At 37.7% G+C, this 72,089-nt stretch overlaps 2 protein-coding genes across 2 annotated transcripts; both read right to left on the bottom strand.

Annotated features, from left to right (window-relative positions):
• Positions 1–44,009: 44,009 nt before the first annotated feature.
• LOC149087694 (speckle-type POZ protein-like B) lies at positions 44,010–44,708 on the bottom strand. The gene has a single exon (XM_089231956.1). It carries the CDS (start codon positions 44,706–44,708, stop codon positions 44,010–44,012), a length of 699 nt encoding a protein of 232 aa, XP_089088082.1.
• A 12,350-nt stretch (positions 44,709–57,058) lies between these two features.
• Positions 57,059–68,223, bottom strand: LOC149087693 (F-box/LRR-repeat protein 6-like). Its single transcript, XM_089231955.1, has 3 exons — positions 68,182–68,223; positions 63,611–63,736; positions 57,059–58,146 (listed from the first exon to the last, which is right to left on the bottom strand). The coding sequence occupies exons 2-3, from the start codon at positions 63,648–63,650 to the stop codon at positions 57,059–57,061; spliced, it is 1,128 nt and encodes a 375-aa protein (XP_089088081.1). The 5' UTR covers positions 63,651–63,736; positions 68,182–68,223.
• Positions 68,224–72,089: the final 3,866 nt, after the last annotated feature.

Raw genomic sequence — 72,089 nt, 5'->3', positions numbered from 1 at the left:
GTGTTCGTTAAAACGAGATTTTCGCTATAACCATATTTGTTAGAACGAGATTTGACTGTATGATATTTGTTTTTGGTGAAGTGCTGTTGAGCATTCTCTAAAAACCACCTTCTACCGCCTTTACTATTGCGATTCGACCGCACATTGTGTGACCAAAAATGCTTGTTTAGGTGTATTATATGACCTCTCAAAGTTTGTCCCATAAATTTAGAATCACCCTGTATAAAAAAAATACCTCAAAATTCACTTTTATTATGCTTTTACTGCTATTTTATCACGTTTATCTATAAAAATGCACCTTAGATCATGAAGTGCACATCAAAGAAATGGGTAGCCATTCTACTACACACGTAGAATGGCATTGCCACAAGAGATAAGACTCCACTCCTCCTGACATTCGAACGACCCCTCAAGCTTTACGTATATACATCACTAGAGGATCCCGATTTGTGTGAAACATTCCACCGTTACATCCCACCAGAACGAAAACAAAGACCTGTCATTTTATAGGACATGAAAAAAAAAGAAAAAAGAGCAAAAAAATTTTGCTCCGACTAAAGCCATTCACGTGGAATGGAAGCATTGTTTGGAGCTTTCTGGGCAATAAGATGAAAGAAATGGAGACCGAGGATCGTTTTCTCAGAATCGGTCGTTGTTGAAGATCCTTCCAACGGAGAACGACCGATATTCCAATTTTCTCCTTCGAACGGAAACATCCGTAATAGATATTGGCAGGTTTTACTCTCTGTGGATGCGAATCTCTACGCGCATAACGCAGATGACGGATGAAACCGTTAAAGGTATGTCAGCAAATCCAGTCCACGAATGAATTGTCGCACAGATTGTAAAGATGTTTTGGGAGAAAATATTCCTTTTTCTACGATCCTGGATTCAAGAATGCTTCAGACAGTTTTACGAGTTCATAACAAAACAAATATTGGTATAGAATTGTTTTAACTTCTTTGTTCAATGCACAACGTACGTAAAATATACAAATACAAACGCCACACAACACGCAAATTGCCCGACGAGGTTGGCTGAGAAGGTTATGCCCAAAATATGTAAAATGTAATTAAAATACAGCAACCCATACGATAAAGAGCATGTATCACGGAAAAAGAAAAAAACTAATAATTAGGGCTAGGATTTTTCTATGACTAATACTGAACCACACATGCACCTCGTCCATACTCCTCTGCGGAACTTCCAACGAATTGGTACATGTTGGAATGTGTGTGTATGTGTAGCGAACCTCACGTGAAGCTTTCTTTCTGTGTAATGCTTGTTGTGTGTAGTGCTTTCCGACTGCCAACTGAAGTGTAATGATTGAATAACTGTATCGTTGTAGGCCTGTTGCTGTCTATAGCGAAATTTTTAAACGGAGAGATCGGCTCGCATTCGCGCATCGAAGTTGGGAACCACAGAAAACCAGATTTCTGTGTGAATATTTTTTTATGCATTTCACATATTTCGCTAATTTCATTTTCTCACGATTTTCAGTAATTTTAGGGCATTTTTCATCAGAATTTAAGGCAGATTTTCATATTTTGGTGTATTATTTTGCAGATTTCAGAGTAACAGTGAGGAATTATATCCCCCCCCCAGAAGCTCTCTCTTCCATAGCTGCATTCCCCGCAATTGACGGTTTTTGCAGTAATTGCCAATTTTGCTTACCTTTGGCATTATTTTTGAAATGATTGGCGGTTTCGTGTAATTTCTCGAGGGCATATCGTCAGCCTAATATAATATAATGTCGTCTGAAAATCTATTTTTCGGCCTTGTCCGGGATTCTACCAGTGAATTTGCATTACCTCCTTGGGTTTTTGTGAGAATTTATCCTGGTTTGTAAGTAGAAATGTCCGCGCCTGCCTAAGTCCGGTCCCGTACCGTAAATCTCAGCTATGATTCTGTAAGCGAGGTAATCTGCAATTTAGTTAACTTTAATTAGTGACTTCTTTTCCAACGCCAACAGCGATGAAAATTATAATTAGTTGTTTGAATAATTTTAGATTTTTACTTGGTGACCACAATCTTTTCGAATTCCCGCATTTCTTGCAAATTTTCGATTTAAAAAAAAATTTCAGTGAAGCCCCGATATAACGGCATTCTGCGGAACTAAGAACATAATATCGTTGTAGAGGGATCATCGTTATACCGAGAGACAATATTGTCATCACATGTCATCAAATTTATGCTGTTGCTGTCATCTTATCTAAATCGACATAGTTAGTACCACCCGAAAACGCACTTTTGTGTATTCATTAACAGCAAAGAAAAATTGTAATTGATTAGTTGATTAATAAAATTGACAATAGAATACGTTACCCCTCTTAGTTTTCTGCGTTGCACTCTTTCGTATCATACATGCACAGGAAGTGACATTACCAATTACCTCCTTAGCGCTTTCGGTGACCCTATGGTGCAAAATACCGATGCAATAAGGCGTATTCAGAAGAACGGAGACAAGTGACGAAGTCGAATAAAATTCACAACGATATTGAGCAAATTATTAAAAGGGCACCGTTGTAGTGGTTTTGAAAAATCACAAAAAATATCGTTGTAGAGGGATTTATCGTGGTAAAGGATATCGTTGTATCGAGAGGAGCTTAACATTTAGATTGCGGACGATTCGGAACAAGATTCAAGAAAATAGTGTTGTATAGAAAGATTTAAAAAATTTCGCATGTTTTCCATTGTAATTGATGTAAATATTCAATTAATCAACTTTATAATTAATGCAAGTTAATTAATTTAATTTAATTAAAATAGTAATGCGATTTTGGAAATCCTCATGTGACAAAAAAAGTTGTGAAAAACCGCTTTTTCCTGTTTAAAAAAAAATTATTTCTCTTTGTGGTCTTGAAAAAAAAATTTCCAGATCAAAAATCAGGATAAAATGTCCAAAAAATTTATGAAAAGTCCTAAAAAATAAAACTTCTTCGCAAAAAATTTTTTATAAAATACTATCGCACTCACTAGACCAGTGATTCCCAACGTGGGCGTTAACGCCCTCTTGGGGGCGATGGAATGTTGCAGAGGGGTGGTAGAAGCTACGGGTATAATATAGGATCCTATGGGTTAGATTGCGTTGGGGGGCGATTTGGAGAAAAAAATTTCTAAAGAACGGGACGATGAGACAAAACAGGTTGTTAAACTATGCACTAGACATTTGAATTTCAAAAAAAAAATGTTGAATTCATACAAAAATTAGCACGAAAATCAATTGGGGAAAAAAAAAACCTATTTTAAACAGAGCGTTTTTTCGCAAATGCAACGTCAATCAAAAATGGGTTAAGTGTTTTCACTGCCGATCGAGAAAAAATATATTACAGTCTGAATCAATTTTATCGAAGAGTTGTCTGGAAAAACAAAGTCCTAATCATATTATCAAACTCGGTATAATGATCATATACAGCGAACGTTTTTTTCATTTTTCCAGGGTCATGAATAAATAATCTTCCAACTAATATATATCGCATACACGCAACATACGATAAACAAAAATAAATGAAATATTTTCTACAGTAGATGTCAAACTCGTAGATATCATTCCTTCTTATTTTTCTTCAAAATTCAATTCAAAACATTTTCGGTCTATTTAATCAATTTGCATCATTCAAATAAAACAAACAAAAAAATGCAAATATTTCGATTTATATTTCTTCTTAGAAATATATTCTTTTAAATTCCGAATATATTTAACTAATCTTTCGGACTGTTGAAGTCATTTGCTCAGGCCACTTGAGCGTAAAATGAATCTTCCAATTTTTCGTTCAACCAATTCTCAGAGAAAATAAGAAAAAAAATAATAGTATAATTTCCTTTTTTCTTCTAACTAAGAAAAGAATATTTCTATTCAAACATGAAATACAGAAACGAAAAGATTGCTTTAATAAAATAAATGGCGGAACGTTAAACAACTTCTGAAGAGCTTTTCTGTTTCTTTTCTTCTTTCTTTCCCCCCCCCCCCCGAAAAGTTAAAAGAAAAGCTCTAAAAATATAAGTAAAAGCCCAATTACTTTTACGGATATTTGTTTGTGTTCTTCGAATGGGCGGATTTTCCGCTTTCAGCGAATGCGCATTCATTTCGGAATGAATTATGGAATGAAAGAAAGCAAAATATAATAACAATATATTATACGGAGACCGTGTTGTTTTTTTTTCCCCCACTTAAATCATTCAGATATAATAATTTAATATTATTCCGTGAAAAATCTGTTATAACTTATTTTTCTGAAATTTCTGTGGTTATGTACAGTTTTATTTTATAGATTTTTGTTTTGTTTTCTGTTTTATTCGAAATATATTGAGATTTTATGTAATTATTAGAACTTTGAATCAGGTACATATAGGCACTTGAAATTAGTAATCGTTTTTTGTGATATTATGATATGAAGGCGATGCGTCTTTGGATATATTTCTAACGCTGACATTGCTTCGAATACTATTTGTTAAATATAATCTAACCTATTATATTTCAGTTAAGTGAAGAAGGTATATGAAACAAAACATTTTTATATTATATGCAGATATTGTAAGCAAGCATGTTTGTATGTATAATGCGAAACATTTTGTATTTTATTTAAAATATTTTGTGTATTTTAAAGACAGACACTTTCTGGATATTAAGGCTCTCTGAGACGAACTTTTGGAAAGATAATTTCGTACATTGTATGTTAAATGTTTTGATATGTATATTGTAAGTAAACATTTTGAAAATTTTATATAAAACGTTTTTATATTTTATGTAAAACGTTTTTTTTATATTTTATGTAAAACTTTTTTTATATTTTATGTAAAACGTTTTTTTATATTTTATGTAAACACATTTTGTTTATTTTATGTAAATTATTTTTCATTTTAAATATTTCGTGTCAAAGGAAAAAGTCTTTTTTGGATATTAATGCTGAGACGAACTTTGAAAGAATTTTTTTTATATTGTATGTAAATACTTTGGTATATTGTATGCAAACATTTTTTTTATATTGCGCGTAAAAATTTCGTACATTGTATGCAAAAAATTTGCATATTGTTTGTAAACTTTTTTATATTTTGTGTGAATTTTTTTTATGTTGTATTCAATTGCAACATTCTTATATTGTATGTAAAATTTTGAGTATCGTATGTAGAAATTTTGTACGTTGTACGCGTAAAAGTTTTATACATTGTATAAACATTTTGTGTTTTTATACAAAAATTTTGTAAGTTGTTATAACAACATTTTGCATGGTTAACATTTGCGTGTTTTTCTTTCTGGTGTGTGTGCGTGCGTGCGAATTACTATGAACTTGTAAAAAAAATCGATATTCAGTGATTTCATAGAATTAGCCGAGTGTAATTTCACAAAGTTGCAAGGCTTTGTGAATAAAAGTGAAAAGCAAAGCGACAAATCGAGTAATCACGTCACCGATTCATATACCAGAGATGGAACAAAGTTCTGTACCAGCAAAAAAAAAATATATATATATATATATTTCTCTTTCGTTCATTAGTTTTGTTCTGTAGTCGATGTTATAAGGTCAAAGAAATTATCAGCAAAATAATCGGTTGTTTCCTCGAATCGACATCAAGAAGGCGGGTTTCGTCTGTTCTTAAAGGTACGGTACAACCAAACAAAAAACAGAACAAGCATCTAGAAAACCTGGCAAAAACAAATCGGAAAAACTAATTAATTTTTTTTTCAAGATCGGGGGGAAAAAAGTCATTATCTCCATCAAAAGATAAACTCGATGATCTTTTCTTCCCTTTATTGATAAAAGATGGCTTTATAACATAATCGAAGTAACAAAACATCTCCAAACTTCGCTCTGAATAAAAATGGGAGATTCCACTTTGGAGAAGGCAAACCTTCAGACATGATAGCTGCTTATATAACATGAAAATTCTATCACTTTACCATCTTCATTCACTTCAAATAATAGAAGACTCGGTGGCAGGACCAGCAAGAACACGAAGCAAGCGCACGGCTGTGACAATGTAAACACGTTAAGGCCACACATATGGACACATAAAATGCATGTACCGATTCATTAGAAATTCCGCACAGGACTGCGAACGAGGTGCATGTGCGGTTAGTAGTAGTAGTAGTTTTTAGCCGATCTCCCGTTTAAAAAGTCTCACCACAGAGAGCAACAGACCTACAGACAGCACAAATGTAATTCAATCATAACACATCACTCACTTAACTTTTGAAATATAGATGGCAGCACTGAAAATCAAACACAACACTAAATATGCACTCAGACTGTTTGGTACACACACAGTTACACTTCCGGCACAACTCACTAGGTAGTAAATCGCCCATAGATGGTGATAGACTTGAGTTGTGTTCGGTTTGAAAGAAAGAAGTAGTAGTAGTAGTAACGCAGTTGATGGCAGATCACAGAAACAAACATTACGTTGGGTTCACAACACAGACACGCATATTCCACTTCATGTACCAATTCGTTAGAAGTTCCGCAGAGGAATATGGACGAGGCGCATGTCTGGCTTAGTAGTAGTAGTAGCAGCAGCGCGTGCCGTTGTGGTAGTCAAGCGGTCAAAGTGACGAACTCTCATCACGAAGTCCCGGGTTCGAACTCCACCGTCGCCACAGTGGTGGTCAACTAAAGTTGGTTTTCTGTGGTTCCCAACTTCGAGACGTGAATGCGAACCGATCTCCCCATTAAAAAGTCTCGCCACAGAGAGTAACAGACTCACAAACGGTACAAATGTAATTCAATCATTACACTTTAATCACTTCACCTCTGAAATATATATGGCAGCTCTGAAAATCAGACGCAACACTAGGTATGCACTCAGACTGTTCAGCCACTCAGACGCGGGAGAATATAGATAACAAGCTTAAGGTGACCACCGATAGATGGCACCTTCATTTCCAACTCAGCTGGTTAACGGCAGTAAAATTTCAGTATAGCGACATGGCTGGAGAAGGTGTGTTGTGAATTAGTAGTGTAGCGCCGTGGTAAGATGCCGGTCTATCACCAAGAAGGTTTCCTTCAGGCCCTCTCAGGTTTGATCCTGAGGAAAGAAAAAAGGTAGCGTGTTCTCTTTCCCTACGTACATGAGGTGACCAACCGATAGATGGCGCATTCATTTCTGACCCAACTTTATCGGTAGTAAATTACTGTATGGCGATATGACCAGAGTTGGTGTGCGGTAAAGTAGTAGTAGTGTTTTTTTTCACGTGCATTTAAGAAATCTTGAAGCGTAGAGGAGATTTTTTTTTTGGGGGGGGGGGGGCATCAATGTACAGTCTAGGCTAGATTACTACTATTATTTAACCGTACATACACCTCGTACACATTGCTCTGCAGAATTTCTAATAAATCATTACATTTCGGATACGCTTTGGATGAGTGTATATAATTATATATGTCAACATGTATTTATGTATTACGTCAACATCGGGGGGGGGGGAGGTTTGAAGGTTGCTTACGTCATCAACAACCTTTTTTTGAAGATATGAAATATTCTAGGCTGCTGACGAAATTTTGCTGACAAAGGGGGGAAAGGGGGTCAAAAATGGCTAAAAATTTGCTTACGTAATACTTGAATGGCTCCTAACGTATTTATGTTGTCAGACTTTTATGTTTATTTTGTGTTCTTGAAGTATCATGTACCGGGGTAAAAACTCGTCGTTTACAACTCATCGTCTCCGAAAATCCCAAGGTTCGCATTGGAGCCAGCTTCAGTAGAGGTAACGAACCAACCGATAAACATCTCGTAAAAAGAAAAATGAAAAAAAAGGGAGTAAATGAGGGAAATCGTGGTAAAAGAAATAAATGACACACATACACAGAGAGCGACTCATTTCTCGGACTCGTGACAGCGACTCAAAAGACGCTCGCATTTCGGAAGGCTCTTGCTCTTAATGCCCAAAGGCTTTTCCGACTTTTATTATTATTATGTCTGTGTGACGTTGGATGCGATGCGCCATCTTTTCACCGTCTTTCTTTCCCCCCATCCCCAAAAACAGAGATCAGTAACGCTTTTCATCTAAGGTTCCCCCACGCTTTAAGCCCGTTACGCCAGTGCCATTAGCTTGATGCCCGAGAAAATCCACACACGCGCGCACACTTACTTCTCTTTGGGAATGCGTTTGGCAGAGATGGAAAAGTTCAAAAACACACACACATATACGTACACTGTGGCTACACAGTGGATCGATGCGGAAGTTAGTCTCTGTCTTCCCTGCTGAGTTTAGATGAACACTGGGATGAAATTTAATAAACACTTCCGCTAGGCTTTGAATCACTGATGTAAATTGCGTTCGGGTTCGAGAAAGAAGCGAAATCCCCGTCCGAACACACGCACACACCGCGTCGCCATCAGGGACTCGCATCTCGAGGTGTTATTTATAAAGGCTCTAATAAATCTCTAAGATGGAAATAAAATAAAAAATAGCTCATGTGAAATATAAAGAAAACTTTTCTCACGCTAAAAGGCGTTTTTCTCATTAACGTATGGGGGGTTTTCTTTTACGAATGGTATTTATTTTACGCGCTGGTACGTATTATTCAAACGGTATTACTGCGCGAGAGATTTATGTCCCGCGCAATTACAGTGATCACGGCCGCAAAAGTTATTTATTTATGTATATTTCAGCGGAAGAGGCTGTAATTTCGGAGGCGGAAAGACTCGGAATTATTTATAGTTTGCACTCATGAGAAGTAAGATGAATATCTCCTAGGTGTTTTTCATAAGAGCTTTCTGTCTTCATGGGGATATATATATGCAGGGTGGGCAAAAAGTCCGTAAAAACTTTAAAAATTCATAAAAACTGGAAAAATTATCGAAATAAAAAACGGTTTGCAGGGTTAGCATCGCTAGGGTCACGGGAATGTTTTTAAGACAGGACAAAAAAAAACTAAAGAAACAGCCGATAGGTGGTACTGACGTACACGAGTCAAAGAAAAGATACGCTAATAACGAACAGAATGCCTCGAAATTGTTTATTACAGCAGTATGTGTTCCACCTGACCACCACCACAGGGGATAAGACATTGCACACAATTCCATCCAGTATGGCAGGCACCGAAGTCGCTCGTACCAGCGCCACCTATTCGTTGTTTTTTTTTCTCTCTTGTCTTAAAAAAATTCCCATAACCTAGCGATGCTAACCCTGCAAACCGTTTTTTATTTCGGTTTTTATCCATTTTTAAAGTTTCTACTGACTTTTTGCCCAACCCTGTATAACAAAGGGGATACGCGCTATGGTTTTTATTTCGTTCATGACTGTGAAGTGCCTCGTATGATATTTTAAGGGGCATCATATCCTTCAGTATGTAATTCTACCAGTTGTGCAGTCATCGTGCCGGTATCTCACTGTGAGGATGTAAGTTCGAATTCGGTTGACGGCACATTGTTGGTCGACTGAAGTTGGTTTTCTCCGTTTTTCTAACTTCGATGCGCGAATGCAAGTTGGACCCTTTCCCCCCATTTGAAAAAGTCTTTCCGCAGAGAGTAGGCAAACCTATAACACGATACTTACAGAATCGAAAAGAAAAAAAAATTTAAAGAAGACAAGGATGATCTTAACCACAGAGAACAATTGCCCTAAAGTAATGCTTTTTTCGATTTCTCCTTTCCGAAACCTTCCCTATGTTGAAATACTCGGTGTCATTAAATCAGGAAATTATGTATCATTCAAATAGAGTCTAATTCAGCAATCATATATAGAAGCTGCTAATACTGATTTTATAGTCACCGGGGTTCCCTGCCGTCTGGGATTTGTCAAGCCCTGAATTTTACATAACATGAAAATTCGAGCATTTGCCATCTTACGAATGTTTTTAACAGCTGACTGATGCGAAGACATATTTAGGAAAGAAAGAAAATTCATCTCTGCGGGGAATCGAACCCACGCCCTAGACCACTAGACTACAAAGGAAACGAATATCCCAATCTTTCCTTGAAGCTCGTGTGCACTGAACCGTACCTCACATCAGCCAGCTGTTAAAAGCATTCGTATGGATAGCGGAGTGTAAAGTTACCAACCGTCCTCCTTTTTTGATGTGATTTCAAGCGTCCTCCTACGTTTCGGAAAATTTATCCTTTTTTCAGGTTTCCAAAATTATTTTCCTTTTTTTTCTGAGGAAATGATTTTTTCCGCCACTTTGAAACATAAATTTCTTCATTAATATTGAGTGCTTTTTCCTCCACACGCATTCATCAATAGCCGTCGAGAAATTCCCAGAATTTTTTTCTGTTTCTGCGTTTTTTTAGCGGTTTAAGTTGGGAAAAATTATTGTTGTTGACGGTTTTATTGGTCGGAATAGTAACGCCATCTATTATTGAAATTAGGATAAGTGACGGGTGCGCTCCAAAGCTGCATTAAGAGTTATCTTTCAAGCGACTTTGGTGCGCTCGCAGTCGCCCTCTTTTCTCAGTTTTGGAATCTGGTAACCCTAGCGGAGGGTAACGTCATCCTCGGATAAGTCGCCCTGTGGTGACAGTGTCAGCAACTGTGAGCTTTGGCCTGCGTTAGGTCCAACCGTCCACTTAGTTCCCTTCAGTGCACACGTTATCCAAGGAAGATTGGAGGATCTCAACCTTTGTAGTCTGGTGGTCTAGGGCGTTCACTCGGAAAGTGAAAGGACGTGGTTTCGATTCCCCGCAAGGCCAGTCGAATTTTTCTCTCTGTCCTAAATCTATCTTCGCATCAGCCAGCTGTTAAAAACATTCGTAGGAGAGCGGAGAGTGGCATCATCCCCTCGGATTTGCCATCTTCACTTTAAATTATGTAACAGAGATGAAGGCACCAGTTAGAACACGAAACAGAAATAAATACAACTCTGATAACATAAATACGTTGGAGATGGTGGATCACGCATATGCATGCACACCCACAAACCTCCCGGCATGTACCGATTCGTTACAAATTCCGTAGAGGATTATGAACGAGATGTGTGCCAATGAGATTAGGCCAGTGTTATCCATTGTTTTGTTTTTTTTGAAGAGTAATTTCACTCCTCCAAAATTTTAAGGTACAGTTTTTATGAAAAAGGAAGAAGAGTGACCCTCTCTAAGGAGTAAAATTGATATACTTTATATGATGCGTATATTTTGTAGAAGAATATTGGCAACGTGATGAGGACAAATAACAATTTACAACACACCGATACATTTCGGAACTCATGGGTGCCGTTATCAAGGTAGAAAAAACAAGCACGTTCTGTCAGAACGGGAAACGTGGTCAGGATGAGAGAGCGTCTGTTGGTGGTCAGAGTTGCTTCTTCTTCACTTCAGTATTTTTATTCTCAGTTTTGACGTCATACTTGTTGCCTTCTGTTGTTAGTGACGTCATATGTCCAGCTTCGCCCCTTCGAATTTTATATTCTTCAAATGATGGGTTTTTTCCAAAATGAAAATGTGTTAGGGCAATGGAATGGAGGGTGTTAACTAATTGTTTACGAAAAGCCTTTATGTAAGTGCTCTGAAAGAAGTCTAAAAAAAATGGTGATCAAACTTTTTGGATTACTTTAGATTCTGGAATTATTAAATTTGTGATCTTGACCCCTCCAGCAGTGAATAGCTATTGTGCACTTATGGACCTCTTGATTTTTAACATACCTCTTATGTTCACTTAATCAGAGAACGTTTGGTTTGACCGATGTAGCCGAAAGTTTCTTGGATGGCTAGTCGATGACTTATATTGAAAACGACTGAAAGAATGTTTTCAAATACGAGTTTTCAAATACGGATCATCGACTCACCACCCAAGAATTTTCGAATTCGAATATCTCGATGAATATTGTACGTAGAAACGTGAAATCGTTCTGTTGGCATCAAGAGAAACAAAGCAACAACTTTCTAACTGGCCACACGGGGAATTTATAAAGAAGTTCTTTGTTTTATTTTATTAAATATACGACCCCTTGAATAATGAATGACATATCTGTGAGTGCTACACGTTATTTGAAAACTTTTTTTCTAATTGAAAGCATACCTCTAGGACCAACGGTTCGCCAGTAAAATGTCATATTCTCCCATTTGCTATGCACCATGTATATTCAACACCACACTTCTATATATTCAACACTTCGATAATAATCACGGATTACCATTATTATGCAATTCAGCTCAACACGTGGCTTAATAGTCAGGTTTAACAGTCTTGTGTGTGTGAGCAATTTCCCTCCACAACGTAAAATTGGAAAATTAGCATTACTCGACCCACAACACGCGTTGCTGAGAATCCCAGTAATTATTTCCGCTGGAATAAAAAAAAACAGCAATACTTTCTATTACGGAACATTATCAGCTACACAGCATTGGCTTTTCCTGCGATAAATACTTTTCACAGAACTCACCGAAATTAAAGCGAGAGGCATTTTCGTCGGAATTGGTTTGATGGACGCAATTAAAATGCTCGCTTACGTTTTACGAATCCCATCTCAGTCTCTGAACTCGGGGGAATCCAAAATTAAAAATATTTTTTAAAAGATTTATTTTTCTTCTTTTCTTTTTCCTCTATGAGACGCATTATGAATCTTGAAAACCAAGCAGATAATGAAGGAAAAAATAGATTTCTAATAGAGACTATAGATTATTATTATTTTTTGGATAACAACTGGGTGCCGTATAAACATCTAAAGCCGACATTAGTGAAGGAGTAGGAAAATTAAGTCACATTTAATCTCAGAAAGCAACAAATGTCCATATTCCAACACTTGCCTTAACTACGGACGTGCTACAGAAAATGAGGCTGTTGAAGCTAGAAAATCACATCTTTTTCTCTCTAAATTAGCGTTTCTCAACCTACGGTCCGCGACCGACGGTGGCATAGGTGGTCCGTAGACAAATCTGATAAAATTATTCACCCGTTGTAGCTGATATTGGTAATCAATATGTTCAAAAAAAAATTATACTTCTGTATTACATTGTAGTTCAAATGTGAATGCCCAACACTGTCAACGATGCTCTGTTTGATTATTCCCGTCGCAATGGAGGCCCTGTGTGTGCATGTTGCATATTCCGTGAAAGGAAAGAGAAACAAAACTGCCCAGCACTGTGGACGGAGGCTTTGTTTCTTCGTTTCCCGTCACAGTGGAGGGGCCGTATATATATTTTGTATACATTTGTGTATTTTTAGACCATTCTCAAATCTCTCCCACTTCAACATGCCAACTTCTTGTTATTATTTGCCCACAAGTTTTTTTCCACACTTCTTTTGCCACTGTAACTGTAAGACCAGTCGAGGCCCAGGCTCTGTCCCTTGAGGGATATAAGCTTTTTTACCCCGAGAGGTTGGACCACGCTGGAGAGAGGTGGCTTGGCTACGCCGGCCGAAAGGTTTGGGTTCCAAGCCCCGCCGGTCCGGTGCCTCCAGCCCTCGATCCCTATGATTGGAGCTCCAGGCCGTTAGGCGTGATCTCCCTACCTCCACCGTCCAGAGCAATACAACCTGCACCCCCCCCCCACCCAAGGGCAAGCCCAGGAGAAGCCCACAAACCCAGCAGACGCCAAAGCCGCTCCCGGTCACACCCCCGAGACCCGACCCCACAAACCCCCGGGAAAATTCCGGAATATTTTATTTACGTTTCGAAAATTTACAATATCAATATTGAGCATCTGTTTGCTTATAACCGCAAGCGGCGCGACAGTTGCCCCGAATGGTGGCGGTTTTTACACATTTATTGAGCTGCCGCCCGTCGCGTGCTTTCCGGACGCAGCTTATTTTCCGCGAGTGTCTTTGTTTTTGCCGGTTTTGGGTCTTTGTTCCTTCGTCTGCTGTGTAGTCAGCTCAGGTGCTGGACCACTACTGTCTCGGCTGTTCTCTCTGGTGAGCCCTCAGTTTGTCTTTGTGTGTCTTATGTGCCACTGGGCGCACGTGCAGGTTTTTCTCCCTAGCCATTGGCTTCTGTTATCAGTTTTAGTCAAATGGCTTGTACGTTGCATTGAGTTGATGACTGTCTTCATAGGGAGAACGACGCGAGTGATTCGATACTTGCGAGCAGGGGCAAGGGGGGAGCCACCTCTATAAATCTTTGCTAACTTTTTCAACAAAACTCGGTAATAGAAGGTGCTTTGCATCAGTCCGGGGTTGTGAGCGGTTCTATCATATCTATATTTCCATACTTAGATTCACCATACATCATCGAGGAAAATGCAGGAAATTTCGATCTTGAACACTGAATTTTGCAGAAAATTGCAATTCCTTGCTTTAAATGCAATTTGCTAATGACGGCTAAAATTGCTGGAGGTGTGGAAATAAAGGGTTGCTACAAATCGCAGCAAACAAAAATGTATCCAAATGATCGGGTGACCATGTCTCATTGAGAAAAATACAAGTCGGTTAACGGGATCTTAAATAATAATCCTCAAAATACGGGATATCACCAATTGTCATAACAAACATTGTCAGAAGTAGACACAATCATCAATCATTAAACCTTACAAATATGTGAGATGAATATTATTTGTAATTTTTGTCATAATTATCACAATATAATTGGTTTTATGAAAACGCTGTATGTGTATTCACAACTTTGGTAAATATTACAAATCCAAATACGTATTATTGAAAAAACAGGACAAATTTCTAAAAAAAAAAAAATCTGAACAACGTAAATTGTTAACGGGTGGTTCATTATTTTTATTGCAAACGGGTGTGACCCTACTGCAACATTGATTCTATTCATCCCACTAATATAAACATCCCAAAATGCCGTGATCGAATTTTATTCATAATCTTACGAATTTTTGTGCTCCATAGAATATCATTGCGCTGTGAAACTAAGTCAATAACCACAGGCCCGTGTAAATGACAAGTCCAAGGTAACAAAGATAAAACAGTTAATTAATCTTTAATTAATAGGCTACTATAAATAAGGGCATTAAATACACGATTTACACATAGAAGCTAGGATAGTGCATTACATAATTTCAATTTACATGGAGAGTGATAAATGGTTCGTAAAGTCGGAAGTGTGACTTACCCCAAATCCGGTGAAGATCAACTTCACTCTCACTTTGTTGCCCATCTCACGCTTATCTTGTGGACTTCCACAACCTCTCTCTATCTCACTCACTCAGTCTCTCTCTATCTCCCTGAGTCTCACTCTGTATCTCTTTTTGACTCTCTCAAACTTCATATATATATTTTCCTTTGGCTATCCGCCTACTCCTACCTATATTCCATAAACTTCATCTCATTCGCTAATTCCGATTTTCTTTCCTAAATTTTCTTTACCGAACTTCTTCACTTTACATTATTGGATAACATTTTCCTATGGACATGCGTTTCATTGGCTACTGCTATCCCTTTGGTTCGGTTGACGTTCCTGTGGGAACTATTCCCGGAATCCGCAAAACTCCTTTCACCTAATACCATCTGCTCTAACCCTGGACTTTCTCACGCTTTTACATGTATACAAAATTCTGACCAGCTGCAAATATCATTGAAATATGAGCGCGGCCGCTGAATTTTATTACCATATTCTTCTTATACAACTTATACCGATTTCTTTCATAGTGTCCTGCACCCTTTATGCGATTCATTTCAGTCCCCATATTTATAGATCTGCTTATCGCTACTTTTTATACTACTTCTTCGATTCTGTATTCCTTACGTGCTACGCGCCAAATTTATAGGTTTCTTTCATGATCCATATTCTTTGGGACTCTAACTCCTAACACCTGGATAACACCTGGCTGGTATGGCTTTGAAATACATAATTTCAAAGTCCATCCTTTCATACCATTATTCCTCGAACGATACGATTATTTAACTTTGCTAATTCCTTTACAGTATAACAAAATTACAGGAATGTCCCGTAAAACGGGACACGAGCGATCCGTCAAATTGTTTCAGACATTTTACTGGTCCTTGCTTTCACACAGGTTGAGAAAAACTGTTCTGAACCAACTTGAAGATTCTGTGCAATGTTTAGGAGCATCTATAAGAAAAAAATAAATTAAAATTATAAATTTACAAATGAAATAATAATCGTGATATAACTTGGCAGGTGCACCCGCACAGGGCTCACTTGGAAAGGGGTCGCCCAGAATGCACCTAAATGGGCCATTCTGGGCCCAAGAATGAGCCTGAATTCAAATTCTTGCACAGGGCACAGGAATGGCTAGTTACGGTTGCCATTCTAAACAACACTTCTAAAATAGGTAGGTCATTTTTTGAATATCCTGTGTGTTTTGGTGTATATGAATAAATAATACGCATGGTTCTTTTTCTTTAGAGAATAATCAATTTATAGATATATTTCAGTAATACCTCGAATTATGAACTTCATCTTCTTTAATGAATAAATTAGAAAAATGTTTTTCTTGTATAACACTTACAATATAAAAATTAAAAAAAAATTGATTTGAAGGATAAAATTCCAGATTTCTCTAATGAATGAATCTCAAAGGTTAAATCCTATATTGGAAGAAAAATGTGGGATTTGGAACGTCACAGAATAAAGTTTCTGGAGGTAAAATTTTAAAGACTGAAAAAAAAAATACTATCCACGCTGCTTAATGCGATCGCATGGGGACTGGACTCGGGATTTCTTATAATAATAACCGAATGATAACTATATCCGGAAAGTCCCGTTTGTGAGTACGTTGACCATAAATCCCGTTTGGTCGGATTTAAGAAAATAAATTTGGTTTTTATTTAAAATTTAATTTAAATTTTTTTAAAAAAAGTACATTAGTTAAATCCACTTTAGACTGCGGAAAAAAACTACCGACAGAGAAAAAAAAATTTAACATTACCTCAAAGTCCTGATAACTATAAACAAACGAATTTTTCCCCAAGTTATGATATTGATCTGTTCCGTTCTTCGCAAATATTGATGGCAATACCCGAATGATAACATCATTTACGATTATAATAAGTGGCATCGAGACTACAGTAGCTGATTTTATTTGAATAATACTCACCACTTTATTTTTCTTCGAGAATAGTCAATTTATACTTATATTTCAGTGATACCTCGCTATTAAGGACTTATAATCCTCTTTAATCAATATATTAGAGGGTTTACAACAAATTTGAAAAAAAAAATTGAAATTCCAGAGATTTCTCTCTCTGCAAATAAATTCTCGAGGGAATTGAACTTATTGGAAGAAAAATCTGGGATTTCGAAGGTAGATTATAAAAATAGTTATTCGAGGTAAAATTTTAAAGACGAAAAATAATTTTACGCAAATAAGACTCAGCGAGAAAAAGAAAAAAAATTTTCTGGAAGTATTTTTCTTGAAAAAAAGAGGAAATTCAAAAATAAAATACAGAAGATAAATGTAATTTTACGGGAATGTTCTAGAAGAGTTTGTTTACTCATATCTCATTTCTTCCCATGAATGACGAATGAAAACATCCCCATTAATTATTCAGTCTCAAATTTCTTTGCGAAATGTGAATAGAGAGAGCCGAAGTATACTATATTTGCTATTCAATTTATTTCCGTCCATTTACATTCATTTGCATACAGTTAGGATCTCTTTACATTATTATATGGGATTTTTCAAAATCCTGGGGAAAATCTTTTGTCTAATTTTTATTCATATTCAAATTTTTAATCCCTTGTTTAAGTGAGAAGATAATAAGAGTTTTATATAAAAATTCAGGGGGAGGAATATTTATCGTTAAGTTCTGGCATTTTTACGGCTTTTTTTTTAAATTTTGTGGTATCTTTGGATTATGTTATCATTGGGAAATGTATATTTTACTTTTTTTCGAAATTCGTGTTCGGATGATTCATCGACAAATCATTCACCGAAAGGAAAATTCACCGTCAGCAATTTGTTCACTTTGCCACTCGTTCACTTATTACCTTGCTCACTCACCGACTACTCTGTCACTCGCTCACTCACCGACCACTCTGTCACTCGCTCAATAAACACTTTGTCACTCGCTCAATAATCCCTCTGTTACTCGCTCAATAATCCATCTGTTACTCGCTCAATAATCCATCTGTTACTCGCTCAATAATCCCTCTGTTACTCGCTCAATAATCCCTCTGTTACTCAATAATCACTCTGTTACTCGCTCAATAATCCCTCTGTCACTCGCTCAATAGCCACTCTGTCACTCATTCACTAGGTGGCTCGCTCTATCACTCACTTACTCACTAAGTCAGTGTTTCTTAACCGCCAGGCCGCGGCCCGGTACTAGACCCTGACATCAGTCAAACCGGTCAGTGCGTGGTTCACCGTTTCATTTTTACCCAGTTATTTCCGATTAGCCACATGTATGACCGGGCCTTCCACTCTCAAACAAGAACTCGGCCGCGGGCTCTCAAATGTTGAGAGCCACTACACTAGATGACTCACTTTATCACTCGCTCGCTCGCTCACTCACTCACTCACTCACTACGTAAGTCACTCCATCACTTGCTGACTCACTAACTTCTCTGACTCTCACTGACTCACACATTCAGACATTCACTCGTTCATTGCTCGCTCGTTCCCAGGTTTGTCACGATCTACTTGTTTGATCTTTCTATCTGCAAGTAGGATATGTTGCCTGCAGCTGCAAAAATTGCAACTGATTCGTAAGTGCACTACGGTTCAAAAATTCTACTATTTTCAAAATAAAAATGCATCAAAGAGTGCATTTCTACAGATAGCGATTTTTTTTATTATTCATTTTCAAAGTTTAGTTCAAGTTTTCATTACGTTTTGGTACTGAAAACAATTTTTTAAAAAAATTCGTACTCTTTCTCACTCACAGAAATATTCGAGCCCCTCTTATTAAGGTCAGACTAATTAAGCACAGCAGACAATTGCATATTGTGCCATCTACAGAATGATATAATGGGTCTAAAGTGCTTCATATTTTGCATCATATATGGAGAAAGCAAGAATGATTTCCATGCACAGTAGACGCTGGTTATAACGACCCCCGTTAGTTCCATGGGAAACGGACGTTATATTGGAAAGTCGTTGTATCGAATATTTTTAAAAAAAGTTTAGCTTTTCCGTAAAATTGCTTATTGTATTGACGGAATAAAAAAATTCATTTTGTTGTAATGATGCAGTGAAAATGTATCTGGCTGGAGAAAAAACAAAATTTAAATACGCAATATGGTATGTGTACATTGTACTTGAGGATATATTGTATATGGCCTAAACCAACATTTACATTTTACTATACGCAGCAAAATTACAAGTTGACTTGCTTGTATATTCTTCCATTGAAAAATTGAGTAAAATAGCGCAACGAAATTCAAAATAGGAGGTTAAAAAAAACATCAGCCACGTGGGAAGTGAGAGTGATCTATCATGTGAGAAAATAAAAGAGAACTCCCCACGCACCCCCACATCTCCAATGATGTTGCTAGCTCACCACCGGGAATTTCGTAGGTGTAACAACGAATTATCTTCATCTTTTTTTTAGAACTAATATAACTCTTACTAAGAGTTATATTAGTTACCACTTCTGCCGCTGTGGTGGTCGAGTGGTTATAGTGACGGACTCGCGATGCGAGGATCCGGGTTCGAACCCCACAGTGGTGGTCGGCTGAAGTTGGTTTTCTGTGGTTCCCAACTTCAAGGCGCAAATGCGAGCCGATCTCCCCGTTAAAAAGTCTAGCCACAGACAGCAACAGTCCTACAACAATAAATCATTCAATCATAACACTTCACTCATTGTTAGAAAAACTAGTGGCAGATGACAGCACTACACATAACAAGCATTACAGAGAAACAACAAAAGCTTCACGTCAGGTTTCACTACACGTACACGCACATTTCCCGCATGTGCCGATTCGTTGGGGGGTTCCGGGGTGGGCGGGGCACATGTGTGGTGTAGTAGTAGGTAGGGCCTCCAAGGGATGGCTCGGGGATCCATGATGTTCTTAAGTCAGCCACTTCGTTGGGCAATTTGCCTGTCGTGGCGTTGTATTTGTATTTATTTGTATAAGTGATCTGAAAATCCCCTCCAAGTTCCAAAGGTTAAAGTCAAACACGCTCAACTACGGGTTTTGGCATTTTCTTTGCGAAAAAACGTAGAAAAAAAAACGGGTCAGCTGAGATGGTCGTTGTAATGGATTGAATAATATTTAACGATCGTTATATTGGATAAAAAGTAAAATGGTAGATATAAGGAAATATTTTAGGACCTTGTCGTATAACAGTCGTTTTAATGGACGGTCTTTATAACGAGGGTCGACTGTATACAATATTTTTAACTTCGACTTGAATATCGTGTGACGGTTTTGGTTTTTCTTTTCTTTCCTTGGTCAAGGTTTTCCGCGAAGTTATGAGCAAAATGGATGGTGCAATTCGTATCTAACATCATAAAGGCGGGGCAAAACTTTTCTCAATGTTTACCCATGAAGACATTGGATAAAAAATAACAATAATAAGGGGGGAAAAATAGTCGTTTAGTAATTAATTCCAGTTAGAAAGCAACGTTTCACGGAGAAAAACAAAAAAAAAAGCACTTTTGATCCATTTTTTTTCGAAGTGCCATCATCCCTATCGAATAACACACACACACCGTGTATCCAACGATATATTACTGATGACAGTAAAAACGAAACTTCCCAGAATAATTTACAAGCAATTATCTCAATAATGATACAGAAAATATGCGACGTATTTCGGATAATTTTGTTTGGATAGAATTATCTTTTGTCTCATATTTATATGGTGGTTTGTTAATTTACGGTATTGTTTTCTCCTAAGTGATCTTTGGTTGTGAATCACCAAAGGAAAAAAAACTGTTTGGATAACTTTACAGCAGGGGCTCTTAAACTATGGGTCGCGACCCAAAATTGGGTCACAGAAGATTTCGAGATGGGTCGTTCAAATCCACTTACAGCCAGCTGGGATTCATGAGCTATGGATCACGACCTAAAACTTGATTCACAGGCAGTGCCGTCTTAACGCATTGGGCCCAACCGGGCCTCAAAAAAGACGTCGGCCTTTCAGAAATGAGATCTGGTTGAAATTTCGAGAGCTAGTATGTCAATTTGCGTGGTATAGCCTCAGAAAAGTCACATGGCCCGCGTGGGGGGGGGGGGGTGTGATGCTCTGACATCATAGCTCTGCGTAGAGAGGCTTATGAGATCGGTCGAGCAAATTAACTTACAGCTTAGGATTCTTGAACTATGGTTCACGACCCAAATTTGATTCCCAAAGGCTTTGTATAAATGAGTCGTGCAAATTTGCAGTCTATTATGGACTGCGTCACTGGTTTCATTAATTTCGAAGAGCAAGCAGTCCCACGGTTTGCAAAGCTTATATTGTTGATTTTAGGACGAGACTGAAAAAAGTTAAGAACCAATGAACTACCTCATCCCGGTAAATATAAAAATATAAAGCTTGGATTCGAGTGCTAATCACTCATCTACCGGGTGACAGCAACAATGTTGTTCAACAAATGGATATCTCATTCTTAAATGATTAAAATCTTACAATGAGCTTCTGTAGTATTGAAACGTCTGTTGAAGATCATTCGAATTGGCGATTTCACTCCGGCAAGACGCGTTCGCGTCTGGCCTCCAAGGAAAGGCCTCTCTTTGAAGTCTAACCTAGACTGAAGTAAGTGTAACAGTTTCTTGGGCTTGGGATTGACATGTTGGTTAGGTAGCTTTGGAAGGATTTCCCAATGTTTTCGTTTGACGTTTTTTGTGGCTCGTTGTCCTCCCTGTTAGATAGGGCTCAGCTCTGCGGATCAGCGAGGTACCGAGTTTATTGACCTCCTGGCTGGTTGAGTCGAGAACCCTTTGTGTTCTCGAATATCTCTCGCATCATTGGAGGTCAGTTGCTCAGCCACTCGCACTTAACATCGTCGTGGCAATGGTAACACGGACTAGTGTCTTCTAGTCACTGTGCCAATTGGTGCCGGGTTTTGAGGTGGTGGGTTTACTGATCCAGGGGTTGAGCTCAAACCAGTTCATTCAAAACTATACGCAAATGTACACATTTTAAATACGGGATCGCATTGCCGAGGCCGATTACACATCCGCTTAATATACTGGAAGGCTTTTGCCGAAGGCCTCATGATATGTTTAGACCAGTGATTATCAACCTATGGAAGCCGGCAACCGGGTTGATTTTCTCTTGTGATTGGATAGCCTGGTCATGCACTTGACTGATGAGGATGTAAACGGAAAAATAATAATAATAAAAAAACGATGAATCACTCACAGCCCGGCTTGACTGGTATCTGGGCTCGGCGGTTGAGAGACACTGGTTTAGACGATCCTGTATACAGGGTGTCCCGTTATGTCCTAATTCGGTCTTTATCTCTTCAAGTTGTAGAGAAATGGTTCAAATTTAAAAAATGCTCTAAATGTATTCAAAATCACTTTGTACCATTTTTGAGAGTGAAAATATAGTGTGTCACAAAATATAAAATGTAAATTTTCATACGGACACCCTATCCTGAAAAAGCCAATAAAAAAGCTGTTGCTCTGTCTATTCTGAAGCTACCAAAAACCATTCATGTTTCTAAGGGCAATAATCACTAAGGTATTTCAATTCAAAAATCTGAGGCAGTTGTTACAAATTGTTTCCTGACAAAAATAAAGTGTTTGTGGTCCTTTCAGGATTAAGTCGATTCCAGGGCCACCGTTATCAGACGTGGCGACCGTATGGAAAATGAGATTAGGGAATTTTCGACTTACGAATAATTCTTGTTTATTTGTTGTATTAAGTGAAATATTCATCCTCATTTTTGGTTGAAACATAGCAACCCAGCCGGCCGCACGAATCGCACCGCCCAAGGTCACCCCTGGCATGGCCCCCACAAGGGGTGGGCTGGCAAGGCTCTAGCCCTGGGGCCCGTGACGACTTTCGTTATTTTTTTTTCTTTTTCACGCTATAAATCCATCATAAAGGGGCCCGTGAAAGTCTGGTCGGGGGGCCCGCAAATGATCCCAGCCTAGGGCCCTACACCAGGATGTGGAGGCCATGGCCCTTAGTCAACCGGGCACAGGTCTCCGGACAGCTATTTGATATGGTTCTGTAATCAGTATACTGCTATAGTAGCGAAGAGCGATCTCCACAGCTGTTACATCCATGGTTGAAGCGTCACCTGTCAGTACGGTGTCCGCCTTCATGTGTCTATTCACACACATGAAGGGACTGCATTCCCGAGTACTACGTGTGTTTGGGTTCCAATAACCGTCCAATCCAGAGGGACGGTCTATTCACACACATCTGTCACGACTCGTCGCAGCCACGAGACTCCCGCCTCATCTCTCAGTTGAAAAAAATAATAATATTCCTGTTTGTTGCCTCAGCTAGCGTTTTCATTCAGGCGCAGTGAAGAATCCGACCCACCAGTCTGCCGTCATGTTTCGGTTTCTTTGCTAAAAGGAAATTTTTGACAAACCGGACGGCCTGAGGGTTCCATTAGCCGAACATATATTTAACGTATTTTTTTTTTAATTTCTTCTCACTTCTATGCTCACTGACTTGTTCATGATCCCACTCACTGACTTGTTCATGATCCCACTCACTGACTTGTTCATGATCCCACTCACTGACTTGTTCATGATCCCACTCACTGACTTGTTCATGATCCCACTCACTGACTTGTTCATGATCCCACTCACTGACTTGTTCATGATCCCACTCACTGACTGCAGTAGTTGAATTGCTTGTTGGTAAATTGCGTGGCGGTGACCGGAACCTGACCGACACTCGACTGGCCCACACTAACGAGTCGGGTGCATCGGTGTCTGAACCAAGACGGTTCGTCGACTGCATTGATGTGTGTGAATATACCTGGCGTATGAAAGACGTAAGCGGGCTTAACTTTTCGAAGCAAGTGCAGTATTCATTTTATGGCGAGAAAAACGACCCATATTTTTACGTATTGAGGATCTCAATTACCCACAAAACTGAAAAGAAACTTGGTTTGGTCAAAAGCTGCAGTTTTAAACTTGTCTGAGAAGGCAAAAATAAACTTTTAAAACTATACACACAGCAGATTTGCTTAGAGAAATTTCGGCAATAGAAATAGAAACAGGACGGAGAAGTTCTGCGATGTTTTCTAGAAACTTTATACACTTTTCTCCTAAGTTTCCTTCAGTTTGAATATTAATATGTGCAGGGAATTTCTCTACAACCGTTTCTCGAATGATACACTCCTTCTAAAAAAACTATCCACAGTCGTGAAATACTAAACACAAACTTATTATCTGAAGATTATGAAATACATATTCCATCTCTTGTAAAGTGCGACACGAAACTGGGTCAATCATCTATTATTTCATTCCATGCTACAACTTTGAAGAACGAAATACCGAAGAGCATTACGAAGCTTCGTTGGAAGACACGGTAGAAAATATTTCGATTCAATAGTGAATTTTTTTCCTAAAAATACACAAGCGTGGAGTTCGGCTTCCATATCTTAATGGAAGATTTTCGTGTATTCAGATCTTGCAAAATAAGTAACGGGATCTTGTCGGATTACGATTTCACTATTATTTGATTTTTATATTTTACTAACAAACAACGTTTCGTCACACAGTTCCGTTTCTGGTATTCGTTCCGATGAACTTTCTTCTGCGAATAATCAATGAATATTTATGAGAGGAAATTCTAATTATAAAAAAATTAATGAGCAACGTGTACGTTGTTTCAACATTTCAAGTGTTTCTGCAATGACTTACCGTAAAACACGTTATCGTTCATTCCGCTTCGAATTGGAAATAGATGAATAATTTCTCGGAAGACGTCGAAATACAGTATCAATCGTTCGCCAACATTGACGATGCTTTTATGTAATTTAATTCCGTCAAATAAAGAAGACAAATTTGTTTGGAAATCATATAATTGTTATTTAAAAAAAATTTCATTTGATTACAATAGCATTTTCTAGAAACTTTCCAGATCGGTTTCCAATGAAAATATAAATTTAAAATGCTATTTGAGAAATATATATCGCTGAAATTAAAAACAACGGCCTTAAACTTAATGATATTTTGACGACAAATAGATGCACGTAGTGATTTTGATTAAAGTTGTCATTTCAAAATTCTATGGAATAAGAACTGGTCAAAATACAGGGTGATTATAATTCCCATACTCTGAGTAGTTTTTCTCAAAGACTATTCATCCGATTACAGCCAAATTTTCAGGATATCTTGATGAAACCATGGGAAAGAGATTTATGCAATAAAAAAATAGTTAAATTTTTGACCACCAGTTGAAAAGTTGATTTTAGTCTCGACACAAAGAGCAACAGACCCACAAACAGTACAAATGTAATTCAATCATAACACATCACTAACTTCACTTCTGAAATACAGATGGTGACGCTGAAAAATCAAACACAACACTACATACGTACTCAGAGTGTGTTAGGTACACACACAGTTACACTTCCGTCACAACTCACTAGGTAGTAAATCGTCCATAGATGGTGACAGACCTGAGTTGTTCTCGGTTTGAAAGAAAGAAAAGAAAGGTGAAAAGTTGGCATTTGGTTCTAACATTTCCCTTTCTTTCCATGGTCCATATAGCTTATGTTCCAAGTTTCAATGGAATACGTCCACCAGAACGGGCCGGCGTATAGGTCTGAGTAGGTTCAATATTCTGACACTGCTCAGATCAATGTAGCGCTCGTGATTATACTAACACTACTCGAACCTATGAAGCGCTTGTTTCTAATGGAAGTACTACTTCACCAAACACAAAATCTGGCCATATCGCTATATTGCAATTTACTGCCATAGCGGTATTAATACTAGCATTCCGCCGCTATTTTTTTTTTTAACGTGTGTTTCTAGGTGAGATGCATGTACCTCAATTTTTTTCGAATTTTCAAATTTTTTGAGGACGACACCTTTGGGACCCTTTCCATGTTAGTAGTATTTTTCACTGTTTCAAACTAGATTCATTCCCTTGTTCACCTCGAGAAAAAAATTGTGGTTGATATACTGAAGCACACATTTGTGTGCACAGTAAAAGAAGAAAGCCACATTGAATCTTCTCATGGATCTAAGTAAGCAATGAAAAGGTCCCTATTCCTTCCGAAATGAAATAATTTTCGTGATCGTTCGAGTTTTCTACAAATACTAGTTGCAACGACGAGAAAACTGTCACAGTAAGTGACAGTGTTCGATACATTGCTCTTACTAATTAAATACTTGTTTTTTTTTTTTTGAAACCATAGTTATCTCATTTTAATGAATATTCGAACTGTTTTTGCTGTCTCCTTGAACTTCGAATTATCCAGGTTCGTCTGTATACAGGGTGTCCTGTAAGTCCGAATTCGACCTTTATCTCGTCAACCATTCGTCGTATAGGTGTTATTCTAATTTTTAAAAAATGCTCACAACATGTTCAGAAATCACTCTTTACACGTTCCGAGAGTGAAAACACAGTGTGGCATAAAATAAAAATGTAAATTCTTTTTAGGGATTCTTCCCTTCCCCGTCCTCGGAATTCCAATCAGAAAGTTGCTGCCCTGTCTCTCCTCAGGCCAATAGGCAACGCAAAAAGCTCCACGTTTTCAAATGCGATGTTGAGATATTTGAATTAAAAAATCTGGGGAAAGGTGGGAAAGAACAGCATAAATTCACAGACAATGCGACTTTTTCTCATTTATGCCGGTTTTTTTCTCCCTTCTCTGTTTTTTAATCCAAATATCTTAACGAATATTGCACTTGGAAACATTGAATTTTGTTTTGCTGGCCTCAGGAGAAACAGGGCAACAACTTCTCAATAGGATGGTAGAAAACAGGGGCTGTTTAAAAATGTAGATTTTTTTGTATTTCAAGATACTCCATATTTCAATTCTCGAAACTGGCACACGGTGATTTCTGAACACATTTTGAGCATTTTCTTTTTAAATGAGGAGCTTATTTTCAAAAAGGAAACTTTTTCTCCCGAAATGCACTTTTTAACGGTTTGGAGTCTTTTAGATAAGCTCTATCAGATTATGCAACCGGGAATATTCAAATTACAATATAGAGTTTGTAGTTTCTATCAAAGGGAACATATCCATGTTTTCCATACAATTCGGTATTTTTCATCTCACGATAAAGGACACCAATGGGACTGGAAATTTTGTCCGCTAACGAGGAATGTCCGTTTTAATGGATAGTAACATATAATATAGATAATTTAGCCAAAGTGGAAATGTTGTTCCCTTTTGAAAATGAGTTCCTCACAAATTAAAACAATACCTCTACGACGAACGGTTGATGAGATAAAGGCAAAATTAGGACTCACAGGGCAGCCTATACGTTGCGAAAGTATTTATGCGTAACTGTCGCATAACACAATTATTCCTCAAAGTATATTAAATGAGGTCCTAAGATTCATGTTTACTCAGGGTTCGAACTTGCGAGAAGACCGGGTAGTTCTAAATGCAGAAAAGATTGTCGGGGAACCGTTACGCGTTGTCACATTTTCCTCGCATTCACATGGGAATCGATCGTAAACAATGCGCTGCAGAAATACGCAAGTAGCTCAAACTCGGGAACACGCCGTTTCCGAAGAAAAGCTTGGCTAATTAGGATCCTTAAGACGGTGCTTCGGACCGTGAACACGTACAACGAATTTAGCAGCAACTCGGAGAAGACCGTCACGTGGATTTTTCTTTCCTGTCCGTATTCTTTACAAGATTGATGGAGTGGTCATGTTATCGCTGGCCGAACAAGTCGTTGCCTTTAAACACTGGAGCTGTTAGTCGGTGTTTATCGCGAAGCTTTTAGAAAACGAGTTAAGATGGTCATTTATTCACTTATTACTTCCCTTTTTCTACTGATTTGGACAAGCTAAAGGTTTCTTTCCCGCCTTTTTTTTTTTTTTTCTACCCTATATATTGTTCTCCTCCATCTCCATTTCCCTTTGATTTCTAACGTTAACGTGATTCTGATATTATTTAGTATCGAATATATCCTTTATGTTAAGGAATCCCGATTGCGTTTAGAATGTCATTTTTGAAAGAAAGTATGGACTTTTATCTATTTATTTATAAAGTTGATTCCAAAACAGGACATGTTTTGTATTTATGTGACGCGTAGCACCGAAGTTCGCGGCATATTTACAGATCTTTAATAGATCCGCCACACAGTTCCAGAGCACTTAAGCGGTCCGTGGAAGAGTCCCACATCACTAAAGTGACCCGCATCCAAATTTCCAGATAATTTAAGTAATCTGTTGTGCGGTTCGACATTAATCAAGTGACCCACGACATAGTTCCAGAGCACTCAAGTGACCCGTGGTACAGTTCCACATTACTCAAATGTCCCGCTGCACATTTACAGATCACTCAAGTGGCCCACGACATGTTTACAAATCACTGAGTGACACGCGATACAGCTCCAGAACCCTCAAATTGACCCTGGTACAGTTCCACAAAACTCAAATAGCCCGCGGCACATTTCCAGATCAGTTAATAAACCGTTGCAGCACACTCCCAGATCACTAAAGTGACTGGCGTCAAATTTACAAATCACTGAGTGACACGCGATACTGCTCCAGAACCCTCAAGCTGACCCTTGTAAGTTCCACAAAACTGAAGTAGCCCTGGGCACATTTCCAGATCAGTTAATAAACCGTTGCGGCACACTCCCAGATCACTAAAGTGATCCACGTCATATTTACAAATCACTGAGTGACACGCGATACAGCTCCAGAGCCCTCAAGGCTGACCCTGGTACAGTTCCACAAAACTGAAGTTACCCGGGGCACATTTCCAGATCAGTTACTAAACCGTTGCGGCACACTCCCAGATCACCAAAGTGACCCGCGTCATATTTACAAATCATCACTGAGTGACACGCGATACAGCTCCAAAGCCCTCAAGCCGACCCTGGTACAGTTCCACAACACTCAAGTAGCCCGCGGCACATTTCCCGATCAGTTAATAAACCCCCCTCCCCCCCGCGGCACACTCCCAGATAGCTCAAGCGACCCGCGCCATATTTAGCAGATCACTCGAGCGCCCTGCGGCACAGTTCCAGAGAGCAGTCGAGTGATCCGCGCCACATTTCCACATCCCTCAAGTGGTCCGCGCGGCACGCTTTCGAACCAATGAAGCGACACACACTCTGTTAAAAAAAAAAAAAAAAAGCTCTCGCTTGAGCAACTTCCCTTTAAATTTTAAATTAAATTTAAAAAAAAACACATTTATCGGAATAATAATTAACTTAAATAGAGAAAAGGATGGGAAAAAAATTCATTAAAAAAATGAAAAAATTCTGAGAAACCCGAAACGGAAGAAAAATCCAAGATGAGAAATCGTAGATCTTGAAGGAAAAGGAACTAAAACAAAAAAAAAATGCTTCTTAATAGAGACGTCGGTGATGGAGTCACAAAAAGAAATAGATTAAGAAGAAGAGAAATTATATTTTATTTTTAAAACAGATATCAGTTTGCGCCGGTAACGAGTTCAGAAACAGATGATCAATGTTTCATTTTTTGCCCTTCCCCCCTCTTTCTTTAAAACTAGACCTCGTAAGAAAGACACGGACTCGTGCTTAATCCTTTAAAACTTTGACTGCGGCTTCAGACAAGAAAAAAGAAAAATTAAAGTTAAAAGAGAAAAAGGGAGCCGCGGAGTTATACGTCATTTATCAAATGTACGAAAAGAATCATCTTTCGGTCGGAATTCTTTGTCTTAAATTCTGTGATCCTAAATTCAGAGTTGAAATAAAAAGTACATTCTATATGTACTTTTATAGATAGATATAATATGTATTGATGATTTTTTTTATAGTGACGGACTCGCGATGCGAGGATCCGGGTTCGAACCCCACAGTGGTGGTCGGCTGAAGTTGGTTTACTGTGGTTCCCAACTTCAAGGCGCAAATGCGAGCCGATCTCCCCGTTAAAAAGTCTCGCCACAGAGAGCAACAGTCCTACAACGATAAATCATTCAATCATAACACTTCACTCATAGTTAGAAAACTAGTGGCAGACGGCAGCACTACACATAACAAGCATTACAGAGAAACAACAAAAACTTCACGTCAGGTTTCACTACACGTACACGCACATTCCCGCATGTAGCGATTCGTTGGGAGGGGTTCCGCGGGGGGGGGGTTGCATGTGGGGTGTAGTAGTAGTAGGTAGGGCCTCCAAAAAAATGGCTCGGGGATCCATGATGTTCTTAAGTCAGCCACCTCGTTGGGCAATTTGCCTGTTGTCGCGTTGTATTTGTATTTGTATCTATGGAAATTTTCAAGTTCCGTTTCTCAGAAAATGTAAATGGATGAACTGCATTGGCGTACGCAAAGGAGGGGGGATGGGTGGGTTCTAACCCCCCCCCCCCCCGTTCAAGCCGAGATTATAGTGTTATTTTGCAGGAAAAAACGTAAACCCCCCCCCCCACCACCCCCGAGAAGAAAAAAAATATTGAAAACCTCCCCCCGCCCCCTCCCACTTGAGAAAATTCTGCGTACGCCCGGTCCTGAAGTTCTACAACACTTGACCATATGCTCCGATCTGGGTATTTCGTTATCCGGATCTCTCGAATTCACTGATCATTATCGTAATATGGTGTGCAGGGCCAATAGAGTCGCATATTTGATACGTACGGCGTACAGCAAGAGCGATATGCATACCCCTGACATTAGCTTTTTGCACATATGACCGACCGATTCTTGAATACCGCTCACACAGGTGTGGTGTCCATACAAAATTAAAGACATATTACTCATCGAGAGTCCCCAAAGGACTTTCACTAAACGAGTTCCAGGTATTGGTGGAAGATCATACCAAGAGAGACTCGAGATACTTGGCCTTCACTCCTTGGAGTGGAGGAGGGCTCGATCTTACCTAATTATGTGCTATAAACTGGTTCATAATATGGTATATTTACCTTCCGATAATCCTTTTTTCGAAGTCTTGGTCCGACGACCTAACCTCCGTAGATACGGTCTTCAACTGAAAATTCCAGTATCCAGAGGCGACCGCTACTTCTATGGCTTCAGATGCCATTCGGCTAGACTGTGGAACAACCTGCCTCGCGACCTCGTTTCTGCCCCCTATGCTGGATTCGTCTCTTCCTTGGACGATTTTAACTTTTCTCCTTATATGAAGTGTTTTTCCATTTGATTTATGTTTCCTGTTGATTCTTACCAGTGTAAGTGCATCTGCCTACTGGATTGTGTGATAAATAAATAAACACAACGGTCACAACTGGCGAAATGCCCGTCGAGATGGCTGAAAAAAAAAATGCCAACAAAAAATGGGAATCAAATACAGGGTGATTCAGAAAAGATGGGAAAAGCTTCAAGAGGTGATATATAGTTCAGGCGAAAGCAATTTTCATCAAAGGAAAAAAAAAACTTTTATTCACTTTAACGCATATTTGCATACGGTTTCTTCAGCTTCCCCAAGTTACATTTGCATGCATGGTGTTCTTTTTTCAGTTTATTGAGGTTGTATTAATAACTTCTGGTCCACCCTATCGATCTCATTCGAAATTTTAAACACTATTATTATATCCTCTCGACACTTGCGTTCTTCCAATGTAAATATTGCGCGGCTATGTTACGGTAAATGTGATTAAATCTGTAATCATTCATTATCGCCGGTTATTACGCATAATATTCCGATTGCCTCGGTAAGTTTGATAAAAATTTCACTATGTTTATCAATTTCGTATTATGCATAATACCCAAGCATCGTTGGTTTGCTTGGTGTTATTATTGTACTGGGTATCTGAGTTGTATCCTCAGTGTCGTATCGTCCCAGTGGATTGGAGGCTTGCTAAAATAAACCATAGATTTAGAGATAACTATTTCAACGTCCACATGAAATATTTGTCAAAAGAATTTTGAAGAAGTAGACAAATAAAACTGATTTTCTGCAAATAAAAAACGGCGTCCTCAACTTATGTATTTTTAAATCTTTCCTTCGTGGAGCTTTAATTTTTCATAAATGCATTCATACTGTCTCTAGGGTTTGTTGACGAGTTATTTGGATCCTGGAATCGACAGACCGGATGAAGAATGAGGAAGAAAAAAGAATTCGTGGAGTCTTTTCGCGAGACGTCTCTTTATTTCGTGTCTAGAATAATACGGAATTGGACCGGATTAGGATTCAGTTGAAGTGATGTTGTCTTTATATGTGAATAACATTCGATCTTCGGATTCTCATGTCTTTTTAAACGGGGGGGGCTTTATTTTAAAATCACGTAGACAACATTGAAAATGTCCTCGCGTGTGAAAGTCGTTTCCATTTCTATTGCATTTTATCGGTATACTATAACAATGTTCTTCAACTGCTTCAAACTTGCAGACCAGTGGAAATTGGAGAAATAATTTGAAGGCCGGTAAAATAAAAATAAATAAATATGAGAGATAATACTATGTAACACGATTTTTGCCCGTGGTTTTACGCTTTATCCCAGAGTATTTTATGCTTTAAACTTTGGTTTTTGTGGTGTGGAGATCGAAATTAGTGATTTGGCCATTTACCATTGGCTGATTGGATGAATGGAATACTGAAAGTAACAAAAAAAGAGCTTTTCGTACTGATAATTAATTTTAAAAACCTACTTTTATAGAATATAAGTCACATATTAGACGATCAACAGAAAATGAAATTTGAAATAAAATAAATTTTTAAACATTCAAAAAACAATGGTACCTTTTCCATCTTTATTCCTATATACACTTCAGCTTCACGTTTTAGCTCCTACAAGTGATTGCCATGATATTTTCGATGTGTTTTTCCCCCTCATATAGATGTTCCAAGTCAAGAATTCTTTGGTGAAGGTGCTTTTTTTTGAGAAACCCCCATGCTTTCCTTGAATTTTTCGAGATGATTGTGGAGAATATGATGTATCTATCATTTAAGGAAACATTTTAATAGATTTCGGTTTTTCCACGAGCTCAAGTGATTTTTGGTCTACACATCGAAAATATGATGGTAATTAGTTCTGGGAGATGAACCGTGAAGCTAAACTGTAGGATGTGGGAATAAAGATGGAAAAAGTGTAACATCAGTTTTTATATTAAAAATTTTATGCCAAATTTTATTTTCTGTTAAACATCTGCATACGTGACTAACATGTTCTAAAAGTTATTTACAATTTTTAAAATTATTATCACAGTACGAAAAGTTCTTTCTCCTCACATTTTCAATATTCCATTCACCCGATGGTAAATGACCATTACCAAATATTGATTCCCCTCCCTTCGTCACAAAACCGAAGTTTGAAGGGAATAATCATCCTTCTCATGATTATTCAGGCCAAGCAAACACAGAAATTACAACTTTTTCGTGGACCGGTAAAAAAAATCAGAATTAAATTCTGCGGACATGTCAAGAAATATTTTCACAGAAGAAGTAATTTGCGGACAGCAAAATAAAATATATACATATATATATACTAGATACTGTACTCCGCCGTTGCTGGATTTGTGACTCGCCTGCAATGTGTTATCTCCTGTTGTGGTGGTCATGTGGAACACATACTGCTGTAATAAACGATTCTGAGGCATTCTGTTCGTTATTTGCGTATCTTTTCTTTGACTTGTGTACGCCAGCACCACATATCGGCTGTTTTTTTAGCAATTTTTTTCCTGTTTCGTTCGTTATTTGAGTATCTTAAAACAACCGAAATAAAAAACGGTTTGCAGGGTTAGCATTGCTATGTCACGGGAATTTTTTTTAAGACAGGAAAAAAAATTTCCGTGACCTAGCAATATATATGCTAACCCTGCAAACCGTTTTTTATTTCGGTTATTTTTCAGGTTTTTGTGAATTTTTAAAGTTTCCACAAACTTTTTGCCTACCCTGTATATGAACACAAGAAGTAATTGGCGGGCCGGCAAAAAAATGAAGTAATAAATGAATTTAAGGACCAGGGAAAAAATCGATAAATGGGAAAATAATTTATTCTTACAAAAGGCTTTTTCGAAAGGTATTTATATCTCCCGTAAATATAGAATTCTTCGCGTGTTGTTTTATTTGAATAGTACAAGCTGTCCCAACGTGTGTTTGCACTACATATATCTCTGCAACCTTTGACTTGTTTCAGCCACCCATCACTGTTTTGGCAAGGGTTTTTATTATCCCAAAAGTTGCCATTTTTAAGGACTGTGCACACAAATAGAATGAACTCAAGAGCGTTTTATTATTTTATTCACAATAAATAACAATTACATTTTTTGGAAATTACAAAGCTTTTACAACTTTAATTTAATTTACATTCTACAATTTTTTAACTATACCCTCAATCAGTGGGAATAAATGGTAAAAACTTCAATATATCAATATTTTCATTAATATTACTAAGTTTTTGCAAATGATTTCTCAGAACCGCATTTACATCTCATTAATATTGTAATTTGTAGCATATAGGGTCCGCATTAAAAGTTAACTTTTCTACTTATATGACCCCTCAAAATATTTGTGATACAGTCGGCCCCGCTTAATCGGATTACGGATAAACGGATACCGTGCTTAAACGGGCAAAATCCCCTCCTTCACCAACTCTGGCCATATCGCTATATTGCAATTTACTGATAATAATGAGATGGGTTGGAAATGAAGGCGCTGTCTATCGGTAGTCGCCTCAAGTTCGTGAGGGAAATATCTTAGATAAGATATCTACATCCTCCCTCGGGTTCGAACGCGGGATCGTGACAGCGACCTTCACGGTAGTAGACGAGCATCTCACCACCACGCCACTAGTGCGCTAAAGGGGTGAAATCCTCTGGCACAAAAAATTTAATAATGCTATACATAATAATGTTAAAGCTTCCCGCTCAGTATGATAATTTCAACGCTTTTATTTCCCCCGCTAAATATAATACGGTATTACGCTACACACGTCAACTGTTATTACATATCAACGACTATACACATAATTTTTTATTGAAGGAAATATTTGGAATTTCGATGGCAAATGTGTTGCTAAGTTAAGAGTAAAAAAAAAATTATTGGACTTCAATACGTACATACATTTCAGTAGTTTATTTTTATTCTCTGTTGAGCCAATAGAGGGCGCTAACTTTCCTAATTTAATTTAAAAATCTTAGGTTTTGTGATCATTGTAATTGAATATAATATTCATTTCATTTTTGATGTAGAATTTATTCGAAAAGATTTATTGATATTGAACTTTTTCATAAGTTTTCAATATGCAAACTGTACTAACGTTTCTAAGATGTCAATTTTACTGTTCCCCACATAATTGGATACTCCGCTTAATCGGATATTGTGTGTGCTGGAATCGTCCAAAAAAACACATTTTTTTCGAATTTTTAGATTTTTAAATGCTATGAAATTTTCTACGTCTAACTCTATTCAAGTTTTTGTTCTACTTGTATAATAAAACTATTTTTGAAGTACAGTCAAACTTCGTTAGTGCGTCACCCGGTTAACACGTCAGTCCGCTTACCGGGTCACTTTTTGTAAGTGCCAATTGTCCTCAGGCAGGAATTGGCACAGCTATGGCTTACTCCGCTTAACGAGTCATATTTTTGCTCTCCCAAGAGCGACGCATTAACGAGGTTTGACTGTATTTCAATATAAACCGCTGGCATAATCCTTTACACAATCCTTTTTTCCCAAAATTTTTGTTAGATAAGGAACATTTTTTCGAACACCACTCATTAAAATGTCTTGAAACTTTGCGTGTGTTTCAACACTGTCGTGTTACACACTTTAAATCGTGGATATTTTATTAAAATTATTTTTTAAAAAAATTATGGCACAAAATATGAGTAAATTCTGGTGATTTCTTTGAAAAAGTCACATACTGTTGAAGTTAAAATTCAAGGAAAAAGGGGTCGAACATATTTTGAGCAACCACACGTCATTTTTGTAATTGAAAATATGTTTCTAAAGTTCCAGAGATATCCAGTGTAAAAATAATTTGGGACGGCCTGCATATGGTCAGTGTATTTTTTTTCATTCAACGTCAAATTCAACGTCAACATTTCCAAATTCAACGTCGTTTTACTTTATTGTGAGGCTTCCTTCCATTCTGTATTTGTGAATTAAGAGACCCCGTAGTGAAATACTCTCTCAAATAGTTGAACTTTTCTTTCCTTTTTTGTTCATGTAGTATGGTACGTTTATGCGCATATTCCACTTATATACGTTATTTCCATACCATGAGAGACTTCCCAGATTTAGCGTATTTTTCCCTCGTTCCCCCAACGAAAATTTCTATATAATGAGCGCGTCCTTTCGCTTCCTGAGTATTATGCTAATAAGGCTCCTCTGAATGAAAAGAATTACGAAAGGAAAATCTCCCATGTGCATACATACATTAACGTGATCTTTACCCGGAACATCTTTTACTTAGCATCTCAAGATAGAGCTTTTCGAAGCAAGTCTTATCTCTCCTGACACGTCTAATGAGAGTATTTAGAGATCTCGCTCTCTTCTCTTTTGTTATCATTGCTAATAGAGAGAGAGAGATAAACAGCATTTTTCTTTGTTGAGAGCTCATTTTTCTTCTAAGGAGATGATTAAAAAATTCTTTCCTCACAAGAAAAGGAAAAAGGATTTCAATCAAATACAATCCACTTAAATTTCTATGATATCATCACATTTTACCCTCAGGCTGAGGAAATAATCGGAGAAATGAATCTGCCAAAACGGCAGCGTAAAAAATGTTCCCTTTTTTATCAGTTGTCTTCTGTGAAAGATAGATGTCACTCGAACTTATACGCGAATAACAATGAATAAGGGAGTAAACGGGACATTCTACGAAGAAGTTGGGACGACGAAAACTACAGGAACGTCCCGTAAAATTGCAAGTCATATGGTTACCCTGTATAATAAAAATTTCTGGCCCACAAGCGGCAGAATTACCGCATATCTGGCCCGCGGACTAAAAAGATTATGCATTAGGGGTTGAACGAAAAAAAAAATTTATGACATTCCTGTAATTTCACGTACTTTTTGGAAATCCCGACCCTTTTTTAAAAAATATTTCCCGTTTCTCCAACGAAGCCAATTTGAGTTATTATTTTTTGTTGAAATTAAGGAATAAAATTACTTTTCCCAACTCCCAAATTATATTATTATAATTACGACCACAGATAAGAATATTCATCTCACATATCTGCCATGTGTGCTAAATGTTTTATTTTGCAGAATTCATTTCAATCCACTGCATTTTGTAGAAGAGCTTCATTTCCCGCCATTGGGGACTTTTCTACGATTTTAGTAATTGTTGGAGCAACTTTGCATACTCCTGGCGATAATCGGCTAGTTTTTTCCCATATTATGGAATCCTAACGTCACACATTTTTCTCGAAGGAATTATGGTCAGCCGATGTTTTCTGCAATTAGTAGTTTTCTAGTTTTATTATTACTAACTTTGTGTGGTTATATTTAAACTATGACAACTTATTTTGGCGGATTTTTTCTATTATCATTTCTTTATTACATGCATACGTTTATATATTTTCTTTTATATTTATTTATATTTTAACTTTTTTTCCCTCCATCTTCATGCCAATTTGCTGTTTTGAATCCATATTTTGTAATTTTATTATTTGAATCAATTTGATTTTCATGGTTTGTCTCTGTGATGACCAACTTTGCCGGTGTGTGCGCAATTCAAATGCGTCATGCACGTTTCCTCACCCACAAAGACTCGATATGGGAGTAATATTATTTGTAATAATTAGAGCCCCGGGAGTTTAGGCACTAAAAATGGTCGAAATAGGCAGGCAAAAAGGCATTAAAAATTGCCTAAAATAGGCACTTATAATTAATGGAAGAAAGGGGAAATGACTGAAAGCCAATGTATGATCCGAAAACTATCTAAAATAATTCATTGTACTTACTTCATCTACTGTTTCCATATTGATTTATAACAGGCATCTTCAGCCCATTGCTCGCGAGCACCTCGGTGATCCCTGAAGTAACCAAAGTGCTCGATGCTCGTGTCCTATTTCGTGCTCGCGAGCATTTGATCAACGTTCCAATCAAACGTCATGTGCAAATTGCATTCGAGGATTGAAATCATAATTCTTATGTCAAACTTGCCGTAAGGAGGGGGCTCTTCGTTTGATGATGGGTACAAGCAGTGCTCGCGACTGAAAAAACGTTGAAGAACTCTGGTTTATAATAACCGCATTATCCAGGTTAAATTAATTTCATGCCAAAAATAAAGTGTTTGGGGTTCCAGAACTATTCCAGGGCCACCATCACTAGACGCAGGGCCTGTAGAAAAAATTATCTGTGGGGCTCCTTCGAGTTACAAATAATTACCGTTTATTTGTTGTTGAAATACATGAATTTTCCTTTTTATAGTTGAAACACAGCTTATGCAAAATATTTAAATCATTTTTTAATATTAATTTTACCACTTATTCAGGACTTCTTCAAGCGCGGAACCCTATGTGGCTACGCCTGCCGCACACCTCTTGAGGCTTGGTGTGTACAATTTGATCGAATACTAAATATGTAAGCAAAGTAACTTGCCATGGTTGTTTGCAATACATTTATGGTGTAAAAAAAAACAAAATCAAAACATCATGGAGCCCTGTCTGCTCCTACCCCGCCATGTTTAAGCCATGACAATAACTGATGCCCTCTTGGGATAGTCATCGGCGTGAGCAAGACATTATATGAGACAACCGTAAGTATTCTTTATAGACATTATATAATATTTTATCATGCGTATATATTGTTTATAATTTTTGTTAATTGCATTTTTATGGGCATCTTTTTCTCAGCCACCTCGTTGGGCATTTTGCCTGTTGTGGCGTTGCATTTGTATTTGTATATGTGAGGCATGTGCAGAAACAAACTTCCAAATTTTCTCAAACATGGGCTGTACGTTCATTTGAAACAAAAACATTCATGTCTGACACCATCCGGTCGAAGCAAAGTTAATTCATGGCAACAACGATTTTTCCCATCTGTCAGGCTCCTTTCTCTGATGATAATTAATACAAAGAGTTGATCAAACAATTCTTTTGTTTTCAGCGGCTCAAAATATCAAAGTTCTACTGAATATGGCCTCCGAAATTTACGCATAAACTTGAAACAATGATGAAATAGGCATTTATGGCAGAGAAATCGAAAAAAAAGGCATTTTTACAAAAGAAAAAGTTTAAAAATAGGCCAAAAAAGGCATTTAGCCTGTACTTCCGAGCTGTAGTAATAATTTTTCATTGTTTTTGTTCAAAATAGTCTTACGAGAACTGGAATGAACTTGAACGTGACCCTGTTGTTTTTAGGTGAAGCAATCTTATAACTGGTTTTAATGCTGTGTGCATCAAATAGTTACCAGTCAAATAGATAATTTTAATTTTTCTTTAAATCTTCGAAAATTTCATTTTCCCATTCAATTCCTTACGACAGTATTTGAAGCATCCTTTCACACATCATATTGCTATAATACTTTATTCGGAAATCAAATGCGAGGGAGAAACTGAACGATTATTCGAAAACCTTATTGGACATTTACTGCCATCTTTTGGTATGTATCGGAATTTCAAAGTTTCTAGGTTATCATTTCTTTAATAGAGAGCAGCACGTGTTCAGTGACCTGTTTAATATTGACAGTTCCTCCTATACTCTTACCAGTGGGTGCGTAAACTTTTTTGGAACGCGAACCCCCCTTTTGAAAAAAAAAAATTTCCGCCGAAAGCTACGTTGGTAGCTTCCCCTGTTTTTCCAGACATTTTTTTATTCACACATAGGCTGACCATATTCTCTCGAGAGAAATACGGGACATTAAGATCCCAAATACGGGGAAATACGGGACATTGCCAATTACCGCCAAAACCAAACAAAGTTGCCAAATATTGTTGAAACTACGGGAAAATCAAAATGGCGGGAAATGAACCATTACTGCAAATTGAAGTGGATTAAAATGAATTCCACGAAGAAAACCGTTCACCAACATGAATGTGGGAGATTAATATTCTCTTTTATAGTTGTAATTATCGTAAAATAATTTATGAGTTGAAAAATAATGTCAATCTTTTACTTCAATAAAGAATAAAAATTCAAGTAGGCTTCGTGTAAAATACGGGAAAAACCGAGACACTTTTGCCAAAAAGTCGGGACGGCCAAAAAAACAAAAATACCGGGGCTGTCCCGGGAAATACGGGACGTATGGGTCACCCTAATATTGCTCAATAAATATTTACTTTGTTTTTTGATGTACAGTACCCACAACTTTTAAACGAACGATGGCGTGCTCTTGGGTTCTAAAAGTTGTAGAATGAAGCAGTTTTCACCGAAAATTATGGTTTGTGATTTTCTACCCGAATATGTGGAGTTTGTCTTGATGAGGGGTCATCTAGATATTTATTATTGTTCAAACTTCGAAATCTTCAATGTAAACCCTTATTATTTTTTTCCATCTTATCTGATTTATCGCATTGCGTTTTCCCTAAAAATTAAATTTCATCGCTGTAAGTATAAAAATGAGAAAGATACGAGTAAAAATCTGTTTGGGGTCGCTCTCAACATCGAGAAACTGAACTTAAAGGTTGATTGCAGATTGAAAAAAAACACACTAAACAAGTTTCGAACTTACAAAGCAATTTTCTGTGACGACAATTTCATTAATTTAGAAAAAAATACAAGAATTTTTCGTTGAACATTGCACTATTTTGTATTATAATTTTGTTTCATTTTGCAATTCCTCAATTTTTAATAATGCTAAAAAAATACGAATGAAACGAAATGCCGTGGTTTTAGCAGCGACGATTCCACCAATAGCCATTACCCTAAACTTGGCGCACACTAAGATGATTTACGCTATTGGGAGAACCGTTATTTATTGATTATTATCTCCATAAATATTAACATCAATCTAATTGTATGATATTAATTTGTGAATTTTTTGCACGTTATTGTACTTACCATTTCAGCTCATGAATATTGTCTAAGGAATCTGAAATAGTGAAAAATATCAAAATTTCGTTGTTTATTTGTATACTCGAATACTTAAAAAAAATGTTTGAAAAACTGGATGGAGAGAGATGTGACTTATCGTATCACCGTATACTTAAAACAATAATTGCCCATTTCAGTAAAGTTATGAACTTCATATTTAAACATTTTCGCATAATTTGTTACGAGAAATTTTTCAATGAGTTTCAAATTTATGTCTAGTATATGGTCCCTAAAAGTTGTCATTTTCATATAATCCCTCATATCTCGCGAAATAGAGGTCAGATTGGAATGAAAATTGATTCTGTTGTGTTTTCGACTGTTTGTGATTCGAATGAAATAAAAATTAGTGTATGCTTCAATTCATAAATTTTTAAAATATGTTTTAATAATTCATAATTCATACTTTAAAAAAAGGCAAATTCAAAATGAGTAATAAAATTATATTTGGCCCATTATAGAATCTATCATTTAATATAAAAATTAATGAGATACCAATATTATTTCAGCAATTATGCTCAAAAACAAGATGTTTCCGTTTAACATTACGACGCTCATTTTTCAATAATTTATATTTCACTAACTGTTCGTTCAAAATTGATGAAATTTGGTATTTAAACATTTCTTGAGATACTGAATCCAAATGTGGAAGAAAAAAATGGGGTTACCATTGAACTTTCAAAAGTGGGATCTAGTTTCAACATCTAGATGCCCCCTTAAGAAAAAATGAACTTGATACACTTATGGAAGATCTTAAACGAAGAAGAATTCTACCTTTCTTTTTCTTCTACAATAAATAGAATCCAAGACATCGCCATCGTTCGGATAAAAGTTGTGGGTACTGTGCTTAGTGTCATGCAAGATGGAAGTGTAATGAGGTGTATGGTCCTTCATTTTCGTATGCAGAGGGTGATTAAGAATCATCAGATTTCAAAATGATTCTACACTTGCAATCGACCATTAAAAATTTGTTCATAAAACATGATATCATCTATAACCCTTATATTCATATACAGAGTGGGCAAAAAGTCCATAGAAACTTCAAAATGGTTTGCAGAGTTAGCATCGCTAGGGCACGGGAATTTTTTTAAGACAGGAAAAAAAAAGGGCGATAGGTGGCGCTGGTACGAGTGACTTCGGTGGAAGTATGCAAATGAGACGGTTATAAGAACATGTACTCCTAATCTTCAACCAGTTCACCGTTCTAAACCGTTTATGTGGACCTGCTGCACTCTGCCCTGCCGTTGCTGGATTTGTGACTCGCCTGCATATGTGTTATCCCCTGTGGTGGTCATGTGGAACACATACTGATGTAATAAACGATTTGAAGGCATTCTGTTCGTTATTTACGTATCTTTTCTTTGACTTGTGTACTTCAGTGCCACCTATCGGCTGTTTTTAAGTCCCCCGTCCCCCTCCAGTCTTAAAGGAATCCCAGTGACCAAGCGATGCTAACCCTGCGAACTGCTTTTTCATTTCGTTTTTAAAGTTTTTACGGACTTTTTACCCACTATGTTCTGTATTCTTAAGTTTTAAGAAATATACAATTTTGAAATCGGATGGTTCCCTCCGAATCACCTTGTATAAGTATCAACACTGCATCGCCCGCCGCGCATGCCCGCCAAAGCACGAATGTACAAATTTTCACTTTTTTTTTTATCAGCTATTTGGATGTGCCTGAAAAACGAATGTATATCCCTATTGAAACACACGTTACAAAATTTTAGGAAAATAACTTCCATAGAGTAACATGGGTAAAGTAAATATTGAAAAGTCATTTAGCACGTTCTGTTTTTGCAAGGACATTGCACATTCGTGATTCTGGTATGACGGAGCCCATATATCGATTATTGCAAAAGTATAATTTGATAAAATTACATCGTATGATGCACATGTTAATTAGCTCAGCTGAATAAAGGCATTCTTTAGTTTTGACAAATGTTTAAATAAAAATGAATTTCTTATTTGGAAGTTTTTATTTTGGAGAATCTCTCGCGATCTCCCTAGTTCATTGACGCAACCCCCTCGGGGGTTACTGTACATGTGTTGCATTACTATTAATGTGTTACAGCACAGGGGACCAATAGTAGCTGGTTCGCGAGATGATTTCGTGCTGTTCCCCGATTAGGTAAAAGTGCTCTGTATTAGGAACGTAACTATAGGCTGGGGCGCTTCCCCTGGGCCCCGAGCCATATGGAGGTCCCAACAAAAGTTTACATCTGTTTTGCATAATAATAACCCTTTCAAAAATGGGGCCCCCAAGGAAAAATCTGCCCCGGGGCCCCCAAGAAGTCACACTACAGCCCTGCGCTATATTAAATTGAGTTTGCAATCATTATCTGAGCTATTAATTCCAACAGCAGACTTTCTGATCATCAGAGTACTTTCATCCATTATTTCTAGTGGCTAAAATAATTTATCATGATCTTTCTTTTTGAACGCACAAACTGCTTGTACAGGATGCATAGGTAGCAAGGCGTATGACATTTCACGGGCGAACCTTTGATCCTAGAGGCATACCTCTAATTAAAAAAAGTATCCAAATAAAGTGTAGTACTAGGTATCACTGAAAGTATATTTGAACACACAATCAAGTATAAACTTGCGTAGAAACTCCAAGACCAGTGGACTTTTTATTGTGACTTCACTTTGGCATATAATTACCCAGAAAAAAGTCTTCCCTAAAGGTTTATATTTGATCCACCCTGTTATTTACACTATAAGCAGATGTTTCAGAATATTTGTGAATCAATACAAAGTCAACCATAATAACCGTAATTTTAATAAGAAATTATGGTTAGAAATGCAGGAAAGCGAAACAGTCTCTTCTGAAAATTAAAAAGTGTATTTCATTACAAAAACATAAAATTTGACGTCATGTTTTTTTGCCATAACATAACTAATGCGCGCACAACATAACGTGGTTCTCTTCCCCAAAGAGAACCCATATTTTTCGTACCTAATCACGTACGTCCGCTTTGGCCAGCAGCAGGTCTCGAAGTAGTTCGGGCCTCGTCATCAAAGCATCGTATTGCTCGGATTTCTTGAAATCTTTCAAATTCCTGCATATGTAGAGCATTGCGTGTTTCTTGACTTTGTGCGCAGAATACAGTTCAGCCTGCAGCAGTACGTCAAGAGCGTTGGATTGGTCGATCTCCGACATCAGATATTTCTCACAGAAATATTCCAGGTCGGATATCTGGTACTTGTCGGCGGCTTTCATGAGATCCATCGCAGATGCCACAGTTAGTTTAGGACATTCGAAATGTGTACAGGAAGCTGATCAAATTCTTGATGGTCCCGTAATCGAAATCGGTTACTTCGATCACGTTTTTTCCGCTCTCGCTGAGACCAGATCTGAACATCGCGGCGAAGTAAGACGACCTCCAGAACAAGACGGACCGGTGACACTTGATTTCCTCACCACCCACTTTTATGCTGACATCATGGAAGTGACCGCTGTACAAGAAGGACAGAAAACCCTTTTGGTCAGAGCAAAGCCTTTCGTGAGATGTGTTCCCTACGAGATACGATCTGGAATGAAACTGAGCGTGCAGTGTGACACACATCTTGCCCACGTTCTTCAGGCTGTCAAATACGATTGGCAAACAGCACGATTCAGACCTGCGGTCCCTTTCGCCAAAAACGAACTGGCCGTTCCTTTCTATCTCGGGAATATCACCTTCTCCTTTCAGAGCGAAACTGAATTCTGCCGATATTTCAAAGTACGTGTGCGTCGCCAGACAGAGCCGTACAGCCGATGCATTCTCGTCTCTTTCCAGTCTGAGGTACCAGGAGTGCTCCTTTGGGCCACCGAAAAACGTTTCGCTTCTGATCGTGTCGCCGTCGATCCTCAGGCTGTTCCACAGGCACGTCCACTCGAAATTCTTCACCATGCACTCAGAAAGTTTCACGCGCTTTCTACCCCGGGCCGTCGGCAACGACGACATGTCGCTTTCAAATATGCTTCTATGACTTCAATAAGTTTGTTTTTACGGAACTTACCCACGCGTTCTTTACTGTGTTTTTTAGTGTTGCTGTTCAAATGGCAATAACAATTTTTTTTCAAAAAATTTATGTAACGGCTTTCCTCTCTGAATGTCTGACTGAAGAAAAAGGAAAGACTATCTAAAGGATTGTATAGTTCTTACCAGTGTATTTACACTATTTCGTTTTAGTAATTAATATAGAGCAGTGGGGTTCTCAAGGGGCCATTCAAGTATTACGTAAGCAGATTTTTAGCCATTTTTGACCCCCCCCCCTTGTCAGCAAAAGTCAGCAAAACACTGACTCCCCTCCCCGCCTCCCCTTGCCAGCAAAATTTCGGCAGCAGCTTAGAATATTTCATATCTTCAAAAAGGGTGATTGATGACGTAAGCAACCTTCAAAACCCCCCTCCCCCCTTGTCATCAAAAGTCAGCAAATCCGAAACCCCCCCCCCGATGCTGACGTAATACTTGAATAACCCCCAACCGGTACTCTGCGGAGGCCTTGGTTGCTCCGTATATACTCGCAAGGGCTCCGCGGCCACTAGAGGAAAAACTAAAATAAATCAGTGAATTTTATAAATAGTCAAACTCGATTATACCGACATCGAGGATTCAGAGAAATTTCGTCGTTATAACCGAAGTGTCATTACAGCCAAGGCCGACGCTTTTAAAACCTTTCACGTATGAAAAATATAATCAGATGCAATCAAAAGTAGCGTGTATGAACTTGTTTTTTACTATATTTAGGATGACCATATTTGATCATGAAAAATACGGTGAATTAAGATCATAAACACTCTACATCGCTAAAATATTGCTAATTGTCAGACAAATCGTCAGTTCCTTACCATTGGCGAAGAAAAAATTCTGAACACATTCAGGGCACATTCAGGGCACATAACAAGCATTACAGAGAATTACAGAGTGCATTTGTGGTGTAGTAGTAGTAGTAGGCAGGGCCTCCAAAAAACGGCTCGGGGATCCATGATGTTCTTAAGTCAGCCACCTCGTTGGGCAATTTGCCTGTTGTGGCGTTGTATTTGTATTTGTATCTAACGGCATCACAGGTGCACGGGCAAAATGATTTTTCTAGGGCTCCCTACTTCGCTAGAGAGAGAAATGCCTCCGTCATAATTACCACACACACACATACATCCGCCCGTATTTTAGTAAGGACTATCAATTATAATAAGCTATGTTGAAAAGAAAAGGTCTTTTTAATAAGAAAAAATTTTCAAGAAGTGAAATTACGAAATTTTTCGTATACGTGTCATATTATCACTCCAATTATGAAACGGAATAATTACAAAAAAGGAGTCGTTATATCCGAGGTCGTTGCATTTGATTTGACATTATAAGCGAGGTAAATGAACATTATTATCGATGTAAATTAGCCAATTAACGACGTTATAACCGAGTTGTCGTTATGATCGAGTTCGACTATATATGAAAAAAGAGGTCTACGGGACTCCGTCATAAGAAATTATACACTAAAATTTGCTCCGTGAGTCAAAAAAAAAGTTGAGAACCGCTGATATAGAGTATTCATGAAAGAAATAGACTTTCTGGTTATTAATGCTGAAATGAAATTCTGAAGAAACAATTTGCTATCTCCGCCGGGAATCGAACCATGGGCCTCTTCAGTCGGGGAAAGCGCACTAAACACTATAACACAGAGACACGGCTATTGTTTCCTTATCATATCAAACGCAGTACTGGGATGCTCCGAATAAAGACAGTAATAATAACCCACCACCAGGTAACGTCTGCACAGAGATGTTATTTTCTCAGCCCACAACAATAAAAAAAAAGGGATAATACATAATATTGATAAATATCTAGAAAAACCATAGCTCGTATTCCTAGACATCCTTGCGTCCAGATGTCTGTAAATATGTTTTGTGTGCAACTATTTATTGTTTTGATTTATAATGAAGCTCCGGAAGGGACGCGAACGTCCTGGTGGTGCCGGGTGGCGATGCTGGGCTATTGTTGGGTTGGGAGTGTGATGGAGGCAAGGTGGCGAGAGAGTTAGTGAGGGGACGCCCTGGGGTGGTGGGTTGGCTTGAGGTGGCCTTCACTTGGCTGATACACCAGTAGGTTTTTTCCCGGCACGTCCGCGGTCTTATGACCACTGTGCTTAAATTGCAATAGCGATAGAGCCTGGACGTGCTCGGTTCATTTTGTATTCTGTATTCCTAGACATAAAAAAAGCCTTTGACAGTGTTAATCATGAAATCTCTCTCCTTCAATTAAAGCTTAAGGCATATGGAATTAGAGGCATCCCCCCTAAATCTTTTAGTGTCATACCTGAAGAACAGATCCCAGGTTGTAAGATATGGCTCTCATTCCAGTAAATTTTTAGGGGTTAACCGAGGAGTAACCAAGGGATCTGTTTTTGGCCCCGTACTCTTTAATATATTCATAAACGATTTATGTAATCTAAAAATTGATGGCAAGATAATCACGTTTGCTGATGATACAGTCATACTTTGCTACTTCTCGTGAATCTCTCCAAAATACAGTAAATTCTAACATGATAAAAATTAGAGATTGGTTTTATGCAAATATGATCAACAACTTAATACCTCTAAAACTAAATATATTAACTTTTCTTTGCATAACATTCCTGCCTTGAATATTGACTTTATGATTCATAAACCTATACGTAACATTAATACTGATTGTAACTGTCATAAATTAGAACAAGTGAATACTATAAAATATCTGGGTATTTATATTGACTCTGACATGAAATGGAAATCCCATGTTCATAATCTACAAATAAAATCAACATTTACAATGTATAAATTTTATTTTCTAAAATATTTTGTTAATCGCTCTTTTTGTAATCACCCTTTACTACTCACTGTTCCATTCTTACTTATTATAAGGTTTACCTATTTGGGGTAGTGATTATTTGACTAACTTAAAACCTATTATATTACTACAGAAGAAAATTATAAGGCTAATTTTTAATGACTATTATACTCCTTCCATCGCGCCTCTCTTCAAAAGTATAGAAATCCTACAACTTAGATACTTCTACTTTTATAAATCCCTGTTGCTTCTCTTTGTACGTGCGTACTCATATCGTCGTATTCGTGTTGCTCACCGAATAAGGTGCTAAGCGAGATGGTACGGGTGATTGTATATATTTCCCCACACAATATTTCTATTTTGTATTTTTTTTTCATCAAATCCACAGGAGCGAGTGAACTCAACCCAGTAAAACTAATGCTGGCTTCTAGCCCGCAAGTTATCAAACCCATTTGCTCACCAGTAAGGTGTTAAGAGAGATAGATGACTCGCTCCGATAGATATTTTATATTTCACAATAAGATTCTCATTTCGTTTTTTTTTATGTATCTTGTGTATATAATATGGCAAGTGTAAGATAACATATGAGATGGCATGGAACCCCCCAATTGCTTTTAAAACATACCTCCATCCTAATATGTGTATATTCATCCGTCTTAACGAAACCCTGAAACTTTTCTCCAACTCCGAAAAAATCTCGTCTGTAATCACCACAAAATTTGTTAATCGCGACAGCACCCAATTGTCCGGGGAAAATATGTTGTAAAAAAGTTTGTATGTTTTTTGTTGTTTTTTTTTGACACTAAATAAAGTGTTCCAGACTCTGCCACGAAGCTGGGCTGGAAGAGATCTCGGCAACGGGATAAGTCCAGTGGCAAAGTTCTGGCGTTCATTCATTCATTGTTGCTTCACTTTAAACATCGATACTCCCTACCATTAAAATCCACTCGATGTTCTGCTTAGCGTAACGCCACGTATTCTTTGCTAATTATTAACAAAAATATTTAAAAAATTATTTTCTCTTACCTAATCCCTAAGTTTTATAACTCTCTTCCCATTGAAATTAAGAATGCTTCCTCTCTTTATATGTACAAAAAATACCTCAAAAGATATCTATTTTCTATTGATATCTCTCCGTGCACTTTTAATTTTTTTTAAGCATTTTTCCCCCACAGTAATGAAAGTTAGTAATTTTTTCCTGTTATATTTATCAGCATCTTAAATATTTTGCCTTTCCGACAGTAGCTCAGTTATTCAAATCATACTGATTATCTCTAATTTTGATATTTAAAATGCAGTCCACGCGTTTCCACAATGATGTTACTACTAATTTTGTTTTTCCCCCTTTTCACCCATCTATTACTTGATATTTAACTATCAATCCCAACCCCCATTTATATTTGTGTTTATATACAAGTGTATGTATATATACGTATTTTCCCCCCTTCACCCATTGTACTTTTTTTATCAATAACCCCTCGTCCAGTACGTGACAGTCATGTTCACCTTGGATGAAAAGGATTAACTTGTAATAAATTCAAGATTAAATCAGTTATGTGTTCTTCAGAAATCCCCTCTACTAATGCATCATTTCTAAAAAATCAAACGGGATAGAAAAACGGAAAGTGATTGCTCATTTTAAAATCACCGTAACTCTTAAACTACACACAACACAAAATTATGGCGCCAAATAGCGTCTGCTAAGTGCCACTGATTTTTTTACTTCCATTAACGTCATTTAGGTCTAATATAACTACATTACCACAAATATGATTTTAATAAAATGTAATTCAAAAATAATTAAATTTCACTTACTTCACACGGGCAAGCTCCGTTTCCCAGTGAGGAACTTGGTGATCTAATGCACAGTTCACGATTAATTTCTTCAATCGGTCTTTATCACTCTGGAAATTGTTTTTTATCCGAATTTTTCCGTAGCCGAAAAATCACGGAATTTTTGCAGTTATTTCGAAAAAATTTTGACAAAAATGATTCAAAAACACTCTAATAATAATAAAAACGGAAGAGGTTCTGGGGATCCCCTACGGTAGAATAACATTGAGCAGTGCTACAAAGAGCACCAAGAATGGCGCATGTTTCGGCCAGTATATAAAGGAACTCTATGTGAGATGACCTTCTTCAGTGACGTCACAAGCATCGCGCGGAGACTTTCTGCAATAGATGGTGTTGACTCGACTGTTGCTTAGCGATAATATTGCACGCCAATCTGGTGTTCAGGAGCTCCACAGTTTAATCCCATACCATCCCATCTCCATTGTGTTTGCTCTTGTCGTCAGTTATTACTTTAATTTGTTTTCCTTTTTTTTTTTACTCCACTTTTTTTTACTTTTTTTTAATTATTTATTTCACATTCTCCCAATCAGGGAATGGTCATTGTAGCCGATAGCCCTGCATAATTCAATCCGAATCGGAGGATCTCCACAGAGGGATAAAAAAGCCATAGTAGCCTGTGTTTGTCCGGTTCGACGGACAAACACAGATTTATTTACAGAACAGCAATTTACACGTATTTACAAGCTAATCAGAGAGCTAACAACTTTCTCGCAAAGTTTAAACACGACTGACCGAATCTCCTTGTGTCTGTCTAGCCTCTCTGTCTCTCTGAGTCTGCCATCTTGTGAGCGCCACGGTATTTATAACCCGGATAGAAACTTCGAGAAAAAGAACATTCCATACAATTCTATTTCACAGTTTCCTAGTCGGCGGCGCTACCGTATGGAGGGGCGGGACTTTCTAGATTTTTCTCTACACGCCCTGCCAGTCTCCGCCAATCGGACCTTCTCGCTCATAACCGAAACCGGTATCATCCATATTTCTGAATCGATATTTCTATCGAACAAATCGCGCCATCTATCGTCGAAAGTTCGTAACAATATGCTGATAGCTCTATCTGATGGGCATTGTTCCTCACCAGGTAGAGGAATTTGATCTTGAGAAAAGTCCATACTAGGATTACTATCACTCTTCTACTACTACACTAGGATTGGGGGTCATTCAAGTATTACGTCAGCATGGAGGGGAGGGGTTTCGGATTTGATGGGGGGGGGTGTCGGAGGTTGCTTACGTCATCAACCACCCTTTTCGAAGATATTCTAAGCTGCTGACGAAATTTTGCTGACTAGGGAGAGGAGGTCAAAAATGGCTAAAAATCTGCTGACGTATTACTTGAACGGTCCTTACTATTACTACTTACTTTTCTACTACTTTGTGAGTTGTGTCAGATGTGTAAGTGTGTGTACCTAACAATATGAGTGCGTATCTAGTGTTGGATTTTTCAGTGCTGCTGTCATCTATATTTCAGAAGTGATTGAATTACATTTTTAGGTCTGTTGCTCTCTGTGGCGAGACTTTCTAATGCGGAGATCGGCTCGCATGCGCGCCTCGAAGTTGAGAACAACAGAAAACCAACTTCAGCTGACCACCACTGTTGCGACGGTGGAGTTCGAACCCGGGACCTCATGACGTGAGTCCGACACTATGACCACTCAACCCCCACAGTCTAGGAAAGACTACGAGAGATCGCTTTAATTCTTACTTTTGCTTTAATCAAGGATCAGTGCCTAGGCAACATCATCGTATCAACAATCGCAACATAACTGAATAAATCCCTATCATTTGATATTTGTTTATTATACTATTAGTCTGATGCTTGTGTAATCGAAAATTCACTTTTCTTCGTGTGTAACATTCTTTTGTAGACGTTTATTATCATATATAGAAATTAGTGACGATAAAAAGCCCCCCCCCCCCCACCCCGATAATCACCGGAGATTTCCAGAAAGTAAATCTGCCACACGTGAGATTTACAACTGGTTCAATTATGATTCCATATGACGCCAAACTCGTTAGACCTCTACGGAACGGATGGTGCCTTGGGGTTTAAGGGGTCAATTAAATCAATTGAGTCGAGTTCGTTTAAGTAAAATTAGGTGTCAACAAGTTCAATCTTATTTATAATCAGCTATAATATACCCGGCGAGGCTTTTTGGATCACGTGATATTTCCCTTTTTCTTTGAGGGACATGCAGACCGTGTCTAAGTTAACCAATATGGCGATTTCTTGCGCGACTCATGAAATAAACAAATCTAGATTTGAAGAAACGTAGAAATGAATTTTTCCCCTTTTTTTAAGGGGCGCTAAATATTTCGATTCGCCCCCCCCCCCGAACTTCAAGTTATCCATCTGCCTATTTCTGCTTCTAAAAATGCTTAATTAAAGCTGTGGAATTACTTCCATATACTTTACGGGCCCATAATTAATTTTAAAACATCCTAAACTACATGAATTGGTGCAGTTGAATATTAAAAGACAATACGGAGACATTAATTTTCATGCTTGAGAAGATATAAATAAACGGTTGAAATCAATGTTGTTGTGCATGGATATCCAATTCAAAAAAGTAGGTCCGGCTAATTACTTCATATTTAATCTCCTGGGCTGAAGTATATCTGAAGTATATTTCTAAGCGAACCAAATATTTCAAAAATCGAGAATTCAATGCAATTTTTAAAATTTTTGAGGTGACGGAAAAGACTACTAAATTTCCAAATTTCTACAGCAAAATCGGCAATTTGAACACTGATTTCTATGGGGATCATCCTTGGCCTGACCCTCAAAGTGATGCTGATGATGATTCTGAAGTCTATTCAAAAAAACTCTCACTACTGGGAGGATTGAAAAAGATGCACACATCTGAAACGCATTGCTAGGGAACCACGGTAACCAAAGTAAACGTTCCGAAAGTGATTGTTGAGGCCAGAAACCATTGTCTGCCCGACAGTTTTTTTTGCCCATTTAGGGAATTTGCCCTGCTCTGACGAAATTTTAAAGTAGCCTATCGTTCAAGTCGGGTCCCGTTTGGTATACATGCAAAATTTGGCGACGATCGATCTAAAATTGTAGATTTGTATAAATAACATACACACACACACAATCAATTTTATATACGTAGATGAGATTTAAAATTCATAAATTCAATTTTATAATTGAAATTAAATTTAATTGAAGTGAATCAAGTCACGTCAAACCTAGAAGTTTCCCTTTTATCACGGGAAATTCTCACGCAGATTTTATTTTTAAACTCCATACGATATAATGAAGCACAGGGAGAATGCGAAACGGCGAATAAGATCACAGGAACCCATACTCTGTCTGTCGCGAGATGTACATAGCAGAAGAACCACTCTAACGTGAAATGTACATATCAGAAAGACCACGCGAGATTTTTACGCGATTAATTGGTATGCAAAATGATCGCGTGAAGGGAGATACACATGACACAAAAACGGGATATGGGAACAGAATTTCACAAGTGAAGAAGCGGGAGCCGTATCAAAATGAAGATCGGTCTGAAGTGCTGCTTTTCGGCAACTATAAGTAAAAAGATCGGTGGTGGAGAAGAGAGAAAAAATCCTTATAGATATGATACGAACTTCGAAAGTAGTTATGGTGAGGAATATAAGAGCGCATGAAAAGCGCTAAGTGACTCGAAGTTGTTGACGTCGGACTTGCGCTAACAAAGTTCTTACTGAACTGCAAGCGCATCACTTCTAAGGGTCGAATAGCGTCTGTCACCCCCACAAACAAGAACGAAAGAAGTTGCTTCCCAGGCACACGTACGAACGTAAGTGATTGTGCAGGTAAACGAACGGAAAAGGCAGTGGCTGTCCAAGCCCTTCAAGCAAGAACGAAAATAATTGTATTTTATGAACTAAAGAATCATTGAGGGGCGACTTTCCAAATGTCAACCTCTGGTCATAAGGCGGTTCAGAGGTTATATGGGGCAATCATAGCCGAACTGAAACCCACTGAAGCTATAAATATGAAATTTGGTCGGTATTATATTTTATATTGTAGTCCCACTGAGGCGGGATTTCTGGAAACTCAACCCCCCCCCCCCCATGAGGGGTGGGGTCATGAGGCGTTCAAATGCTATACGAGTTATACGAATCATCGCCGAGTAATTTTCAGATTATCAAATCCACGCGTATGAAGCGTGGATACGCCTCTAGCTCCTGAATCTGCATGAAAAATCTTGAAACCGTACTTTATTCACACGCTCCCAAGAAGCGCTAAAAGCTTCCTAAAATCCGTGAATGCCACATTGTCGGAGCCTTGGCACATAGTCACTCACCCCCAGTTTACGAAACCGTTCAAGTCTGGTCCAATTTGGCATATATAAATGCAAAACTAGCTGTTATCGTATTTACTGCATCATCTCCTGCCAGCTGTTGTCTGGACAATTTTTAAGGTAGTATTGCATTGTACACGAAATTATTCAAGTGCGTGTAAACCTCTCCTGGTGCAGGCGATCTGTGTTTCGTGGAAACTAGGTAAGTTAATATTTCTATGTAGAAATTCTCTGAGATGTTAGGCTACCTTTAATAAAATCCCCAGCAGCCTACATAAAGGCCTACTCGCAAAGTTAAATTTTAAGGGAAAATATCGAAGAGAAACATCAAAAAGTGGCACAAATTCACCCCAGTTTACGGTAGTATGTTTCAAAAGTTTTTCAGAGCTGGGCAAATTTTCGAAATGGGCGGAAAAACTATCACAATACAATCGTTCGTTGGCCTCATCAGTGAATTTTGGAATGTTTACTTTCGTGCCATGGCTCTCAAACAACGTGGGTTCCAGACATTTTTTGTCTTTGAAATGGTTTGTCACTTCTTTAATAATTCCAGAACATAAACCGGACTGCACCGAGTGTGTAGGTCGAACAAAACAAAACTACAATCACAGGTATTGTTTCAGACATTATGGTACAAATTTAATTTCTTAGACAACATAATAAAGGGTAGAAAGTTAAATCGCAATCAAAAATCAAGTTTAAGTCGATGTCCCAGGCTTATGTTCATCGTTTCTTGAGAAAATGTTTTTTCTTGTAACTGCTCTAGGATTTCATTGACATTGGTGGATGTTGATGATGTCGTATACCCCGAGTTCTAGGAAAGCGTATATGAATTCGTCATTTAATCCAAAAACTTTTCTATATCCTCACGATTCCAAAGAAGTTTTTTGTAAAAATCCTTCACAAAATCCTTCAAATAATATCATGTCTCTGCTTAATATTCGTTGGTTTATAGTATTATCGTGATATTCTCAAAATTTTTGGAATTTCTATTTCTCACAGCGAAGGGAGTTGGGCGCAGATCAAGGGTAGAAATGTACAGTGCTTATGAATGATTGGATGAAGTTTTCATATTGCCCACAGGATGAGCACCGACTAAGACCATGTAATCACCAATAAGAAAGACGACTATGGATCACACACACAGTCGCATAGATATAACCATTAATCTTATGTTTATAATCAGTCACATATTTTTGGCTGGCTCTTGTTTGAATATTTTCACATAGTTTTCATTAGCGTCTAAGCTTTTGGTGCAAGGTTGGTGTGCTTGGTCTACATTTTTCTGTTGGTAAAAACATAGAATATTGCAAAACCGAACGTGGAAATGATATGTTGGTTTGCGTGTGTGTTTAAAAGTTTTTCCCCCCATAATTCATGTTCCGAAATTGGAAAAACTTTTAATGCAATTGAATGAATTAGACTATTATTAATTTTCTTTGAGTTTTTTGTTGTATCTTAAAGAGAGATACAGGTTATACGGATGACAAAAAATAGTGTAGTACTTTTTAAATTAAATTGTTTGAATTCAATTTAAATTGCAATAAATTAAAATCTACGTATCGTTAAAAAAAAGAAAAAAATTATAGTTTAAAATAGCATCACTTGTCATTCTATTAATCATCATCTGGCTTTTTATTGTGAAATCTGGCTTTTAATGTCGGTAAACTGTTTTTTTTTTGGGTTTCAGAGACCCTTATTTTATTTAAAAATTCAAACATAAAATTATTTTGGGCATTTTTACGCGAAAAAAAATTCTCTGTCCCTTAATTGTCATTATAAATTTTCTTTTTAAACCAGAAATTGAAAGCTGAGATGTGAGGCTACCTGCAGTAAAATCCCCACCAGCCTAGGCAAAGTATAAGGGAAAATATCGAGGAAAATGCCACAAAAAGAGTGGCACAAATTCGCCTCAGTTTATGATAGTGTTTCAAAAGTTTTCCATAGCTGAGAAAATTATTGAAATAAGTGAAAAACTACCACAAAACAATAGTTCGTTCGCCTCAACAATGAATTTTGGAATGTTTACTTTGGTGCCGTGACTCCCAAACTAACTTCAGACATTTTTTTTGTCTTTTGAAATGGTTTGTCACTTCTTTAATTCCAGTACATGGAAAAAACTCGGGCAGGGCCGAGTGTATAGCTAGAACAAAACAAAACTACAATCACAGGTATAGTTTCAGACACCATGGTGCAAATTTAATTTCTTACACAACATAATAAAGTGTTAAAAGTTAAATCGAAATCAAAAATCAAATTTAAGTCGATGTCCCAGGCTTATGTTCATAGTTTCTTGAGAAAATGTTTTTTTTCTTGTAACTGCTCTTATAGGATTCCATTGACATTGGTGGATGTTGATGATGTCGTATACCCCGAGTGCTAGTCAAGCGTAGACAAATTCGTCATGTCTTCCAAAAACGTTTCTATAGCCTCACGATTACGAAGGATGATATTTTCAGGACAATAGGCGTTGACATATTTGAGATTTTTAGCAGCTTGCATAACTTCTATCAAAATGTTTTTGTTCACATATTTAGACCACCCAAAATCCAAGTTTTCGAGCTTTGGGTTCGGATTTTGATGCAAATAAGCTTTCAGAACTTCGGTTATGACTAGAGCCCGGATTATATGCACTAAAAAAGTGGCGAAATATGCTCTAAAAATATGCAAATATGCACTTAAAAATGCCAAAATATGCACTTAAAAATGCAAAACTATGCACTTAAAATACAAAATGTGCACTAGAAATCTTGTAAAAGTCAAAAATTCCGAAATATGTACAAAAAAATCACCAAGCAAAAAAAGATGTGTTTTTAAAAGGCATCTTTTTCTATTTCTTAGTGCACATGTATTCATTTACAAAGAAAATATCCCCTCATATGTGTGTGTGTGTGTGTGTGTGTGTGTGTGTGTGTGTGTATATATATATATATATACACACACACATATAGGCCTATACCGCATATGCAAATAACTTCTACATATTTTTTATTCAGGCATTTTTTAATTTTCAATTTGTTGTAGCTGCTCAATAACGAAAATAGCAGTAACAAAAGAATTTCGACACTATATCTAAAAAAAATTGAACACTTTGGCATATCTCTAGAAATAGCCTTACAAGAAAACGGTTAGTATTCCTAAAATACTTCATAAATATGTATTAATTCACTAAATTTCACCTGCGGGGCAAAATTCGATGTTATGAAAATATTATGAACAATGCAATAATTTTTTATAATTTGCAAAATTATAAAAAAATTTAGTGAGCTTAAATAAACCTTCAAAAACATGCACTTATACTGAAAATTCTTTGATTTTATGCATTTATATGCATTAATGCTAAAAAAGGCCAAAATATGCAAATGCATATGCACATATGCATTTGCATATAATCCGGGCTCTAGTTATGACACTCCACTTTGCCGTAAGATATAGATGTGTCAGCGTGGCTTTCCACTTGACCACGGCTTCTTCCAGGAACTTCGAACAACCGTCCCATCTCTTTTCTTTGTAAGTAAATTGAAAAAATTTCACCTTGTTCGATGGAATACGTGATATGTTGCTCATTATCACGTTTTGGCAATTTTCTATACATAATATCTCTAGGTTCTTTGAGCACTTCAGTATCGAATACACGTCCATTCCACCGAAATCATCGTAGTAAGCACGAAACGACACCATATTTTCAAACCCGTAATGATTTGGCATAGCAGATAAAATCAGGTTAAAAGCACAAATTTCCAATTTCCTTAGTTTCGGGCATCCTTTGGCGAGTTCATCAACTCGGACTATCTCATGAAAATTACTATAAAATATTAATTCCTCCAGTGATTGACAAGAATTGGCGATTGTCGACACATAGTTGCGATTAGATGAATATCGAAGAATAGCCATATGCAATCGCTTCAAGTTTTTTCCGCAGACTTTCAGAAATGTATCGGACAAATCCTCAGGCATTAATGAATACGGATGTTGCAATTCAAGGCTTTCGATATTTGGGCACTGCTCCGCTAAAATATAAAAAAAAACTCTAGACATCACGCCATGTCCTAATTTCAATTCCGTCAGATTGTGGCAGTAACGAATCAATTTCACGAAGTAATTTTCTTCTTTGTCATCATGTGGCGAAAACCCCAAATCCAGTTTTCGGGCAAATGTGAGGTGTCCTTTTTCGCCAAGTATGTTCAATTCTTCCGGATACCAATATTCCCCTCCAGACTTGAGATCTATCCATAAGAGAGAAGTCGAGTGAATATCGTTCCATCTTTTGCACACCAGGGGAATGTTCTTTAAGAATCTTTGATGTCCCTGGGATTTGATTAAGAAGGAGAAGATGTGGACGAGGATTTCAGTAGGTAAGTCATTCATGGAGTTCATGTTCTTGTGCCAAGATTGGGGCTTTACCTGAAAATCGGAATCCGAATAACCTGGAAAAAAGTTAATAAAAATATCAAATCGCATATTAGCTAAAAAACGCTAGAACATAATATTTTTAGATGTATAGAGATAGATACAACCGTTCACAACCCCAGACTAAGGCAACGCAACTTACATCCGTTACCTCAAAGGAGGCAGTGTTTTGTGTCGGGGGGGGAGGGGGAACTTTGCGAAGATTTATAGCAGTGCCCCTCTGCTCCGTGCTTGCAAGTATCAAATCTCTCTCGTCGTTCTCCCCGTTAGAGACCAGGGCTATATAGTAAGGGCTTTCTCATCCCTTTGAAGTTGATCTTGCCGCCTGGCTCAGTGTGTGTGATCTCGGATCAGGTGCATGAGCTGGTACCGACTCCTGCGCGTCATGAGACATCCCTTATTATATGGCCCTTGGTGGAGACGTCTATCAAATCGATGTAACGTACAAGGTATGTGACTAAAAATGGATAACTGAACCCATTATCAAGGGAGAAATAATTGTACGTGCGCTTAGAGTGGTGGCACATAAGGGCCAGAGGCCACAGCCTGGGATTTCAAAAGAAGTGTGAAGACTTGTGAAGCAAAGAAGAGTTGACATGTTGAAGGGGGAGAGAGATGAGAGTGGTCTAAATATAATGTTACGAAAAAATATCGGTAACGTAATTTTTTAAAAACTCCTCGGGACAATAATCTCCTGTTGCCAAAGCGCGAATACAAGGATTGAAAAGTCCTCTGGTCTATGCCATGAAATTTGGAGCAGCCCAGGAAGCTTCGGGGAGAGATAGGCGAATGGTCAACGGTGCTGTTGTGGAGGAATGTACGTACGGTGTACATCATCAGAGCGCTGAAAAGTGCTAAGAACGATCATGGGAACTTGAAAGACAAGTCACTGGTGTTCTGGAAAAGCCCAGAAAAAGGCCACCTGCGGAGCGCATGCTCAGTCACGGATGTAGATTACTTATTTATTTATTTATTTACACATCTCAACAGGCTGAGCCCAATTACAGAGATGGGAAACACACGGACATAAGAGTACAAAAATACAAGTAATGAAAATTAATAGAAAAGCAAATAATAATAATTCATCGAATTTACAAGTTAAAAATAAAATCAACAAACTTAAAAAACAAAAATATATACACGCAACGGAAGCACACATTGAGAATTCAGCATGAGGAAGACAAATGAGAAAACAAGAAAAAATATATATACACAAATTCATAAAGCACCTAGTAGAACATGGAATCCTTGTGAAAAATATCTGGGAATTCACCCATATTGTAATTTTTGCATGCTCGCAAAATTGGTGAAGCATTTAAAATGTTGGTGCGTGCACGAGGTAAATAAAAAACATTTCGGGAACTATGAACCCGTCGCTCGCGAGATGGCACGGAGATATTAATTAGGCTCGTCAGATAATAGTCATCGATTCTGCCGTGAAGAACTTTGTGAAGGAATAATAGATCTCGCTTTTTGTACATTACAGAGATGTAGAATTTTTTTTTTACATACGTTATTGCTTGTTGATACCATTGTGACTATTTAAAAAAAAGTATGCGATAATATATTCGTTAGTTTTTCATCTCAAATATTGAAAATTTTTCACTTTTGACAAAAGTTCACTCCATTGCTATTCAGCAGAACGTTTTACATTGAAATTTGAACAATTAGCGAATTAAATATGAAATTTCAAATTGACAGCGATTTGAAACAATAAACATAAAATAATTTAAAATTATATCATGCCTCTGCTTAATAATCGTTAATTTATAGTAGTTATCGTGATATTCTCAAAATTTAAGTTTTGCAAAACGAACGATAAAAAATAAATCGCTGCATATATATATGCTTTTGTGTTCACCTTTATAAAACGGAAACCTGCCTAAAACGGAAAATAATTTGTCTCGTGACGTTCCGTTTTATACAAGTTTCCCTGTATTTCCGACCGAAACTACAGGAGACAGCTAAGGTACGATGATGGGGGATGTAGGTCCTCTCATCTATTTCCGTTCTCAGCCGTTTCCGTGTTGATGGCCATCTACTACTACTAAACCATACATGTACCTCACAGTGCCGTCTTAACGCATGAGCCCACCCGGGTACGGCACTGGGGCCTCAAGAGAAAAGGAGCCTCACAAAAATGAGATCTGCTAAAGCTTTTCTAGAATTTACCAGGTAGGGCCTCAGATAAACCACTTGACCCGGGGGCCCATGATACTCTTAAGACTGCCCTGGTACCTCGTCCATATTCCTGTGCGGAACCTCTAACGTCTAACGAATTGTTACATGTTGGAATGTGCGTGTACTTATAGTGAAACCTGACGTGAAGTTTGTTTCTGTTGTTATGTGTAGTGCGGCCATCTGCCACCAGTTTTTTCTAACTATTGGTGAAGTGTAATGATTGAAGAATTGTATCGTTGTAGGCCTGTTGCTCTCTGTGGCGAAACTTTTCAATGGGGAAGATCGACTCGCATTTACACCTCGAAGTTGGGAACCACAGGAAACCAACTTCAGCCGACCACCACTGTGGCGACGGTGGGGTTCGAACCCGGATCCTCGCGATGCGAGTCCGTCACTATGACCACTCGACTACCACACCGGCAAATTTCCTAGGGGCGCGGTAGCCCGGTCGAAAAGATACTCGCCCAAATTACCAAAGGATGTTTAGAGGTGTCGCGAGTTCGATACCCGGTTCATCCTTGTCAGAAAACCTTCCTGACACAAGAGTACAAAGAAAAACGGCGACTTGGAAAGAGCAAACATTTCCTACTGCAGGGAGTCCCCCATCGAGGGGTTAGCGCACCAACCTCTCGATGAGTACAAAAAACAAACCTGCCGTTCGGAATCGGCAATAAATTGTAGGTCCCGGTCCGCCCTCGTGTGCAGAAAATGACCGTGGTGCGACAAAAATGATCAATGCGAATTCCCTTTTTTAGCAAAAACAGAGAAAATGGCGAAGAAAGATGAATCACACAGTACTTGTACAGCCTCAAAGTAGTGAAATTCGCATCTGCGTATTATAATACGCAGGAAATTACGGTACATTTATCTCACAAGGAAAAGTCCATTTCTTTACTAAAGCACTTCTTCCTAACTTTTATTTTTTTTATTTATTTATGTAGACTGAAAAAAATTGATTTATTACTTGATTTATTTAGAAATTTTTTCACTCTTTCCTTCCACTCTTATTTTTTTAAGATAACATTAAATTTCCATTGAAGTACATTCAGAAACCACACCAGTCAAGTTCTCTTTACCCCTGAGTCAAAACTGGCTATTGAAAAAATTGATTTTTGCTTATTGTATGTCAAAATGCCCCTTAAAAAAGTTTATTTTTCTAAAAAACCTAATTAATTAATTAGGGTTGATATCCTTAACTTGAAAAAAGAATCATTACAAACCAATTAAAATAGAAAAAATTCCGAAAACTCTGGAGCGAAGAGGTTAAATTATTGAAATAATTAACCAGAAATAACATGAGTGATGTATAACCCTAGTGTGTTTTAAATTTTTTAAATTATTTAAAAATATAAATATCTGAAATATTTTAAATATTTGTTATTTTTTAAAATTTTTTAACTTAATTTTTTTAAACTTTAAAAGAAATACTTTTATTAAACAACGTTATCCACGTACGGTGTTCACTCAGGGCCGGATTAAGTCGTTTGAAGACCCTAGCACTTGAATATTTTTGGTGGTTCCCCCGATACCTACAAGTTTATTTTACTCGATATTCAGTCTATAAACTTAAAAATGAAATTTTATATTTCAGAAATGACTAATCTAAGGATGGGATTTCACTCTAAAAAGGTTTATGAAAGTTATTTCATAAAACTTGAAAAATGTAACCAATAAACACATGTTACATTCGAGAGAACTTCACTGATCCGCCTATCGGTTGCATTTTTCAAGTTTTATAAACGAACCTTTATAAAACTTTTATAGTGTAATCCCGGCCTAAGACAGAATTGTGATGTGAATATTTCTAAGCACATGCATTCTGAAAGTCTCTACCCTTCCCCTTTTTTACTACTTGCAAATTCTTTGATATCTCCTGAATTTTTTTTATTTGTTTTTGAACATCGAATGTTTTGGATGTTTTTGGATTTGATTTTTCAAACATTGGATGTTTTTGGAATTTTTCTTCCATATTTTTCCGAAAAGACGGATTTTTTTTTTTCAAAATCTTTTGAAAATATTTGATGACATTTTCTCCCATCGACTACTTGTGAGGATTGGAATGAAGAAATCTTTATTCCCATATTCTATGTGGCTGTAGATTAAACCACCAAAGAATACCTATGGGCGCTGAATCAGGGGTGAAGGAGAAAAATAATTACAAACATTGCGAAAAAACAGTTTTTATGCACGAATTTCGAACTAAAGATGCGGGCGATTCGTCCGCATCTTTAGCGCTCGTTTGAAAGGGTATGCGGACCCGCGTCCGCTCCGTGTGAAAGGGGCCTTAGTCATAATAAAAGCTGTCTATCTCTCTACCTTCCCAAATGGGGGGCCCATTTGCTGAAGTTGAGGCTACCGATGCCTCTACTGGAGAACCTCATGCCACAGTCAGTGAAATAAGGAAGGCAGAGAGGGTAGTCTCTCCAGTGGTGTAGTAGATGGTAGCATGCTTGCCTGGCTTGCATGAGGGCCTGGGTTTGATTCTCCGCAGAGACCAGATGAATTTTCTTGCCATGTTCACCTTAGCATAATATCTAGAAAATGTTTCCTGGATTGATAGCTAAATATGTACCAAAGACTTCTGGAAGATACAAGACAATGCAAACTATTTCATTGTAACTTATATATTTTTTAATATAATTAAAATTGAATGTATAAATTATACCTCCAGACTCATCAACTGTTGAATTGTAAAAAGAATGTTGAACTATGGATTAACTTGGTGAACAATCAGAACTAAAATTTATGCAACGGCATATGCATTATAGTATAGCAGTCACTTCACAAAATGTATACTACACCTTCTAGGGGAGTATCAAACTTTCTCAAGGGCAAAAACTTACGAAATATTACAACGAGGGAATCACAGGCAGGACAGCCAGTAGATACATCATCCGGGGTAAGCCGGTATTTTGGCGCCCCTTGCAATGTAGAAGTAGTTAAAGGGTGAATTTGGCGTCCCCTTCTGGTTCAGCGCCAGGGGTACCAGACCCACTTGCTCCCCCATAGTTGCGATCCTAATCACAGCTAGCACAAAAGCATATGAAACTTCTAACCACAAAAGTTTCAACTCAATATCTATGGAAGGGAATCAATGTACCCTCCCTCATAATTTTTTCAGAGCACTCTCACTAGAATAGGCACTGGATAGGTCTCTTTAGGGAAATCACTGGAGTAGTGATTTTAAGCTTTACAGAGATGCTGAAGCATTTTTATTATCTTAATAAAAATTTTGGATTTAGTTCCAAATATTTGGTTTTGTAGAAAAATTTGAAAATTTTTACAGTACTGTGAACATACCTTTTCTAAATATTGTGTTCGTTGCAAAAAGGTCTTGCATGGTATCGCGAGCTTCTGCCTCCTTTGACTTCAACAGCTATTAGCTCTTCCTGAAGAGACTATAGTTTCATCGTTTTGGGAGTTGGCCTATGAGGAAAACATAATTATAATTAAATTATGCAATCGACAATTACCACATCATGACCAGATTTCTTGCAATTAACTTAAGAGTGTTAAAAATGTCCTTTTTTTTAATGATCATCTTGATTACTAAAAACTTCAATGTCTGATTTCTTTCAGATTCTTGCTAAAGTTGATGTTATAAGGCAACCATCACTTCATAAATTTGTCTGGAGACTGCTCTTAGTTGGGATGAACCTGTCGGTCCTGTCCCAAATTAGCAAACTGGCGTCGATTTGGCACGATTTCAACCAAGAATGATGCAACTGATAAACAATGCTTAGAACGTATAGCTAATTGATACATACCTGTTCGTAAGTCGAAGAATGAATACTTCTAATAAACCACACATGCACCTTGTAAATATTCCAATGCAGAACTTTTGATGAATTAGAGCCTGTTGGAATGTGTGTGTGTGCCATGTATGTGCTGTGTACCTATTGTAAGTTTAAGAAATACCACGTGTTCAAGTAGTGCTGCCATCTGTCTCACAAATTCAAAACACACAGACAACAACGCAGCTTATTTTGCCTATTTCTGTATTACACCTGAATTTTAAATTCTTTTCGCCAGATTGCTCTCTGTGGAGGGACATTCTTAAATGGGAAATCTGCTCGCATTCGTGTCTCGAAGTCGGAATCGAGAGATGGCTGCATCTGCAGAATGGATAATAGATACTTTACTACCTCATGCAATTCTTTGATTTTGCGATAAGCTCTTTCAAGTTCTTGCCTCGTTAGGGGCTCCTGCTGCTTCAACGAACTGAGCTCTCGATTGACTGCATAGTTATCCTCAGCCTCTTGGGCTGTCGTTACTTGATATCTAATCAGCCAGAGGAGGACTTTCCAAAAAAAAAAACCAATCGCATGGGGTATTAGAAATACAGGCTCATAACTAGGATGGGGCAACCGGGTACTGCCTCGGGACCCCCATAAAAGACACTTATTTTGCATAAAAATAATCCTTTCAAGGGCAGGCCTCCAAGAAAAAGTGCCCTGTGGCCCCGAGAAGGTACACTATGGTCCTGATGTGACAGTAAAATATATTTGAACACCGCCATATATAATAAGTTTTGAAAGATAAACATGAAAAATCATGATCAAATCATGATCTTCCAAAAACATCAAACATGGGTTTCATATGGCGATTTCCATGATGCATTTTAGAGGTTCAAGACAGTATTGAAATTTCACCCACCCATGCTGGTACTAGGATTTGAACCCAGATCTGTACAATTGAAAACTCGCACGTCAACCACTCAACTATGTAACAGATGAAATATAACAGTATTATTTGAAATTTTTTTGCCCGCCCGTGACCCCATTTGAATCATATTTTCTTACCATGGCTCTGTTATCAAAAACACATTCTCCATCATCCCTTTTTTTTTCTAAGTGAATTGATGTGTTCAGTCATTTTATAGTTAACAAAATAAAGATCTCCAGACCCCTAGGCTAGAGTCCTGTGAGGTATCTATACAATAGTGTCAAAAACATGGGTCCTCAGGCAAGGCTTAATTTCCGCCTAGGCAGGTAGGACATTTTCCCTGAGCCCCCAAAGTTATGCCATTTTTTCACTAACCAACCAGACATCTTTGGCCCTAGTGTGTGTATGTATCGAGAGAGAGAGAGAGAGGGTAATTATTCCAGCTTCACCTAAGATTCATGTAAATCTTGGGCCCCTGCCCTCGGATCAAGTATTGATCTAGGCTCTATGCTTGCTAGAACTTATTTACATACTCTTAAAAGTGATTAAAAATCATTGTACCAAATATCATCTAGCCCCCCCCCCCAAATGGACAAGAGAATCCCGGAACCTGCAGTAAGGTGGTCACAGGGCAGTGCCGTCTTAATGCATGAGCTCACCCGTCCAGAGCTCGGTGGGCCCCTCACAAAAATGAGAACCAATGAAAATCTTCGAGAATTTTCTAGCTACTGCCTCACCTCAGGAAAATAAATTAGCCCGGAGACCAGGCCACTTTCTCAAAATGATCAAAAATACAAAAGTATGTTCAAATCCAGAAGCTGTCCATACTTACATGAAGACAACCATATTTGCTTATGGGTGGTGTGTTATATACAGGGTGGTAACTATCGACCGCCCAATAATTACACACGTGATTCCTTGTGAAAAACTGATATGGAAAAGGTTATTTTTTTTTTTTTAGTTTGACCCATAATTAATGAGTTATAACGCTATAAAAATTGATGACGTCACTCCAAAATCCTGCCAAATTCACCGATCTTACACAAAACGTATAACTTGGCATTTTTTGAAGTGAAATACGATATATCCCTATGAAATCGAGAACGCAAACCAGTTTTTTCTTCTCTTGTGTTGTGTGCGTGCACACAAATTTCAAATTTTTACGGGGGGGGGGGACGCACAATTTCAATGCGATTTGTCCGATGCTTATGTATCACCACTGAAATTCAAATTTAAGTGTTACTCAAAAACTAGAGCTAATCTGACAAAACCAATGCCAAAAAATGTAATCGGAATTATATCCTAAAAATCATATTAAAATCACTTAAATATCTTTCAGAACAAAATCAGTGTTGAGCAGTATAATCACTATATCAAGTTACTTTCACAGGGGTGACTTAGAGCAGTGGTTCTCAATCGTGCGCCATATTGCCCTCTTGTGGTACTGGGATATTTGCAGGGGGCCACGGGAGAAAATTAAATGATAAGGGAGCCCGCAGAGCCGAGAAGAAAAATTTAGGTGTGAAGAAATGAAGCTTTCAAGTCAAGAGTGCTTAATTTTTCGAAGTTTGCCGGACACATTTTCGGTGTCGTGGGCCACAAGTGATCTGTGAATGTCCTGCGGGCCACTCAAGCGATCTGGAAATATGCCGCGTGTAAATTAAATTATCTAGAACAGTGCTCCAGGTCAATTGAATCTATAAATGTGCTTTCATTTTTACAAAGTTAATTTTGAGGTCACGGGTCCCACCAGATGACTGAGGGCCACATTCAGCCCGCGGGCTATGGTTTGAGCATATATTTTAAATGAAATATGGAGGAGAAGTATGACTACTTATAGAATCCAACAAAACCAGGTCGTCTTTAAGCATGAACCCATCCTGGCCTGACCTAAATTTTGCAGCCAGGACGTGGTTTTCGTAAGCCTCCTGGCTAGATTTTTCGCGGGTCTCTATATTAAATTTATACAGCGAAAAAATACAAAACAAAGAGAATCGTAGCACCCAAGCTGCAGCACTGTCAGTCTCACTCTTGTGAGGGCCATACCCGGAGATCTCATGTGCCCAACCTCATGAGACTTCGTACAGTACAATAAATTTTGAAGATAAATGGTAAATACTGTATGTGGGCTGTTATTTCCTGCTAAGTAAATGATTACCAGAACATCACTTTGCCTTGGGGCCCACGATGCCGAGACTACCCTGTATAGAACTCGGACTATAGGGTAGCTCAATAAATTCTAGCCTAGTGGTCTGGAGACCGATCTTATTTACAAAAGTTTTGTTCAATATAACTTTACTGAAAAAAATCAATATATCGAAAGAATTTCGCTTCTGAATGAGGGTAAGACGGGGCCACGAGAACAAAATATGGTCCGAAAGGGGCCACAGGTAAAATCTAATCGGATGAAACATTATTGCAAGCAAAACAATTGGTGAAACAAATTAGTGAACTTACGTGATCGGGGAGATTCGTATCCTTGATGAAACGATATATGAAACAGCAGATGTAAACGGAAAAAATTTAAGAAACTATTAAATTTTAGTTATTTAGTTATTGAAGAAATGATTTCAATTTAAGAAGTGTTAAATAATTGAATAAAATCATAAGTATAATATAAATATAATTAGTTTAGGGCGACTATTATTCAGTTCAGGGGAGATATTTTTTAAAAAAACTGGCAACGTCCTCAGCAGTAATGGAATCAAGCGCTGATGTTGATTCCATCACGCTAGGCGGAATTATGTAAATACAAATTTTTTGGTTTTGCTCCCTATCAAAAACATTTGATGGGAATAAAAACTTGAGAATTTGATTTGGCCTGCGAAGGTGATTAGAAATTTTCATGAAAACCAAATATGGATTTTGTAATACGCATTTAATGATTAAACTTTGAAAAGGGGAACAGGGGGATAACATCAACTCTAAATATGTTCCTGAAAAAAATATTACGTTTAATGAGCCTCGAAAGTTGGAAACTGGATCGTTAATATAGAAATCGTGAGGGAAATGCGGGTTATTTAAAATGTTTAGTAACATCTCTCGATCCAACTCAAAAATTTGTCTTTCCATGTATAGGTAGATGGACAATTTATGCTTATTTTAAAGTTAGACTTTATCTGAGAGAGCTTTTAGATTTATTGATTTAGAAAAGAAATTTATTGATTCCAAAATATTATTGGGATGGGGTTTTTAAAAATACGTACTTAACTATTCTGCCTAGACTTGGCTTGAGCGAAGGGTTTTATTCCTCTGTGGAGAGCTCCTCCCATTTGGATTCCGATTGAATTTTACAGGGCTATCGGTTCCAATGACTATTCCCTGACTGGGAGAATGTGAAATAAAAAATAAAAAAGGTATGTAAAAGGAAAACCAGAGAATAAAGGAGTAGCTCACTATATATATACAAGAGCAAACAAAATGGAGACGGAATTATATGAGATTGAAATTGCGGAGATCCTGAACACCAGACTTGCGTGCTGATGTCAAAATTATCGCTACAGTCGAATCAACATTATCTATCGCAGAAGGCTTCAGCGCGAGGTTTGTGACGTCACTGAAGAAAGCCATCTCACCTATACCCTTTTGATAGGGTGAGAGAATGAGTAAGGCCCCTTTCACACGAGCACTAAAGACGCGGGTGTTTCGCCCGCATCTTTAGGTTGAAATTCGTGCATAAAAACTATTTTTTCGCAATTTTTGTAATTATTTTTCTCCTTCACCCCTGATTCAGTGCCCATAGGCAGCCTAGAGCCATTCTTTGGTGGTATAATCTAGACTTCTAGAGCCCAATAGAATATGGGAATAAAGATGTCTTCATTCCGATCCTCACAAGTAGTCGATGGGAGAAAATGTTTTGAAATATTTTCAAGATTTTGAAGAAAAAAAATCTGTCTTTTCGGAAAAATATGAAAGAAAAATTCCAAGAACATCCAATGTTCGAAAAATCAAATCCTAAAACATCCAAAACTTTCGATGTTCCAAAAAAAAAATTCAGCAGGAGAATATCAAAGAATTGGCAAGTAGAAAAAAAGGGGAGGGGGTGGAGACTTTCAAAATGTTTGAGCTTAGAAATATTCACATCACAACTCTGTGTTAGGCCGGGATTACACTATAAAAGTTTTGTAAAAGTTCGTTTATAAAACTTGAAAAATGTAACCAATAAACACATGTATTACATTCGAGCGAACTTAACTGATCCGCCTAATGGTTACATTTTTCAAGTTCGCTCGAATGTAACACATGTGTTTATTGGTTAAATTTGTCAAGTTTTATAAAATAATTTTTAATTAAAGTTTTATAGGGTAGTATCAGCTTTAGGCCGGGATTACAGTATAAAAGGTTTGTAAAAGCTCTTTGATAAAACGAGAAAAATTCAACCAATAAGATCACCGGTTGCTTGAATGCAACCGATGCGCCTATTGGTTGAATTTTCAACTTTTATAAAAGATATTTTATAAAACTTTATAGTGTGATCCCGGCCTTAAGCCCAATTGCACTATAAAAATTTTATAATAATTCTCTAAAAAATGCAACCAATAAGGTGATCGGTTGCATTTGCTCGAATACAACCGATAAATTAATTGGTTGCTTTTTTCAAGTTTTATAAAATACCTTTCATAAACCTCTTAGAGTGAAGTCCCATCCTTAGATTAGTCACTTCTGAAATATAAAATTTCACTTTTTTTTTAGTTTATAGACTCAATATCGAGTAAAATATGCTTGTAGGTATCGGGGGGCACCAAAACTATTCAAGTGCTTAGGGCCTGCAATCGTCTTAATCTGGCCCTGAGTTAACGCCGTACGTGGATAACATTGTTTAATAAAAGTATTTTTTTTAAGTTTAAAAAATTAAAAGATTAAATATTTAAAAAATAATAAATATTTAAAATAATTTTGAATATTTAAATTTTTTAAATAATTTTAAAAATTTAAAAACAGAAAAAATTAAAATTTTTAAATTAAATTTAAAAGTTATTAAAGTATGTAGTCAATTAAATATTCGTAATGAACAGAACGGCTTATAATTTTGGTCCCGTCAGTGGCTATTATTTGCAGGTTTTATTGCATAAAATTGTAAAGTATGGACAAAAGGCAGTTAAAGTTGCTGTATCTCCACCTCAGAAGGAAACAAAGGGATAGACGTATGTGGGTACATCCTATTGACGAACAGGGACCTTCATATGGTGTTTTTAAGGGTATTTATGCCAAAATAATTAAAAAAATTCCGTGAAAAATCACCTTCAAAAAGTAGCCAAAGATGCGGACGAATTCGCTCCGCATCCGCATCGTGTGAATAGCTCCGAATAAACCTATTGTCAAAACTTCTATGTGAGGATACGGAGCCCGCACTTGGGTTTTGACACATGCGGACGACGTCCAGACCCGTCCATTTCCTAGGTGCGGAAATTTTTCGGCTCGTCTGAAAGGCTCAGTATATTCCAATTGTTGAAACTTTTTCCGGACCCGCATCCGCTCCGTGTGAAAGGGGAAAGGGCTCTAAACGAGTGAACGAGTGAGTGAGATGGGGTGAGGTGAGTGATTGAGATGAGTGAGTGAGGTGCACAAGGTTTTGCGCGGAGACCTTCCGCAATAGATGGTATTGACTCGACTGTAGCTTTAAAGATAATATTGATGTCACACGCCAATCTGGTGTTCAGGAGCTCCATAATCTTTTATCATGATCGAAACAACTCCAGAAGCGATATCTATTTTGTTTTTCCAAAATGCATATTTGATAGGGACCAGCGTCAGCGCTGTCTTAACGCATGGGCCTCAAGTGAAGAGGGGCCTCAGAAAAATGCGAAGCAGTTGAATTTTTAAGATTTTGCCACGTAGGGCCTCAGAAAAATCACTTGGCCCAGGGGCCCATGATACTCTTAAGACGACCCTGACCATCGTCCAGAATTATGCATCTGTATAACGTCTGAAACAGCGCCCAGTTTAATTCCCATGGAATCTGCGAGAGCCACTGTAGACTCAAGCGCTTATGATACAGACATTTTGAGGCAGCATTACAAAATTTCCCAAACTAACTAATCCTGCACATATTTACAAATTTTTTTCCATTATTTGTTAAAATAAATTGAGAAAAATTTCCCCAAACAATAAATCGCATCGGATTGATTTTATTTTTTAGTTCGTGTAAACTTTAATTATATATATAGGGGCCGTTTAAGTATTACGTCAGCAAATGTTTAGCCATTTTTGACCAACCCCCCTTCCCTTGTCAGCAAAAGTCAGGAAAACTCTGACAGCCCTCGTCAGCACTGCCCCACCTCCTAACGCATATTAGTAAGATCAGAAACGTACGCGGAAGGGTGCATAGGGGGATCGTGGGCCACCCCAGACGGATTTTTTTTTTTTAATGTAGAAAACATTTAAAAAAATTAAAATTTCGAAATAAGATACCTTTATATGTTATTATAATGAATTTCTGTTAATTTCAATGCTATTTGAAGGGTAAGAACTCAAAATTCCTCTTTAAGAAATTCATTGCGGCCCACCCTTTAAGCCATACATGGTAAACCTTTGACCCGCGGACCAAATGTGGCCCAGAAGTGCGGTGCCACCTTAAACCCAATTTCGTAAAAATGAACTAAGCGGCGCATTTACAAATCTCTTAAATGTCCCTTGGCACAATTCCAGAGCGTTTAAGTATACCCCTTGGAGCATTTTCAGATCACTGAAATAAACCCGTGGGGTACATTCAAAGATCACTTAAGTAACCCGCGGCACAGTTCCAGAAATCCGCGGCACATTTAGAGATCACTTGAGTGACATGTGGCACAATTTTAGAGCACTTAAGCGGCTCCCCGGTGCGGTTCTACATCGCTCAAGTTACCCGCGGAACCTTCCCAGATTATTTAAGTGGTCGTGGCGTAATTACGGATCACTTGAGTGATGCGTTGCACAGTTCCAGGGCACTTAACCCGCCCGGACACATTTCCAGAGCACTTGAAGGATCCGTGAAACATTTCGAGATCGCTGAAGTGGCCCTGTAAAGGATTTATCATTAGAGGGAGAATGTTAGTTCAGGTGCCCACAAACTAGCGAAAGATTTTCCCCGTTTTTGGCGCACCGAGTAAGATGCAATTAAGAATATTTCATACTT

This window comes from Pholcus phalangioides, unplaced genomic scaffold, assembly GCF_987345545.1.
Source record: "Pholcus phalangioides strain wild (caught in Gottingen) unplaced genomic scaffold, Ppha-v1.0 ptg000004l_1, whole genome shotgun sequence".
NCBI lineage: Eukaryota > Metazoa > Arthropoda > Arachnida > Araneae > Pholcidae > Pholcus > Pholcus phalangioides.
The sequence above is the reverse complement of the archived record's forward strand: the minus strand, read 5'-3'. Positions and strand labels throughout refer to the sequence as shown.

What these genes read in the sequence shown, in the direction of transcription:
- LOC149087694 (XM_089231956.1), bottom strand. Translation starts at nt 44,708, where the DNA reads ATGTCGTCGTTGCCGACGGCCCGGGGTAGAAAGCGCGTGAAACTTTCT.
- LOC149087693 (XM_089231955.1), bottom strand. Translation starts at nt 63,650, where the DNA reads ATGCAAGACCTTTTTGCAACGAACACAATATTTAGAAAAG. An exon ending in GAACACAATATTTAGAAAAG is followed by an intron (nt 58,147 to 63,610) that starts GTATGTTCACAG and finishes ACTTTTTTCCAG; the next exon opens with GTTATTCGGATTCCGATTTT.